This window comes from Anser cygnoides, chromosome 35, assembly GCF_040182565.1.
Source record: "Anser cygnoides isolate HZ-2024a breed goose chromosome 35, Taihu_goose_T2T_genome, whole genome shotgun sequence".
In the NCBI taxonomy this organism is placed as follows: domain Eukaryota; kingdom Metazoa; phylum Chordata; class Aves; order Anseriformes; family Anatidae; genus Anser; species Anser cygnoides.
In genome coordinates, this window is record NC_089907.1 from 2,195,080 (window position 1) to 2,263,394 (window position 68,315).

At 64.0% G+C, this 68,315-nt stretch overlaps 6 protein-coding genes across 6 annotated transcripts in view; 3 read left to right on the plus strand and 3 right to left on the minus strand.

Annotated features, from left to right (window-relative positions):
• Window positions 1–11,859: 11,859 nt before the first annotated feature.
• Window positions 11,860–13,616, plus strand: LOC136788362 (sporozoite surface protein 2-like). Its single transcript, XM_066986809.1, has 2 exons — window positions 11,860–11,996; window positions 12,106–13,616. The coding sequence occupies exon 2, from the start codon at window positions 12,394–12,396 to the stop codon at window positions 13,474–13,476; it is 1,083 nt and encodes a 360-aa protein (XP_066842910.1). The 5' UTR covers window positions 11,860–11,996; window positions 12,106–12,393; the 3' UTR covers window positions 13,477–13,616.
• On the plus strand, window positions 13,483–14,798 carry FKBPL (FKBP prolyl isomerase like). Its single transcript, XM_066986879.1, is given in 2 exon segments — window positions 13,483–14,108; window positions 14,110–14,798. Coding segments are annotated over 2 exon segments (564 nt in total). The 5' UTR covers window positions 13,483–13,622; the 3' UTR covers window positions 14,188–14,798.
• A 672-nt stretch (window positions 14,799–15,470) lies between these two features.
• On the minus strand, window positions 15,471–19,462 carry PRRT1 (proline rich transmembrane protein 1). Its single transcript, XM_066986616.1, is given in 5 exon segments — window positions 15,471–16,164; window positions 16,167–16,182; window positions 17,064–17,250; window positions 18,446–18,887; window positions 19,444–19,462. Coding segments are annotated over 5 exon segments (822 nt in total). The 3' UTR covers window positions 15,471–16,006.
• Window positions 19,463–19,873: 411 nt separating this feature from the next.
• On the minus strand, window positions 19,874–30,968 carry LOC136788345 (carnitine O-acetyltransferase-like). Its single transcript, XM_066986677.1, has 13 exons — window positions 30,648–30,968; window positions 29,442–29,545; window positions 28,587–28,640; window positions 27,413–27,548; window positions 26,562–26,730; window positions 25,695–25,870; window positions 25,341–25,441; window positions 25,140–25,259; window positions 24,528–24,638; window positions 23,773–23,908; window positions 23,083–23,145; window positions 22,760–22,897; window positions 19,874–20,570 (listed from the first exon to the last, which is right to left on the minus strand). Exons 1-13 carry the CDS (start codon window positions 30,951–30,953, stop codon window positions 19,890–19,892), a joined length of 2,295 nt encoding a protein of 764 aa, XP_066842778.1. The 5' UTR covers window positions 30,954–30,968; the 3' UTR covers window positions 19,874–19,889.
• Window positions 30,969–32,513: 1,545 nt separating this feature from the next.
• PPT2 (palmitoyl-protein thioesterase 2) lies at window positions 32,514–46,972 on the plus strand. Its single transcript, XM_066986825.1, is given in 11 exon segments — window positions 32,514–32,774; window positions 35,309–35,462; window positions 38,549–38,644; window positions 39,716–39,781; window positions 39,784–39,822; window positions 42,126–42,209; window positions 43,962–44,046; window positions 45,147–45,201; window positions 46,815–46,873; window positions 46,875–46,899; window positions 46,901–46,972. Coding segments are annotated over 11 exon segments (918 nt in total). The 5' UTR covers window positions 32,514–32,576; the 3' UTR covers window positions 46,958–46,972.
• A 4,239-nt stretch (window positions 46,973–51,211) lies between these two features.
• EHMT2 (euchromatic histone lysine methyltransferase 2) overlaps window positions 51,212–68,315 on the minus strand; it is a 39,159-nt gene continuing 22,055 nt past the window's right edge. Inside the window, 10 exon segments of the mRNA XM_066986617.1 lie at window positions 51,212–51,413; window positions 53,256–53,304; window positions 53,307–53,430; window positions 56,899–56,907; window positions 56,909–56,978; window positions 58,679–58,697; window positions 58,700–58,764; window positions 60,248–60,363; window positions 62,400–62,477; window positions 65,943–66,087. Coding sequence (XP_066842718.1) covers window positions 51,227–51,413; window positions 53,256–53,304; window positions 53,307–53,430; window positions 56,899–56,907; window positions 56,909–56,978; window positions 58,679–58,697; window positions 58,700–58,764; window positions 60,248–60,363; window positions 62,400–62,477; window positions 65,943–66,087 — 862 coding nt within the window. The 3' untranslated portion in view covers window positions 51,212–51,226.

The following is a 68,315-nucleotide window of genomic DNA, read 5'->3' on the forward strand; positions in this document are numbered from 1 at the left end:
CCGGCGGCTGCGGTTGGCGGCGATTGGCCGGCGGCGCGGCGGGGGCGTGGCCGGCGGGCCGGGGGGCGTGGCCGCGCCCCGCAAGTGGACGACGCGCGTGTCAATCACCTCGCAGTCCACCTGCATCATCGCCTGCAGCGCCCCGCCCCCCGCCTGGCTCTCTGCGGGGGGGGGGGGGGGGGGCGTCGGGGGGGCCCCCCTTTTGGGGGGACCCCCCCATTTTTGGGGACCCCCCCTTTTTTAGGGACCCCCCCCCATTTTTAGGGGACCCCCCTTTTATATGGGCCCCCCCTTTATATGGGGACCCCCCCCTTTAATGGCCCCCCCTTTTAATTGCCCCCCCCCTTTTAATAGGCCCCCCCCATTTTTTAGGGGGACCCCCCCCCTTTATAGCCCCCACTTTATGGGGACCCCCCCCCATTTATTTGCCCCCCACCCCAAATCCCCCCAACCCCCCCTTTTCCCCAATTTCCCCCATTCTCCCCATTTTTTGCCCCCCAACTCCCCCCCCCATTTTTTTGCCCCCCCCCATTTATTCCCCCCCCAATTTTTTGGACCCCCCCCATTTATTTGTGCCCCCCCCACCCCAAATCCCCCCAACCCCCCCTTTTCCCCAATTTTTGCCCAATTTTTCCCATTCTCCCCCATTTATTTGCCCCCCCAACTCCCCCCCCCCCCATTTTTTTGCCCCCCCCCCATTTATTCCCCCCCCAATTTTTTGGACCCCCCCCCATTTATTTGCCCCCCACCCCATATCCCCCCCATTTCCCCCCTTTTCCCCAATTTCCCCCATTCTCCCCCATTTTTTGCCATTCTCCCCCCATTTTTTTGCCCCCCCCCAATTTTTTGGACCCCCATTTATTTGCCCCCCCCATTTTATTTGCCCCCCCCATTTTTTTTGCCCCCATTTTTTTGCCCCCCCCCCATTTTTTTGCCCCCCCCCCCAATTTTTTGGACCCCCCCATTTATTTGCCCCCCCCCCGACCCCAAATCCCCCCATTTCCCCCCCTTTTCCCCAATTTCCCCCATTCTCCCCCCATTTTTTGCCCCCCCTCCCCCCCATTTTTTTGCCCCCCCATTTATTCCCCCCCCCAATTTTCTGGACCCCCATTTATTTGTGCCCCCCACCCCCAAATCCCCCCAACCCCCCTTTTCCCCAACTTCCCCCATTCTCCCCCCATTTATTTGCCCCCCAACTCCCCCCCCCCCATTTTTTTTGCCCCCCCCATTTATTCCCCCCCCAATTTCTTGGACCCCCCCATTTATTTGCCCCCCCACCCCAAATCCCCCCAACCCCCCTTTTCCCCAATTTTTCCCCAATTTTTCCCATTCTCCCCCATTTTTTTGCCCCCCCCCCATTTATCCCCCCCCCAACTTTTTGCCCCCCCCAATTTTTGGACCCCCCCCCATTTATTTGCCCCCCCCACCCCAAATCCCCCCATTTCCCCCCCTTTTCCCCAATTTCCCCCGTTCTCCCCCCATTTCCTCGCCCCCCCCTCCCCAATTCTCCCCCCCAACTCTTTGCCCCCCCCCCCGTTTATTTGCCCCCCCCCCCCCCAATATTTTTTATCGGGGGGGGTCTCCCAGTGCCCCCCCCCCCCCCACCGTTGGCGGCCGGCAGCAGCAGCGACATGCGGGGGGGCCGCGCCGTGCGGTTGGGGCTGGTGGCGGGCAGCAGGAGGTGGTCCTGGGGGGGGGTGAAAAAAAATGGGGGGGGGTCAGACCCCCCCCCCAAAAAAAATAACCCCCCCCCCCCCCAAAAAAAACGAGCCCCCACCCGGCGGAAGGAGACGACGTAGAAGGTGTCGGGCGGCGGCGGAGGGCGGCCAGCAGCGGGGGGCTCCGGGGGGGCGTAGGGCTGCAGGGGGCGGGGGGGGGCCTGGGAAATAAAAAGGGGGGGTTAAATTTGGGGGGGGGGGTCCTGGGGGGTAATTTTATTGGGGGGGGGGGGTTCCTGGGGGGTCTTGGGGGGTAAAGGGGGGTTTGGGGGGGGGAAGGGGGAGTTGGGGGGGCAATTTGGGGGGTTGGGGGGTTTGGGGGGGCCTGGGGGAGTCGGGGGTATTTTATTTGGGGGGGGGGCCTTGGGTGTTTTGGGGGGGGTCTGGGGGGTTTTTGGGGGGTTTGGGGGTTTGGGGGGTTTGGGGGTTTGGGGGGGGAAAGGGGGGGTTGGGGGGGTGATTTGGGGGGTTGGGGGGGTTGGGGGGGGGCTGGAATGAAAGGGGGGTCAATTTATTTGGGGGGGGTCTGGGTTTTTTTTGGGGGGTCCTGGGGGTTTGGGGGGGGTTTGGGGGGGTTTGGGGGGGGAAAGGGGGTTGTGGGGATGATTTGGGGGGTTGGGGGGTTTGGGGGCCTGGGGGGCCTGGGGGGTCGAGGGGGGTATTTTATTTGGGGGGGGGGGGGCTTGGGTTTTTTGGGGGGGTCTGGGGGTCCTGGGGGGGTCTGGGGGGTTTGGGGGGGAAAGGGGGAAAGGGGGGGAAAGGGGGGGGTTGGGGGGGCGATCTGGGGGGGTTGGGGGGTTTGGGGGGCCTGGGGGGGTCGGGGGGGGTATTTTATTTGGGGGGGGGCCTTGGGTTTTTTTGGGGGGGTCTGGGGGGGGTCCTGGGGGGTTTGGGGGGGGTCTGGGGGGGGTCTGGGGGGGGTTGGGGGGGGGATTTGGGGGGGGGGAAAGGGGGGTTGGGGGGCGATTTGGGGGGGGTTGGGGGGGTTTGGGGGGGGGCTGGGGGGGGGGCCTGGGGGGTCGAGGGGGGGTATTTTATTTGGGGGGGGGGGCTTGGGTTTTTTTGGGGGGGTCTGGGGGGGGGGGTCTGGGGGGTTTGGGGGGGATTTGGGGGGTTTGGGGGGGAAAGGGGGGGTTGGGGGGGCGATTTGGGGGGTTGGGGGGGTTGGGGGGGCTGGAATGAAAGGGGGGGGTCAATTTATTTGGGGGGGGGGTCTGGGATTTTTTGGGGGGGTCCTGGGGGGTCCGGGGGGGGGGGTTATTTTGGGGGGGGGGGGGGGGCGCTCACCACTCCGGCCGGGGCGCAGCCGGGACCGTCCTGGAGGCGGGGGCGCCTGGCGGGGGGGGGGCCTAAAAGGGGGGGGGGGGGGGGGGGGTCAGCACCCCAGGACCCCCGGGACCCCCCGAACCCCCCAAAACCCCCGAAACCCCCCATGGCCCCCCCAGCCCCTAAACCCCCCCAGGACCCCCCAACCCCCAGCCCCCAAACCCCCCAACCCCCCAGCCCCCAAACCCCCCAGGACCCCCCCCAGGACCCCCCCAACCCCCCCCAACCCCCCAGGACCCCCCAGCCCCCCCCCCCCCGAAACCTCCCCCCCCCCCCACCTTGCTGCGGGGGGCCTCCCGCGCCCCCCCTGGTGCCGCCGCACCCAGCCGCTCAGCTCGTCCGCCAGCCTGGGGGGGGGGCACGGGGGGGGGTCAGCACCCAGAGACCCCCCCGGGACCCCCGGGACCCCCCCGCACCCAAAATTCCCCCCCGTTCCCCCCCCTTATTTTTTAACCAATTTCCCCCTATTTCACCCCATTTCCCCCCCCTCTTTTTTTGGACCCCCCCCCCCCATTTTATTTGCCCCCCAATTTTTGCCCCCCCCATTTTTTTGCCCCCTCCAATTTTTTGGACCCCCCCCATTTATTTGCCCCCCCGACCCCGAATCCCCCATTTCCCCCCCCCTTTTTTTCCCCATTCTCCCCCCATTTTTTTGCCCCCCCCCCATTTTATTTGCCCCCCCATTTTTTTCACCCCCCATAATTTTCTGGACCCCCCCATTTATTTCCCCCCCCGTGCCCCCCCAGCCCCCAAATCCCCCCCAACCCCCCTTTTTTCCCCAATTCCCCCCATTCTCCCCCCATTTTTTTGCCCCCCCCCCGCAATTTTTTGCCCCCCCCCCACTTTTTGCCCCCCCCCCCAATTTCTTGGACCCCCCCCCATTTATTTGTGCCCCCCCCCGCCCCCAAATCCCCCCCCCCAAACCCCCCCCTTTTTCCCCAATTCCCCCCATTCTCCCCCCATTTTCCCCCCCACCCCCCCCCGCCCCCATTTTTTGCCCCCCCCAATTTTTGCCCCCCCCCAATTTTTTGCCCCCCCCCCCCCATTTATTTGCCCCCCCCCCCCCCGTACCGCAGGGACTCGGAGCGGTTCAGGCGCCGGCAGTCGCCGCCCCCCAGGAGCCCCCCGGCAGCGCCCCCAGGGGGAGGGGGCCCAGGGAGGCGTTCCTGGGGGGGGGGCAATTAATTAATGGGGGGCAATTAATTAATGGAGAGGAATTAATTAAGGGGGGTTAATTGCGTAATTAATTAATTGGGGGGGCCAAGGGGGTCCCATGGGCTTGGGGGGGCATGGTTTTTTTGGGGGGGGGGGGGGCCATGGGGTCGGGGGGGGTCCCAATGGTGGGGGGGGGCATTTTTTTAGGGGGGCAGTGGATTGGGGGGGGGGGCAAATGGGGCCGGGGGGGCAATTGGGTCTGGGGGGGGGGCAATAAATTGGGGGGCCCCATATGGGATGGGGGGGGGCAATAATTTGGGGGGGGTCCCATTGGGGTCGGGGGGGGCCCGGTTTTTTTTTTTGGGGGGGGTCCCATTGGATGGGGGGGGCATTTTTTTTTTGGGGGGGGGTCGCAGTGGCTTGGGGGGGGCGTGGGATTTGGGGGGGGGCCCCTTGGGTCTGGGGGGTCCCAGTGAATTGGGGGGGGCCCAATGGGGTCTGGGGGGGGTCCCAGTGGATTGGGGGGGGGCTGGGTTTTGGGGGGGGGATTTTTTTGGGGGGGATTTTTTTTGGGGGGGGGGGGGGGGGGGTCCCGTACCTGAAGGCGTCCGCTCCGTGCCCCACATCTCCCTTCGCGGGGGGGCCCCCGGGGGGGCTCTCCCCTCCGCCCCCCCCCCGCCCCCCCCCACCTCCGCGCCCCCCCCGGCTCCGCCACCCCCAGGAGGTGCCGGCGCCCGCGGGGGGGGGGGGGGCTCGGGGCGCCGCTCCCAGAGGCTGCGGGCAAAATTTTGGGGGGGGGGCATTTTAATGGGGGGGGCACATTAAGGACCCCCCCCCCCCAAAAAATTTTGGGGTGCCCCCCCCCTCACCTGCTGGGGCCCAGGTTGAAGGCGAGCAGCAGCAGCAGGGCGGCCAGGCAGGCCAGCTGGCGGGGGCCACGGCGCGCCTCCGGCTTCTGGGGGGGGGCAAAATTGGGCCGGGGGGGCTCAAATCCCCCCCCCGCACCCCAAAAACCCCCCGGACCCCCCAAACCCCCCCGTAATGGTACAACCCCATGAACCCCCCCCCAAAGGTCCAAATGGGACGGTCCGAGGACCCCCCCCCCCAAAGGGTGCACGATGGTACGGTCCGAGGGGGCGGGGCTTTGTTGTCGTGGTGACGGAGGCCACGCCCCCCGGGTGGGAGGGGCCATGGGGCGTACCATTATGGGGGGGGGGGAATAATGGTGGGTTATACCATTTTGGGGGGGGGAGGGGGGTTATTATGGGGTGGGTAAACCGTGGGGTGTACCATTAAGGGGTGGGGGGGTAATGGGGCGTACCATTATGGCGGGGGGGGATATGGGGGTATTATTATGGGGTGGAATAACGATGGGTTATACCATTATGGGGGGGGGGAGGGGGTTATTGTAGCCCGGGGGGGGTAAACCATGGGGCGTACCATTGGGGAGGGGGGGGTGTACCATGGGGGGGGGGGGCAATACGGGCTGTACCATTATGGGGGGGGTAAGGGGGGTTGTACCGTTACGGGGTGGGATAAAAGTGGGTTATACCATTGGGGGGGGACCCATGGGGTTGTAGCAATAAATAAGGGGCTGTACCATTATGGGGGGGGTAATAATGGGTTATACCATTAAGGTGGGGGGTAATAACGGGCTGTACCATTATGGGGGGGGGAACTAACGGGCTGTACCATTATGGAGTGTAATAACGGGCTGTACCATTATGGGGGGGACTAACGAGTTGTACCATTATAGGGGGGTAATAACAGGCTGTACCATTATGGGGGGGGACTAACGGGCTGTACCATTATGGGGGGGTAATAATGGGCTGTACCATTATGGGGGGGGAAATAATGGGTTATACCATTAAGGGGGGAGTACCTGTGGGTTATAGCAATAAATAACGGGCTGTACCATTATGGGGGGGGGGGGGAACTAATGGGCTGTACCATTATGGGGGGGGAACTAATGGGCTGTACCATTATGGGGGGGAACTAACGGCCTGTACCATTGCGTAAGGGGGTAAATAACAGGCTGTACCATTATGGGGGGGTAATAATGGGTTATACCATTAAGGGGGGAGTACCCGTGGGTTATAGCGATAAATAACGGGCTGTACCATTATGGGGGAGGGAACTAACGGGCTGTACCATTGCGTAAGGGGGTAAATAATGTCCTGTACCATTATGGGGGGGGTAATAATGGGCTATACCATTAAGGGGGAAGTACCTGTGGGTTATAGCAATAAATAACGGGCTGTACCATTATGGGGGGGGGGGTAAATAACGGCCTGTACCATTATGGGACGGAGAATTAGGGGTTATACCGCTGTGGGGTCAAGAAATTATGGGCTGTACTACTATGGGATGGAGAAATAATGGATTATACCATTAAGGGGGGAGTACCTGTGGGTTATAGCGATAAATAACGGGCTGTACCATTATGGGAGGGGGAACCCATGGGGTATACCAATAAATAACGGCCTGTACCATTATGGGATGGGGAACTAATGGGCTATACTATTGTGTAAAAGGGTAATAATGACCTGTACCATTATGGGATGGACAACTAATGAGCTGTACCATTGTGTAAGGGGGTAATAATGGCCTGTACCATTATGGGATGGGATAATAATGCCTTGTACCACTATGGGATGGAGCTAAGATAGGCCGTACCACTGTGGCACACCAGGGGTGCCCCCGCCCCTCGCCAAACCCCAAAACCGGCCCGTACCACCCCGCCACGGGGTGCCCACCCCTCCACCCCCCCCCCCATTACGGGACGGGCGGCCCGCACCACCTCGAGGCAGGGGGGGGGGGGGGCGTGGGATACGGGGCCGAAAGGAAGGGTGAAAATGGGGGGGGTCCCGGGGGGTCCCACCTGCCCCAGGAGGGCGTCGGCGGCGGCGCAGCTGGGCGTTCTCGCGGCGCAGGCGGTCGTTGTCGGCCAGGGCGAGGCGCAGGCGCTCCTCCAGGCCCTGCACGTACTCCTTGCGGCGCCGCCGCGACTGGCACGCCGCCTCCCGGTTCCTGATCATGCGCTGCTGCCGCTTCAGCGCCTGCGCCTTTTGTTTTTTTTGGGGGGGGGGGGGGGGGGGGTTACGGGGGTCAGGGGGGTCAGGGGGGGTCAGGGGGGGTCGGGGGGGTCAGGGGAGGTATAGGGATGTGGGAATAGCGGGGTCGTTGGGGGATGGGGGGATGTACGGGGGTGTAAGGGGTGGAGGGGGATGTAGGGGGTATAGGGGGTATAGGGGCATTGGGGAAATAAAGGGATGGGGGGGCTGGGGGGGGGGGTCCGGGGGGGTCGGGGGGGGTCAGGGGGGACACGGGGGTGTCAGGGGGGACACGGGGGGATACAGGGGCACTGGGGGGGCACTGGGGGGTATGGGGACATTTTGGGGGCCCCCCAGGGACACGGGGCACCCCAGAGGGACCCCGAAAGGAGGGGGAGGCACCCAAAAGGAGGGGGTTAATTGGGGAGGGGGGTTAATTGGGGGGGGTTAATTGGGGGGGGTTAATTGGGGGGGGGGGGTCGTCCCCATACTCACGTCGACCTCCGGGGGCCCGGGGGGCCGGGGCGGGCGCGGGGACGATGGCCTTGGCCTCGGGGCGGGGGGGCCGCGGGGGGCCGCGGGCGGGGGGGGCAGGCACAGGAGCCCCGGCAGCAGCACGGCGGGGGCCGGCACTGGGGGGGGGCAGGGGGGGGGAGTGAGCCCCAAAACGGCCCCGATTCGCCCCAAAATGGCCCCCGGGGGCACGGGGAGCCCCCAACCCCCCCAGATTCCCTCAGGGACCCCAAAAGCCCCCAAATCCCCCTAAACCCCCCCAAGGCCCCCCAACCCCCCAAGACCCCCCCCCCAAAATGCCCTCAGGGACCCCAAAACCCCCCAGCCCCCCAAACCAGCCCCAGGGACCCCAAAACCCCCCAAATCCCCCCAAATCCCCCTCAAGCCCCCCCAAATGCCCTCAGAGACCCCCAAACCCCCCAAAACTCCCCTCAAGCCCCCCCAGCTCCCCCCCGAAATCCCCCAAGCCCCCCAAACCCACTCCCTGACCCCAAATCCCCCCCTAAACCCCCCAAGGCCCCAAAACCCCCAAATCCCCCCCAAACCCCCAAGACCCCCCGAAATGACCTTAGGGACCCCAAAACCCCCAATCCTCCCCAAATCCCTCCCCAAATTCCCTCAGGGACCCCAAAACCCCCCAAATCCCCCCAAATCCCCCCAAGTTCTCTCAGGGACCCCAAAAGCCCCCAAATCCCCCAAATCCCCCTCAAGCCCCCCCAGTTCCCTCAGGGACCCCGAAACCCCCCAAATCCCCCCAAATCCCCCCCAAATTCTCTCAGGGACCCCAGAACCCCCCAACTCCCCCCAAACCCCCAAGACCCCCCCCAAAATGCTCTCAGGGACCCCAAAAGCCCCCAAATCCCCCCAAACCCCCCAAATCCCCTCCCCATTCCCTCAGGGACCCCAAACCCCCCAAATCCCCCCAAATCCCCCTCAAGCCCCCCCCCCCATTCCCTCAGGGACCCCAAAACCCCCCAAATCCCCCCAAATCCCCCCCAAATTCCCTCAGAGACCCCAAATCCCCCCAAATCCCCCCCAAATCTCCTAAGGCCCCCCCCCCAAAATGCTCTCAGGGACCCCAAAAGCCCCCAAATCCCCCCCAAACCCCCCCAAATCCCCCCAAGTTCCCTCAGGGACCCCAAAAGCCCCCAAATCCCCCCCAAATCCCCCAAACTCCCCCCAAGTTCCTTCAGGGACCCCAGAACCCCCCAAATCCCCCCAAACCCCCCAAGACCCCCCCCCCCCCCAAAATGCTCTCAGGGACCCCAAAAGCCCCCAAATCCCCCCCCCAAACCCCCAAATCCCCCCATTCCCTCAGGGACCCCAAAACCCCCCAAATCCCCCCCAAATCCCCCTCAAGCCCCCCCCAGTTCCCTCAGGGACCCCAAACCCCCCAAAGCCCCCCAAATCCCCCCCCCAAATTCCCTCAAGGACCCCAAAACCCCCCAAAGCCCCCCAAACCCCCCAGGTTCCTCCAGGGACCCCAGAACCCCCAAATCCCCCCCCCAAATCCCCCCCCCCCCCAAGTTCCCTCAGGGCCCCCCAAAAGCCCCCAAATCCCCCCCCAAACCCCCCAACCCCCCCCCCAAATCCCCCCCCCCCCGTTACCGGCGATGGCTCCGGGCAGGGGCTGCAGCAGGAGGGGCTGGGGGGGGCTGGGGGCGCGCCCCCCCGGGGGGCTTCGGCTGGATGGGGGGGTCCGGCGGCTGGGGGGGGGGCGGGGGGGGCCCTCGGCCTTCACCGCCCCCCCTGCAACGATGGGGGGGGTCAGGGGGGGTGCGGGGAAAACCCCCCGATTTTTGGGGTCCCCCCCTCCCCTAAAAATACACTTACCGGGGTTCGGGGCGCAGGGGAGGGGGGGGGGCTCCGTCTTCACCCCCGCTTCGGGGGGGTGGGGAGCCTGGGGGGGGGGGGAGACGTGAGGGGGAGAGGTGAGGGGGGGTGAGGAGGGGGGTTGGGGGGGGATTTGGGGGGTCTGGGGGAAATGGGGGGTTTGGGGGGGCTTGGGGGTTTTAGAGGGGTTTGGGGGGGTTTTGGGGGGCATTGGGGGTCTGGGGGGTTGGGGGAAAATGGGGGGGGTTGGGGGGGATTTGGGGGGATTGGGGGGATTTGGGGGGTTTGGGGGGGCATTTGGGGGATTTGGAGGGATCTGGGGGGGGGGGTTACGGGGGGGGATTTGGGGGTTTTGGGGGGGAATTGTGGGGTCTTGGGGGGTTGGGGGGGGATTTGGGGGGTCTGAGGGGGCACGTACCCAGGCGGGGGGTCGGAGGCGTCGGAGCAGCGGGAGGGGGTCGGGGAGCCCGGCTCCGACTTCACCTGCAGCTCTGGGGGGGGGGGGGGCTCGGGGGCACCCCAAGACCCCCCTCACCCCAACCCCCCCCGCACCCCAATAACCCCCCCAGAACCCCAGCACTCCCCTGACCCCACAAGCCCCCCCCACCCCTTTATGACCCCCCCCCCGGACCCCTTTCCCCCCAGGACCCCAAGACCCCCCAAAACCCCACTGCCCCCCCCCCCCCCAAATCCCCCCCCCAAATTTGCCCCCCCGCCCCAAAATCCCCCCAAGTCCCCCGACCCCCCCAACCCCAAAATCCCCCCCAAAAAATCCCAAATTTGCTCCCCTGCACCCCAAAATCCCCCCCCCAAAAACCCCAAACTTGCCCCCCGCACCCCAAAATCCCCCCCAGGTCCCCCCAACCCCAAAATCCCCCCCCCCCCAAAAAACCCCAAATTTGCCCCCCCGCACCCCAAACTCCCCCCAGGTCCCCCCAACCCCCCCAACCCCCAAAATCCCCCCCCAAAAACCCCAAATTTGCCCCCCCGCGCACCCCCAAAATCCCCCCCAGGTCCCCCCCACCCCAAAATCCCCCCCAAAAACCCCAAATTTGCCCCCCCCGCACCCCAAACTCCCCAGGTCCCCCCAACCCCCACAACCCCCCAAAATCCCCCCAAAAGCCCCAAATTTGCCCCCCCGCACCCCAAAATCCCCCCCAGGTCCCCCCAACCCCAAAATCCCCCCCCAAAACCCCAAATTCTCCCCCCCGCCCCCAAATCCCCCCCCCCCCCCACTCACCGGGGAAGAGCCGGGGGGTCGGGGTCCCAGGGGGGGTCGGGGGTTGGAGGGGCCGCCCCCCCCCCCGGAAGGCTGCGTCCAGCTTTGGGGGGGGGGAGCACGAGGGGGCGGGGCTCCCGCTGGCCCCGCCCACCGAGGGGCGGGGCTGGGGGCGGGGCTTACCACGGGGTCGGGGTCCAGGGGGGGAAGAGGGGCGGGCTCCAGGCGGTCGTCGAGGCAACCGAAGAGGGCGGCATCTGGGGGGCGGGGCCAGGCGGGGGCACGCCCCCTTTTCCCCGTAAGCCACGCCCCCCTCTCCCTCAGGCCACGCCCCCTGCCTCAAGCCCCGCCCCCTGCCTCAAGCCACGCCCCCTCTCCTTCAGGCCACGCCCCCTGCCTCAAGCCACGCCCCCTGCCTCTAGCCACGCCCCCTGCCTCAGGCCACGCCCCCTGCCCCAAGCCCCGCCCCACAAGCCCCGCCCCCACTCTCCAAGCCCCGCCCCCTACACACTTAGCCCCGCCCCCAACGAGTCTCAAGCCCCGCCCATTCAAGCCCCCGCCCCCAAGCCCCTCCCTCCCAAGCCCCGCCCCCATTCAAGCCCCGCCCCCTCCCCCAACCCGGAAGTGCCCCCAGCCTCCCGCTCCCCTTGGCCCCGCCCCCTCCCAGGCCCCGCCCCCTTTAAGACCCCTCCCCAGCTCCCGCCCAGGCCCCGCCCCCTTAAGCCCCGCCCCTTAAGCCCCGCCCCCCTTTCCCCCAAACCCGGAAGTGCCCCCGGCCTCCCGCTCCCCTCCGCCCCGCCCCCCTCCGCCAGGCCCCGCCCCCTCGCTTAGGCCCCGCCCCTCTCCGAGGCCCCGCCCCCGACCCCAGTCCTCGGCGCCCAGCAGGTTGTCGGCCCGGAAGCGCCCCGCGTCGCTCAGCACCAGCAGCTCCGGCCCCAGCGCCGCCATCTTGCCCCCCGCGGCCCCGCCCACTTCCGCCGCCGCCAGCCAATCGGCGCCGCCCCGCGCCGCCCGCCGGCCAATCGGCGCGCGGGGGCGGGGCCGCGCAGCCGCGCCGCGCTCGTCTCCCCCTCCCTCCCCGCGCCGTAACCGTGGCGACGGGGGAGGGGGAGCGGAAGTGACGCGAGGGGGCGGGGCTTCGGGAGGAAGCCGGAAGTGACGCTGCCGGTGCGGGCCCAGGTGCGGGGCCGGGAGCTGCGGGAGCGGGGGCCCCCCTCGGGGCTTGGCCACGCCCCCTCCAGGCCTGGCCACGCCCCCAAGGGACTGGCCACGCCCCTCTCTGCTGTAGGCCGCCGGCGGAGCGCTGTGATTGGCCCGCGGCCGAGATGGAAGGGGGAGAAGCAGCCAATGGGAGCGGAGCGGCCGCGGAGGAGGCGGCCAATGGGCAGCGAGCGCCCCCAGGTTGGTCCAATGGGGAGGGAGGGGGCGCGGAGCCGGCCAATGAGGGCGCGCCGGGTGGAGGAGGAGGCGGCCAATGGGATCGCAGCACCGCGGGGCGCGGCCAATGAGGGAGCAGGGAGCTGCTGGCCGGCCAATGAGCAGCTAGAAGGGCGGGAAGCGAACAAGGACTCAGCCAATGAGGACACAGGGAGCCGGGAGCCGACCAATGAAGGCGCAGGGCCACGGGGACCGACCAATGAGAACGCAGCGCGCCCGGAGGGCGTCCAATGGGGCAGCCGCGTCGCTTCCCGGGCCGTCCAATCAGGCGGCAGCCCTGGCGCTGTCAGCCAATGAGGCGTGGGACTGGCGCAGCGAGGAGGCGTGGCTCCGCGAGCCCTGCGGGGACGAGGACGGGGACCCCTGGGCCCTGTGGGACGCGCCGGGGGCGGCAGCCAATGAGCACGCGGCCGGCTGGGAGCCAGCCAATGGCAGCGGAGAGCCCGAGGAGGCGGCCAATGGCGAGGGAGACCCAAAGGGTGGCAACGAGGAGCGGGCCGGGGGCAACCGGGAGCCCGAAAGCCCGAGGGATGTCAACGAGAACCCAGCCGGGGGCCCCGGAAGGCCCAGCGGGGCCACCAGAGACCCCGAGGAGGCGACCGACGTCAACAGGAACCCCAATGACGTCATCGGGGACCCCGAAACCCCCCCTGAGGACCCCCAAAACCCAACCGATGTCAACGAGAACCCAACTGACGTCATCAAGGACCCCAGAAAGCCAACTGAGGACCCCCAAAACCCAACCGAGGATCTCAAAGACCCAACCGACGTCAACAGGAACCCCAGTGACGTCATCGAGGACCCCGAGAAGCCAACTGAGGGCCCCCGAAACCCAACTGATGTCAACGAGAACCCAAGTGACGTCATCAAGGACCCCGAAAACCCAACTGGGGACCCCAAAAACCCAACTGACGTCAACGAGAACCCAACCAAAGCTCCCAAAATCCCAACCAACGCCAACGAAGACCCCCAAAACCCAACGGAATCCCCCCAAAACCCAACGGAATCCCCCCAAAACCCAACGGGGGCCCCCCAAAACCCAACTGGGACCCCCCAAGACCCAACCGGGACCCCCAAAACCCAACTGGGAGCCCCCAAGACCCAACCGGGACCCCCCAAGACCCAACGGAGGCCCCCCAAGACCCAACGGAGGCCGCCCCGTGGTGGCGCAGCCCGACGCCTCCTTCTCCAAGCAGATCCTCCGGCCCGGCCGCGGTCTTGACCGCCCCGGTTGGGGGTCCCGGTGCCGGGTGCTTCTGGAACCGCCCCCGGAGGGCGGCCCGCTGCCGGGGGCGCCGCTGGCACACGCTGCGCCTGGGGACGGCCGAGGGGTGCTGGGCGGTGGCGCTGGACGCCTGCCTGGAGACCATGACCCTGGGCGAACGCGCCCGCCTGCTGCCGGCCGGCGCCGCCGCTGCCGTGGTGGTCACCCTGGGGGGCTTCACCGCCGCCCCGGCCTTTTGGGAGGCCGCCGGCGACCGCTGGGCCGCCGTCCTGGCCCGCAAAGCCCGCGCCACCGCCCTCTTCGGCGCCGGCGCGCTGCTCCCCGCCGCCCGCGCCTTCTCCGCCGCCCTGCGCGCCGCCGCCGCCGCCGGGGGGCCGCCGCCGCTGCCGCCGGCGCGCGCCCACCCCAAGGCCGACCTCCACGCCGGGCTCGCCCTGTGCCAGCTGAGGCTGGGGCTGCCGGCGGCGGCGGCGGCCAACGCGGGCAAGGCGCTGGCGTTGAGGCCGGGCCACGTCAAGGCCCGGTACCGGCGGGCGCTGGCGGCGGCGGCCATGCGGGACCTGGAGGCGGCGGCCGCCGACCTGGCGCTGGTGCTGAGGCAGGAGCCCGGCAACGCCGCCGCCAGGGAGGGAGCTGAGGAGGGTGCGGGGGGAGGCCCGGGAGAGGGACGCGAGGCTGGCCAGGGGGCTGGGGAGGCTGTTCGCGTGAGGGAGGCCGGCACGGGGAGGGGGTTTTGGGGTCATTTTAGGGGTTTTGGAGTCATTTTAGGGGTTTTGGGGGAGCTTTGGGGGAGGTTTGGCAGGAATTTTGGGGGTTTTGGGGAGGTTTCAGGGAGTTCGGGAGGACGCGAGGCTGGCCAGGGGGCTGGGGAGGCTGTTCGCGTAATAGAGGCCGGCACGGGAGGGGGTTTTGGGGTCATTTTAGGGGTTTTGGAGTCATTTTAGGGTTTGGGGGGAGTTTGGGGGGACTTGGGGGAGGTTTGGGGGGAATTTTGGGGGTTTTGGGGAGGTTTTGGAGCACGCGAGGCTGGCCAGAGGGATGGGGAGGCTGTTTGTGTGAGAGAGGCCGACACGTGGAGGGGGCTTTTGGGGTCATTTTAGGGGTTTGGGGGTCATTGTAGGGGTTTTGGGGGAGTTTGGGGGTTTTGGGGGAGGTTTGGGGGGAATTTGGGGGTTTTGGGGAGGTTTGGGAGGACGCGAGGCTGGCCAGGGGCCTGGGGAGGCTGTTTGCGTGAGGGAGGCCGACCCATGGAGGGGGATTTGGGGGCTTTTGGGGAGGGTTAGCGGGATTTGGGGAGGTTTGGAGCAGTTTTGGGGGGCTTTGGGGAGGTTTGGGGGGGTTGGGGGAGTTTTGGGGAGGCCTGGGGGGAGGTTTGGGGGGGCTTTGGGGAGGTTTGAAGGGTTTGGGGGGAGTTTTGGAGGCCTTGAGGGAGGTTGGGGGCGGTTATGGAGGTTTGGGGGGCTTAGGGGGAATTTTAGGAGGTTTGGGGGGTTCGGGGGGGGATTTTGTTCTTTTTTGTGGGGATTTTGGGGAGTTTTGTGGAGTTTCGGTGGGATTTGGGGGTGTAACGGGGGGCTTGGGGAGCTTTTGGGGGTGTTTAGGGGAGATCTGGGGGGGTCTTCGGGGAGCTTTGGGGGGCTTTGAGGGGATTTAGGCGGTTTGGGGGAGTTTAACGGCGGCTTCCTGGAGTTTTGGGGCGGGTTTTGGGGAGGATTGGGGCGATTTTGGGGTCCTGGGGGGGGGGGGGCATTACCATAGCAACGCCATTTTGGACCGGGGGGGGGGGCACAACCTCAGCCCCCCCCCCCGCCGTTAATAAACCAGTTCATTAATTTGGGGCTGCTCCGTTAATTAACCGAGGCGTTAATTAAGCGTTTGGGAACGCCTCAGGTTGGGGCGGGGGGGGGGGGGGGGGCGCCCCGCGGCCGCCATTTTGTGCGCCCGCGCCTGCCTTAATCTGCCCAGCAACAGCCGCCACGGAGGCCCCGCCCTCCCCCGTCTCAACACGGACGTTTATTGGTCCGCCAGCGCGACGCGTCACAGGGGCGGGGCGGGGCTCGGCATGCGGGCGTTGCCATGGCGATGCGGAAGAAAGGGGGGCGTGTCCAAGGAGCGAGGCGGAGGGGGCGGGGCGTCGCTGACGTCGACGCGGGCGTTGCTAGGCGACGGCGGGAGGCGGGGAGCCGTTGCTAGGCGACGGCGGGAGGCGGGGAGCCGTTGCTAGGCGACGGCGGGAGGCGGGAAGCCGTTGCTAGGAGGCGGGGGGCCGTCGCTAGGCGGCGGCGGGAGGCGGGAAACCGTTGCTAGGCGACGGCGGGAGGCGGGAAGCCGTTGCTAGGCGGCGGCGGGAGGCGGGAAACCGTTGCTAGGCGACGGGGGCCGTCGCTAGGCGGCGGCGGGAGGCGGGAAACCGTTGCTAGGCGACGGCGGGAGGCGGGAAACCGTTGCTAGGCGACGGCGGGAGGCGGGAAACCGTTGCTAGGCGACGGCGGGAGGGAAACCGTTGCTGGGGCGACGGCGGCCATTGCTAGGGCTCCCAGTCGTTGTCGTGGTGCTGCGCGGCGATGATGATGACGACGGTGAGGATGGTGCAGAGCACGATGGCGGCGATGCCGACCGCCAGGCTGATGAAGGAGAAGTTGCGCGCCTCCCGCGAGGCGATCTCGGCCGACACGATGTCGCCCGCGCCACCGCCGTGCGCACCTGCCCCGGCGGGGGGGGGACGGACACGCCTCGTTAGGGGGCCCCGCGGCCTTAATTAGTTCCCCTGGGGCCTTAATTAGTTCCCCCCTAGTTCGCCTTAATTCGTACCCCGGGACTACCACCACAGCTCTTAATTAGGGCACCACAGCTCTTAATTAGGCCACCGCAGCTCTTAATTAGGCCACCACAGCCCTTAATTAGGCCACCACAGCCCTTAATTAGGTCTCTCCAGCCCTTAATTAGCCCCTCCCAGCACTCTATTACCCCCAGCCCTTAATTAGGACCTCTTAGGCCGTAATTAGACCCCTCCAGACCTTAATTAGTGCCCCTTAGTCCTTGATTAGGACCCACCAGCCCTTAATTAGAACCACCAGCCCCCTTAATTAGGACCCCCCCCGGCCTGAATTAGGCACTACCAGGCCTTAATTAGCCCCCTCCAGCACTGAGTTAACCTCCTCCAGCACTTAATTAGCCCACTCAGCCCTTAATTAGCCCCCCCCAGCTCTTAATTATGACCCCCCAGGCCTGAAATGGACGCCCCAGCCACTAATTGGGACCCTCGGCCCTTAATTAAGGCACCTGGCTCTTAATTAAGCCCCATCAGCCCTCAGTTGGCCCCCCCAGCTCCTAAACAGGCCCCTCCAGCCCTTAATTACCCCCTCTAGTGCTTAATTACCCCCCAGCCCTTAATAATCCCCCCCAGCCCTTAATTACCCCCCCTCCAGCCCTTAATTACCCCCCCATAACCCTTAATTTCCCCCCATAGCCCTTAATTACCCCTCTCCAGCCCCCCAGTACCCCCCTCCAGCCCTTAATTACCCCCCTCCGGGCCCAAACCGGCCCCCCCCAGCCCCCAATTACCCCCCCAGCCCCTAATTAACCTGCACGGCCTTGACGATGGCGACGACGCCGGTGGGCCAGAAGCAGCAGAGGGTGGTGAGCACGGCGATGGGCAGGTAGTCGTGGGGCGCCCCCCGCGGGCCCTCCGCCGCCCCCGGGCCCCCCAGCGCCACCCCCACCGGGCCCGGCAGGGGGCCGGGGCTGGGGCCGGGGGGCGGCGCCGTAAGCCTGGGGGGAGGGGGAGGTCAGGACACGCCCCCTGGCGAGGACACGCCCCCTTTTGAGGCCACGCCCCCTCCCACAGGCCACGCCCCCTCCCACAAGCCACGCCCCCATAAGCCACGCCCCATAGGCGATGCTCCCCCCCTTATGTATGGGGGCTCAGCCAGGCTCCGCCCACAAGGACACGCCCATTTGGCGAGGCCACGCCCCCTCTTTTAAGCCACGCCCCCTCCCACAAGCCACGCCCCCTCCCACAAGCCACGCCCCATAGGCGATGCTCCCCCAGGTCTGGGGGCTTCACCCAGGCTCCGCCCACAAGGACACGCCCATTCGGCGAGGCCACGCCCCCTCCCACAAGCCACGCCCCCTCCCACAAGCCACGCCCCCTCCCACAAGCCACGCCCCATAGGCGATGCTCCCCCCTCATGTCTGGGGGCTCAGCCAGGCTCCGCCCCACAAGGACACGCCCATTCGGCGAGGCCACGCCCCTCCCGCAAGCCACGCCCCCTCCCACAAGCCACGCCCCCTCCCACAAGCCACGCCCCCATAAGCCACGCCCCATAGGCGATGCTCCCGCCCCTTAGGTATGGGGGCTCAGCCAGCTCCGCCCACAAGGACACGCCCCTCCCCTGAGACCACGCCCCCAAATCAGACCACGCCCCCAGATGCAGGCCACGCCCCCTCCTGCAGGCCACGCCCCCCTCCATAAGACTCACCCCCGGCAAACCCAGCCATCCTCTACAAGCCCCGCCCCCAGCCCTTAGGCCACGCCCCCCACAGCCACGCCCACCCGTGAAACCACGCCCCCTCCTGTTAACCACGCCCCCATCGTTAGCCCCGCCCATTGCCTTTAGCCCCGCCCCCCCCGCCGCTCATCTCCATCCCCATTGGGGCATCCCCGGCTCCCCCCTCCCCATAACCCCGCCCCCTCCCCGCTGACCCCGCCCCCTCCCCGAAGCCCAGCCCCCTCCCCCAAGCCCCGCCCCCTCCCCGCTGACCCCGCCCCTCCCAAGCCCCGCCCCCTCCCCCAAGCCCCGCCCCCTCCCGCTGACCCCGCCCCCTCCCCCCAAGCCACGCCCCCTCCCCAAGCCACGCCCCTCCCCCAAGCCCCGCCCCCTCCCCGCTGACCCCACCCCCTCCCCCAAGCCCCGCCCCCTCCCCCCAAGCCCCGCCCCCTCCCCCCGAAGCCCCGCCCCCTCACCGGCCCCACGGGGTACACGGGCACGTAGGCGGTGCAGGGCTGCAGCTGCAGGGCGAAGGGGGGGGGCGCGTAGGGCAGGGGGGGCTGCGGGGGGGGGGCCCCGTAGGGCTGCGGGGGGGGCCCGGCGGCGGCGGCGGCGTGGGGGGGGGGCCGGGGCAGGGTGGCGGCGTGGTGGGGGGGGAGGGGGCCGCCGTGGGGGGGGGCCGCGGCCCCCGGCAGCCCCCGCGGCAGCGTGGCCGCCCCCCCCCCCCCCCCCCCCCAGCCAGCAGCCCCGGCCCCCCCCTGGGCAGCGTGGCCGCCCCCGCCGGGCCCCCCCCGCCCCCCCCCCGCGGCAAAGTGGCCGCCCCCAAGCCCCCCCCCAGCCCCCCGACCCCCAGGGGGCCGGGGGGGGCCGGGGGGCCGTAGGGGGGGGGAGAGGCGTGGGGGGCCCCCTCCGGTACACCTGCAATGGGGGGGGGGGGGGTCAGAGGGGGCTCGGAGCCCCCCCCCAAAACCTGCCAGCCCCCCCCCAGGGCCAGAAGGGCCCCCCCAAAGGCTCTCAGCCCCCCCCCAAAAAGCCCTCGGCCCCCCCCGTCCTATAAGGGCCCCCCCCAAAGCATCTCAAAGCCCCCCCCAAACCTCTCGGCCCCCCCCCAAACCCTCTCGGCCCCCCCGAAGCCCCCCTAAATCCCCCCCAGACCCCCCCAGACCCCTCAGCACCCCCCAAAGACCCCCGAGCCCCCCCCCGAGCCCAAAAAAACCCCCTCAGGCCCCCCCAAACCCCCTCGGCCCCCTCCGAGACCCCTCAGCCCCCCCCAAAAGCCCCCCCCGGCCCCCCAAAACCCCTGAACTCCCCCCAAAAACCCCTCAGCCCCCCCCAAAATCCCCCAAATCCCCCCCAGCCCCCCCCAAAACCCCTCAGCCCCCCCCCAACCCCCCCCACCCCTTCTCCCCCTCCCCCCCCCCGGTTTCTGGGTCACCCCCCCCCCCAAAAAAAATCCCCCCCCCCCCCTCCGCACCGGGTTTCTCGGCCGCCATGGCCTGGGCCCGAACCGGAACCGGAACCGGAACCGGAGCCGGCACCGGGCCGGGACCCCCGCCCCCCCCCCTGCCCCCCCCCCCCCTCCTCCGGGCCCGGCCTGGATCGCGCGGAGCGGAACGGAGCCGGCTCCGGGCGCGCAAAACCCGGCGTGGATCGCCCGGAGCGGAGCGGGTCCGGCCCCTGCGCGCAGAGCCCGGCCCGGATCCAGCGGAACGGAACGGAGCCGGCGCGCAAAACCCGGCCTGGATCACGGGGAGCGGATCGGAGCCGGCCGCGCCGCGCAAAACCCGGCCTGGATCGCGCCTCCCGGCAGCGGGCCCGGAGCTCGCGGCGGAGCGGAGCCGGGCGGGCTCGGCGGAAAACCCGGCCTGGATTCCGTCCCGGTATGACCCGGGTGAGGCTGGGAGGCGCTTTTGTTGGGTTTTATTTAAGGCGGTGACCCAAAAAACGGAGGTTTGGGCCCAAAATAGGCGCCGTGCGGCCCCGGGGGGCTGGTCCCGTGCTGGGGGGGGTGCTCAAAGGGGGGGGGGGTGGGCAGGGATTGGGGGAGGGGGCGGGGGAGGGGATGGGGGGGCAGGAGTTTGGGGGGGCAAAAGGGGGGGGCAGAAATTTGGGGGGGGGGTCAAAAATTTCGGGGGGGGGTTCAGGAATTTGGGGGGGGTCCAGAAATTGAGGGGGGGGCAGTAAATGTGGGGGGGGGGCAGTAAATGGGGGGGGGGCAGAAATATTTTGGGGGAATCCAGGGATTTGGGGGGGGGGGCAGGAATTGGGGGGGGGGGGTATCCGAGATTTTTTTTTGGGGGGGCGTCCAGGAATTTTGGAGGTGTCCGGGATTTTTTTTTGGGGGGGGGTCACGGGGGGCCGGGGAGGGGTCCGTAGCGGCGCAGGAGCCCCCCCAGGGTGTCGAGGGCCCCCCGCAGGGCCTCCCCCAGCAGCGCGGCCCCCGTCTGGCCGCAGCAGGCGAAGGCGGTGACGGTGACGCGCAGGGGGCCGGGGGGGGTCCCCGGGGGGGCGCCGGGGGGGGGGCGAGTGCCCCACGCCCACCCCGTAGCCGTCGGGCACCAGCGGCCCCCGCAGCGGCCAGCAGGCCTCGCGGGAGTGCACCTGGGGGAGAAAGAAAAGCAGGCAGAAAAGTGAAAATCGCCCCAAAAAAAGCCCCCCCTGCCCGCAGCAACCCCCCCCCGGACCCCAAATATCCATAAACTGACCCTAAATAGCCCCGAAGTGACCCCAAACGCCCATAAACTGACCCCAAATTCCACCAAAGGGCCCCCAAATACCCACAAATTGTCCCTAAATGCCACTGAACTGACCCCAAACACCACCAGAGACCCCCCAATGCCCATAAACTGACCCCAAACACCCACGAATTGACCCCAAATATCCACAAACGGACCCCAAATACCCATAAACTGACCCTAAATAGCCCCGAAGTGACCCCAAACGCCCATAAACTGACCCCAAATGCCACCAAAGGGCCCCCAAATACCCACAAATTGACCCTAAATGCCACTGAACTGACCCCAAAGACCACCAGAGACCCCCCAATACCCATAAACTGACCCCAAACACCCACAAATTGACCCCAAATATCCACAAACGGACCCCAAATACCCATAAACTGACCCTAAATAGCCCCGAAGTGACCCAAACGCCCATAAACTGACCCCAAATGCCACCAAAGGGCCCCCAAATACCCACAAATTGACCCCAAATGCCACTGAACTGACCCCAGAGAAATACCCATAAACTGACCCCAAACACCCACTGACCCCGAATATCCACAAACGGCCCATAAACTGACCCTAAATAGCCCCGAAGTGACCCCAAACGCCCATAAACTGACCCCAAATGCCACCAAAGGGCCCCCAAATACCCACAAATTGACCCTAAATGCCACTGAACTGACCCCAAAGACCACCAGGACCCCCCCCATAAATACCCCAAATTGACCCCAAATATCCACAAACGGACCCCCAAATACCCATAAACTGACCCTAAATAGCCCCGAAGTGACCCCAAACGCCCCACCCCAAATGCCACCAAAGGGCCCCCAAATAACAAATTGACCCCAAATGCCTGACCCCAAACACCACCAGAGACCCCAAACACCCACAAATTGACCCCAAATATCCACAAACGGACCCCAAATACCCATAAAATGACCCCAAGTATCCACAGTTGTGCTATTGACCCCAAGGGGCTATTTAGGGGGCAAATTTCTGTCATTTTGGGTCACTTTGGGCCACATTTATGCTACTTAGGTCCAATTTTCTGTCAGTTTGGGGCACATTTCTGTCACGTGGTATCACTTTGGGCCAAATTTGTGCTATTTAGAACCAAATTTCTGTCATTCTGTGTCACTTTGGGCACATTTGGCTATTTAGGGCCGCATTTGTGCTATTTAGGGCCACATTTCTGTCATGTTTTGGCCACATTTGTGCTATTTAGGGCCACATTTCTGTCATTTTGGGTCATTTTAGGGCCACATTTGTGCTCCTTCATTTTATCACTTTGTGTCACTTTGGGCCACATTTGTGCTATTTAGAACCAAATTTCTGTCATTCTGTGTCACTTTGGGCCACATTTGTGCTATTTAGGGTCACATTTGTGCTACTTAGGGCCAAATTTCTGTCATTTTATGTCACTTTAGGCCACATTTGTGCTATTTAGGGCCACATTTCTGTCATTCTGTGTCATTTTGGGCCACATTTGTGCTATTTAGGGCCACGTTTGTGCTATTTAGGGCCAAATTTCTGTCATTTTATGTCACTTTGGGCACATTTGTGCTATTTAGGGCCACGTTTCTGTCATTCTGGGCCACACTTGTGTCATTCTGTGTCACTCTGGGCCACATTTGTCCTATTTAGGGTCACATTTGTGCTACTTAGGGCCAAATTTCTGTCATTTTGGGTCACTTTGGGCCACATTTGTGCTATTTAGGGCCACATTTCTGTCATTCTGTGTCATTTTGGGTCACATTTGTGCTACTTAGGGCCAAATTTCTGTCATTTTGGGTCACTTTGGGCCACATTTGTGCTATTTAGGGCCACATTTCTGTCATTCTGTGTCATTTTGGGTCACATTTGTGCTACTTAGGGCCAAATTTCTGTCATTTTGGGTCACTTTGGGCCACATTTGTGCTGTTTAGGGCCGAATTTCTGTCATTTTCGGCCACCTTTGTGTCATTTTGTGTCACTTTGCGCCCCCTTCGTGCTATTCGGGGCCACGTTCGCGTCACTTCGGGCCGCATCGGTGTGATTTTTGGGTTAAATCCGTGCGCTTTGGGGTACCTGCAGGGTGCAGAGCCGGAAGTGCGTTGCCCGCGCGTAGCCGGGGTCCCGGAACAGCTCCGGCAGCGGCTCCCCGAGGCCCACGGCCGCCAGGCCCAGCGCCCGCAGGTGCCGCTCGGCGCCTTGCCCCGCCGCCACCTGTCGCCATGGCAACGCCGTCACCACGGCGACCGCGTCACCACGGCGACCGCGCCGCCACGGCAACTACGTCACGTGGGGCGCCGCCCCGCCCCGCGGTTGCCACGGGAAACGGCGTCGCCACGGCGACCGCGTCGCGTCACCGGTTGCCATGGCGACGGCGTCGCCACGGCAACGGGCCTCACCTCGTCGGCCCGCTGCCGCTGCGCCGCCGCCGCCGCCCCCAGCAGGGAAAGGAGGGCCTGGGGCTGCCCGGGGACGTCACCGGAAGTCCCGCCCCCTCGGCAGGAAGCCCCCGCCCACCACGACAGGAAGTCCCGCCCACCCCGGCAGGAAGCCCCGCCCACCACGACAGGAAGCCCCGCCCACCACGACAGGAAGTCCCGCCCCCGAAGGGAGGGGAAGTCCTGCCCCCCTCCCCCACTTCCTGTCCCGCCCCCAGGAAGTCCCTCCCACTAGTCCCCATGCAGGAAGTCCCGCCCATAGACCGGAAGCCACGCCCCCCGGCCCCCTTCCCAGGCTCCGCCCCCCACAGGAAGCCCCGCCCCCGAGCAGGACAGACAGGAAGTCCCGCCCCCAACTCCCCAGAAGTCCCTCCCCCAAACACCCAGAAACCGGAAGTCCCACCCCAACCCCCCCATAACAGGAAGTCCCGCCCCCCCATCGGACAGGAAGTCCCTCCCCCAACCACCCCAAACCGGAAGTCCCCCCCAAGTCCCCTCCCCTCGACTCCCCACCCCCTCAACCCCCTCCCCCTTTAAGCCCCGCCCCCTGAGACCCCGCCCCCTGAGACCCCGCCCCCTGAGACCCCGCCCCTGAAGCCCCACCCCCTGAAGCCCCGCCCCCTGAAGCCCCGCCCCCGAGGCCCCGCCCACCTTGGTCCCGGGGCGCTGCAGGGCCCGTGCCAGGCGCAGGCAGAGCAGCCCCGGGGGCAGCACCAGGTGGGGGTGGGGCAGGGGGCGGGGCCGGAGGGGCGGGGCCTCGGCGCAGGCGCTCAGCGTCCCGTGCACCCTGCGGGGACACGGCCCCCGATGATTGGTTCCCCCCAAAAAAGGTTCCTCCCCCCCCCCCCCCCCCGCAGAGATCCGCCCCCAAAGCGCCTCCCCCCGCCCTCAGCGCCACCGCTTCCGGGTGGTCCCACCCCCATTCGGTCCCCCCGGCCCCCGCGGGTCCCCCCACACCCGGGTCCCCCCCGGAAGAGGGACCCCGCACATTGGTTCCCCCTTTTATTGGTTCCCCCCATAATTGGGTCCCCCCATAATTGGTTCCCCCCATGGGTCCCCCCTCTAATAGGTTCCCCCCACCTCACCCAGGTCCTACCGCATTTGGGTCCCCCCCCCCCACAACTGGGGCCGCACACATTGGTTCCCCCCATAATTGGTCCCCCCCCCTCCCCACGGGTCCCCCCTCTAACAGGTTCCCCCCACCACACCCAACTCCCCCCACATTTAGTCCCCCCCCCCCCACACCCACCTGAACCCCTGCACATTGGTTCCCCCCACGCCCAGCTCCCCCTCCAACAGGTTCCCCCCATATTGGTCCCCCCCCATCAGTGTCACCCCAATCCGGGTCCTCCCCCATCCGGGTCCCCCCCCATGGGTCCCCCCCTGAATTTTTGCCCCCCCCCCACCTGTAGAAGGCCACCTGCAGCGCCACCTGCAGCAGCGCCTCCGCCTGCGCCGGCCCGGCCTCGCCGAAGCCCTCGTGGGTGAAGCAGTGCACCTCCACGTCCGCCGCCAGGCTGGGGGGGGGGGGGGGGGTGGGCCACTACGATCAGGAGCCCCCCACGGCCCCCCAGGAGCCCCCCCAGACCCAAGCCACCCCATTGCCCTCCCCCTTCCTCTCCTAGGACCCCCCCAGTTCCTTCCCAGTTCCCCCCAGGAGCCCCCCTGGTCCCTCCAGGACTCCCCCGGCACCCCAGAACCCCCCCAGGAACCCCCAATTCCCCCCAGGACACCCCCAGGACCCCCTCTAGGACCCCTCCAGCCCCCCAAAGACCCCCCCGGCCTCCCCCAGGACCCCCCAACCTCCCCAGTTGCCCCTCATGACCCCCAACAGCCCCCTCAAGACCCCTCCAATTCCCCCCAGGACCCCCCCAGGACCCCACTGCCCCCTCCAGCCCCCCCTGGGCCCCCTCAATTCCCCCCGGAACCCCACCAGGACCTCCCGAGGTTCCCCCAGGCCCCCCCAGTTCCCCCCAGGACCCCCCCAGGACCCCCCCAGGCCCCCCCCGTGCCCCCACCTGTCCAGGTGCCGCTTCGCCCGCCGCACCTCGGGCTCGATCTCGGGGCTGAGGCTGAAGCGCAGCCGCTGGGGCGGGGGCAGGGCCGGCACCGGGGCGTCCTCGGGGGCGGGGCGTCGGCTGAGAGGGGGCGGGGTCAGCGCGGGGGAAGCCCCGCCCCCTTCCCCCATAGCCCCGCCCCAAACCGGTTGCCATGGTTACCAGAAGGCCAGGGCGTGGTCGGCCATCTCGGCGGCGACGGCGCCGTCGATCACTTCCGGGTCGTAGAGCAGCCCGCAGGCCCCGTCCGCCCCCACGATCAGCTGGGGGCGGGGCCAGGGGGTGAGGCCCCGCCCCCAGAGAGAGCCACGCCCACCCCCAGCAAGCCACGCCCCCTCCGGGCCAAAAACAAGAAGCCCCGCCCCTCTCCGGGACTAAACAAGGAAGCCCCGCCCCCTCCCAGGGCCTAAGCCCCGCCCCTTTGGAAGCTCCGCCCCCATCCCAGGGACTAAACCCCGAAGCCCCGCCCCCCGAGAAGCCCCGCCCCCTCCCCCTTCCGGCCGAGGCCCCGCCCACCTGCAGGGCCTTGTCGAACCAGCGGTTGCAGCTGTTGGCGCCGGCCCCGCCCCCGTGCAGCACCTGCCCGGCCCCACCCCCCGGGCTCCGCCCCCCGGCGGCCATGACGGGGGCGTCGAGCGCCAGGGCCAGGAGGCTGCGCTGGATCCGGCCAATCGAGGCCCGGTTCAGGCGGTCTGCGCAGGAAGTCCCGCCCTCAGCGGGGACCGGGCAGGAAGTCCTGCCCCCCCCCCCGGTGGGAAGTCCCGCCCCGGAAGGCCTGCATGCAGGAAGTCCCGCCCCCAAGAGGCCCGCAAACAGGAAGCCCAGCCCCCCAACAGGAAGGAAGCCAACCCCTACAGACAGGAAGTCCCACCCTTTAGACAGGAAGTCCCACCACCGGAAGGCCTACAGACAGGAAGTCCCGCCCCTCAACTAGGAAGCCCAGCCCTCCAGACAGGAAGTCACCCCCCCCCAAACAGGAAGTCCCACCCCCTAAACAGGAACCCCCCCCTCCCCTTTATTCCCCCCCACACCCCGGAAACCCCACCCATAACCCCGGAAGTCCCACCCCCAGCACCGGAAGTTCTACCCACACACCGGAAGTCCCTCCCATAACCCCGGAAGAACCTCCCCCAGCACAGGAAGTCCCACCCCAAACGCACCAAATCCCACCCATAACCCCGGAAGTCCCACCCATGACCCCGGAAATCCCACCCCCTTCACCGGAAGTCCCTCCCCCACACCCGGAAGTCCCCCCTTTCCCCCCTCCCACCCCCCCCAAAACCCCCTCCCCACCTCCCCCGTCCACTCCCCGCCCCCACAAGCCCCTCCCCCTTTAGGCCACGCCCCTTTAGACCACGCCCCCCTCGAGGCCCCGCCCCTCACCGCGCATGAGCAGCCCGTAGGTCCGGCCCCAGCCCCGCCGGTGCTCCCCCGTCAGCGCCCCCAGGCCCGGCCCCCCCCCGGGCACCCCCCGCAGGGCCCCGAGCTGAGCCCCCAGGGCGGCCGCGGGCAGGGGGGTGCCTGAGCCCCCGCACGCCTGCACCGAGAAGAACTGGGGGGGGGGAAGGGGGGGGGTTAGGGGGCTGTTGGGGGGGGGCAGGAACCCCAAAAGTGCCCCCCAGGACCCCCAAATTCCCCCCCCCAGCGCCCCCAAAATGCCCCCCCAGCACCCCGAGAAGAACTGGGGGGAGGGGGGGGAAAGGGGGGCGTTGGGGGGGGCAGGAACCCCCAAAGTGCCCCCCAGGACCCCCAAATTTCCCCCCAACACCCCCAAAGGCCCCCCCAAGACCCCCCCCGAGACCCCCATTTCCCCCCCAGGACCCCCAAAATTCCCCCATTTCCCTCCCCAGGGCCCCCAGTGCCCCCCCCCCCCCCCAGGCCCTAATTCCCCCCCCCCAGGACCCCCTCAAGCCCCCATTTCCCCCCTCCCAGACCTCCAATTCTCCCCCAGGACCCCCAAAGTCCTCCCCCAAGGCCCCCCTTCCCCCCCCCAGGACCCCCAATTGCCCCCCCAGCACCCCAAAAGGTCCCCCTGGGACCCTCAATTCCCCCCCAGACCCTCTGAAGCCCCCATTCCCCCCCCCAGGACCCCCAACATTCCCCCCAGCACCCCCATTTCCCCCCCCGACCCCCCCATTTCCCCCCAGGACCCCCCCATTTCCCCCCCCAGCCCCCCCAAATCTCCCCAGCGCCCCCCCAGGACCCCCACTTGCCCCCCCCCCCCCCCCCCGTACCTGCCCGTTGCGGATGACGGTGATGAAGCCGGGGGGGTCGGCGCCGGGGGGCACCCGCAGGGCCCCATCCTGGTGGGGGCCGGGCACCCGGCAGCCCCCGAAAACCGCCCGCACCCAGGGCTCGGGGGGGTCACGCCTGGGAGGGGGGGGGCAGGACCCGTGGAGACCCCGTAGGGACCCCCAGGGACCCCCAAAGACCCCATAGGGACCCCCAGGGACCCCCTAGAGACCCCCAGGGACTCATAGGGACCTATAGAGACCCCATAGGGACCTATAGAGACCCCATAGGGACCCCCAGGGACCCCCAAAGACCCCATAGGGACCTCCAGGGACCCATAGGGACCTATAGAGACCCCATAGGGACCCCCAGAGATCCATAGGGACCTATAGAGACCCCATAGGGACCCCATAGAGACCCCCAGCGACCCACAGAGACCCCATAGGGACCCCCAGGGACCCATAGGGAACCCCAGGGACCTATGGAGACCCCATAGGGACCCCGTAGGGACCCACAGGGACCCATAGAAGCCCCCCAGGGACCCATGGAGACCCCCAGGGACCCCATAGGGGCCCCCAGGGACTCCATAAGGACCCCCAGGGACCCCATATGACCCTATAGGGACCCCCAGTGACCCCATAGGGACCCCATAGGGACTCATAGGGACCTATAGAGACCCCATAGGGCCCCATAGAGACCCCCAGCAACCCATAGAGACCCCATAGGGACCCCGTAGGGACCCTGTAAGGACCCATAGGGACCTATAGAGACCCCATAGGGACCCCCAAGGACACCCAATGACCCATAGGGACCCCATAAGGACCCCAGCGACCCCACAGGGACCCATAGAAACCCCTAGAGACCCCATAGGGACCCCCAAAGACCCCATAAGGACCCCCAGAGACCCCATAAGGACCCCATAGGGACCCCCTGGGAACCCATAGGGACCCCCCGGGACCCCACAGGGACCCCATAGGGACCCCAAAGACCCCATAAGGACCCCATAGGGACCCCCTGGGACCCCATAGGGACCCCATAGGGACCCACAATAACCCATAGAGACCCCATAAGGACCCCCAGTGACCCCATAAGGACCCCCAGAGACCCCCAGTGACCCCATAAGGACCCCATAGGGACCCCCCGGGACCCCCCCGGGACCCCCAGCCCCGCACCCACCGCTCCACCATGGCCCGGTAATCCAGAATGCCGGCCACGAACTGGGCCGCGAACCTGCGGGGAGGCCAGTGCTCCCAGTTAGCTCCCAGTGCCCCCCGTTCCCTCCCAGTTCCCTCCCAGTGCTCCCAGTTCCCTCCCGCTGTTCCCAGTTCCCTCCCAGTGGCCCCAGTTCCCTCCCAGTGCCTCCCAGTTCCCCCCCACTCCCCCCTATAACCCTCCCAGTGCCCCCAGTGCCTCCCAGTCCCCTCCCACTCCCTCCCAGTGCCTCCCATTTCCCTCCGAGTCCCTCCTAGTGCCCCCCACTCCTTCCCAGTCCCTTCCAGTCCCTCCCAGTTCCCCCCCACTCCCTCTCAGTGCCCCCAGTTCCCTCCCAGTGCCTCCCAGTTCCCCCCCACTCCCCTCTTTAACCCTCCCAGTTACCTCCCAGTGCCCCTAGTTCCCCCCCACTCCCCCCTATAACCCTCCCAGTGCCCCCAGGGCCTCCCAGTCCCCTCCCACTCCCTCCCAGTGCCTCCCAGTTCCCTCCCAGTGCCCCCCAGTTCCCTCCCAGTGCCTCCCGGTTCCCTCCCAGTGCCTCCCGGTTCTCTCCCAGTGCCCCCTGGTTCCCTCCCAGTGCCCCCCGGTTCCCCCCTACTCCCCCCTATAACCCTCCCAGTGCCCCCAGGGCCTCCCAGTCCCCTCCCACTCCCTCCCAGTGCCTCCCAGTTCCCTCCCAGTGCCTCCCAGTGCCCCCCCAGTCCCTCCCAGTGCCCCCAGTTCCCCCCCACTCCCTCCCAGTGCCTCCCAGTTCCCTCCCAGTGCCTCCCGGTTCTCTCCCAGTGCCCCCCCGGTCCCTCCCAGTGCCCCCCCGCTCACCGCAGCTGCCCCCCGGGCTGCTCCCAGTGCTGGGGGGGCAGCACCAGCCCCACGCTGCCGTGCACGGGCAGGGGCAGGCGGCCCCCGGGGGCCCGCGGCCACGCCTGGGGGGGGGGGGGCACCATAAGGGGGGGGGGGGGACACGGGGACCGGCCCCAAACGCCCCCCCCCCAAATTTAACCCCCCTTAACCCCCCCCATTTCCCCCCTCCCACCCCCGCAGCCCCCCATTAACCCCCCAATTCCCCCAAATTTCCCCCCCCAGCCCCCCCACATCCCACCCACCCCCCCTTTGACCCCTTCCCACCCCCCCAAATCCCCCTCCCCACCCCCCACCCCCCCATACCCCCCCACCCCCCCCATTTCCCACCCCCACTCCCCCCGTCCCCCCCATTGCCCCCCCAATCCCTCCATTAACCCCCCCATTACCCCCCAACCCCTCCAAGTCCCCCTCCCCACCCCCCAATTCCCCCCCAACCCCCCCATTAATCCCCCCAACCCCCCCATATGCCCCCCAATTCCCCCCCATGCCCCCCATTACCCCCCCAATTGCCCCCCAATTCCCCCATTAACCCCCCAATTCCCGCCTCAACCCCCCCAACCCCCCCAATTCCCCCCCATCCCCCCCATTACCCCCCCAATTGCCCCCCAATTCCCCATTAACCCCCAATTCCCGCCTCAACCCCCCCCATTACCCCCCCACCCCCCCAAATCCCCCTCCCCACCCCCCAAATTGCCCCCCCAACCCCCCCATATCCCCCCCATTACCCCCCCCAACCCCCCAACTCCCCCCAACCCCCCCCAATTCCCCCCATTAACCCCCCCATTACCCCCCCAACCCCCCCATATCCCCCCTATGCCCCCCAATTCCCCCCCAAAGCCCCCCAAATCCCCCTCCCCACCCCCCAAATTGCCCCCCCAACCCCCCCATATCCCCCCCATTACCCCCCCCAACCCCCCAACTCCCCCCAACCCCCCCAATTCCCCAATTAACCCCCCCATTACCCCCCCAACCCCCCCATATCCCCCCTATGCCCCCCAATTCCCCCCCCAAGCCCCCCAAATCCCCCTCCCCACCCCCCAACCCCCCCATGCCCCCCCCATATCTCCCCCATATCCCCCCCATATCCCCCCCAATTCCCCCATTACCCCCCCCCAACCCCCCCCAAATCCCCCCATCCCCCCCCAACACCCCCCTCAAACTCACCCCGGCCGGGGGGGGTCCCCCCCGCAGCCTCTCCTGCAGCCGGGGCCCGGCCCCCCCGGGGGCCCCGAAGTCCTGCAGCAGGGCCCGGCTGCGCGCCCACCCCCGCGCCCCCAGCAGCGCCCGCAGCGCCCCCGCGTAGCGGCCCAGCGTCGCCCCCAGCGCCGGCCACGGGGGGGGCGGGGGGGCCTGGGGGGGGGGGCACGGGTCAGGGGGGGGCACCCCCGGGATGAGGGGAGCCCCTCCCCCGGGAAATGGGGACCCCCAGATGGGGGGGAATCCCCTGGAAATGGGACCCCCCCCCCCCATGTAAGGGGGACTCCCCTGTATATTGGGGACCCCCCCCATATGATTGCCCCCCCCCCATATGATTGGGACCCCCCCCCCATATGATTGCGACCCCCCCTCCACGCAAGGGGGACCCCCAGATGGGGGGGAAACCCCTGTATATGGGGACCCCCTCCCATATTATTGGGACCCCCCCCCATATGATTGGGACCCCCCCCATGTAATAGGGACCCCCCCCACGTAGTGGGGACCCCCCCCCAATACGATTGCCCCCCCCATACGATTGGGACCCCCCACATGTAATGGGGACCCCGCTGTATATGGGGACCCCCCCCAATATGATTGCCCCCCCTCCCATATGATTGGGACCCCCCCCTCCCCCCGTGTAATGGGGACCCCCCTGTATATGGGGACCCCCCCCGTATTATTGGGGAACCCCTGGGTAATTGGGACCCCCCCCTTGTGGTTGGGACCCCCCCCATCTAATGGGCCCCCCCCAGGTGATGAGGATCCCCCCCCCAAGAGCCACGGAGCCCCCCCCCATGGGACCCCCCCTCTCCTATCGACCCCCCCCCCCATTTGGGGACCCCCCCCCGGTATTGAGACACCCCCCCTTACCCAATGCCCCCCCACTGGGCCCCCCCCCCCATTACCGGGGCCCCCCCCCCATTACCGGGACCCCCCCCATTACCTGCCCCCCCCCCCCCATTTCAGGCCCCCCATTTCAGGCCCCCCCCTGCCCCCAAAACCACAGGACGACCCCCCCGGGACCCCCCTCATTTTAATTACCCCCCCCAATTAACGCCCCCCACCCCAATTAACGCCCCCCCACCCCAATTAAGCCCCCCCCCCTTAGCCCCCCCCCCCCATGCCCCAGCCCCGCCCCCCGCGGACGTGCGCGCGGGCACGCTCCCCCCCTCCCCCCCCCCGGTTTCCCCTCCCCCCCCTTCCCCCCCTTCCCCCCCCTCCCCCCCCCCCCCCCCCCAATTTCGGGGTCCCCCCAACTCACGGGGGGGGGGGCGGGGGGGGGCGCGGCGCCGCCCCCCACACCCACGGCACGCGCGGCATCGCCCCGGCAACCAGGCCACGCCCCCTCCGCCCAGGCCACCCCTCCGGCCTGGCCACGCCCCCCTCCGCCCCTAGCCACGCCCCCTAGCCACGCCCCTCCTCCCTAGCAACGCCCCTCCGCCCCTAGCAACGCCTCGTCCTCCCCAGCCACGCCCCTAGCAACGCCTCGTCCCCCCTAGCCACGCCCCTAGCAACGCCTCGTCCCCGTAGCCACGCCCCTAGCAACGCCTCGTTCCCCTAGCCACGCCCCTAGCAACGCCTCGTCCCCGTAGCCACGCCCCTAGCAACGCCTCGGTCCCCCTAGCCACGCCCCTAGCAACGCCTCGTGTCCCCCTAGCCACGCCCTAGCCCTCGTTCCAACGCCCCTAGCACGCCCTCATCCCTAGCAACGCCTCGGTTCCATAGCCACGCCCCTAGCAACGCCACCTCCTCCCCTAGCAACGCCTCGTCCCCTAGCAACGCCCCCTCGCCTAGCAACGCCCCCTTAGCAACGCCCCCGCACCTCCCCGGAAGTGACGTCACGCGGCGGTGCGCTGCCCCCAGGGGCCCGGCGGGGAAGCGGCGGCCGCGGGCGCGATGGGTCCGGGGGGGGCGGCCGGGGGCTGCCCTTCCTCCCCCCTCCTCCCTCCTCCTCCTCCTCCCTCCTCGTCGCCCTCGGGGGGGTCGCCGCGGCGCCCCCCCCCGCCCCCGCAGCCCCCCCGGCCCGTGATCGTGGTGCACGGCCTCTTCGACAGCCCCCGCGACTTCGACCGCCTGCGGGCCTTCATCAACGAGGTGGGGGGCGGGGGGGGGATGTGGGACACGGGGGGGGCGGGGGGGCCGTGGGACACGGGGAGGGACACGGGGGGGCGTGGGGGGACACGGGACACGGGGGGGTCGTGGGATATGGGGAGGGACACGGGGGGGGCGTGGGGGGGGGGACGTGGGACATGGGGGGGCGTGGGGGTCGTGGGGGGGGACATGGGACGTGGGGGGGGCCGTGGGGCACGGGGGGGACATGGGGGGGCGTGGGGGGATGTAGGGGGGTGACAGGGGACATGGGGGGGGCCATGGGACACGGGGGGGGACGTGGGACATGGGGGGAGGCGGGGGGGGATACGGGACATGGGGGTCGTGGGGGGACAAATGACACGGGGGGGGATGTGGGACACGGGGAGGGACACGGGGGGGCGTGGGATATGGGGAGGGACACGGGGGGGCGGGGGGGACGTGGGACATGGGGGCGTGGGGGTCGTGGGGGGGATATGGGACGTGGGGGCCGTGGGGCACGGGGGGGACATGGGGGGGGGTGTGGGGGGGGATGTGGGGGGGTGACAGGGGACATGGGGGGGGCCATGGGACACGGGGGGGACGTGGGACATGGGGGGAGGCGTGGGGGGATACGGGACATGGGGGTCGTGGGGGACAAATGACATGGGGGGGATGTGGGACATGGGGGGGCGTGGGGGTCGTGGAGGGGACACGGGACGTGGGGGGAGCCGTGGGACACGGGGGGGACGTGGGACATGGGGGGGTTGGGGGAGATATGGGACGTGGGGGGCGTGGGGGGGGCAAATGACACGGGGGGAGATGGGACACGGGGAGGGACAGGGGACACACGGGGGGGATGTGGGACATGGGGAGGGGACACGGGGGGCGTGGGATAGGAGTAGGGGACAAGGGACACGGGGGGGGGGGATGTGGGGCATGGGGGGGGACACGGGACACGAGGGGGGACACGGGACACGCGTATGGGACATGGGACATGTGGGGGACACGGGACACGATGGGGGGGCCGTGGGGAGCACAGGGACACCCGTGGGGACCCGGGACACGGGGGGGACATGGGACACACGTATGGGACGTGGGACGTGTGTGGGGACACGGGACGCGCGGTGACACGCGTGGGGGGACACAGGGCCTGAGCAGGGGGCCGGGGACACAGGGGGACCCGGGACACGGGGGGGGGGACACGGGACTCGTGTGTGGGGACACGTGTGGGACCCGGGACACGCCGGGGCCCGTCCCCGCCCGTCCCCACCCCGCGTCCCTTGCGTCAGCCCCGGCCCTGCTGGGCCGGTCCGGGAGGGCCCTGGGGGTGTGGGGGGGCGGGTTTGGGGTGTGGGGGATGGGGTTGGGGTGTTTGGGGTGGGGGGATGGGGTTGGGGCGGGTTTGGGGACACGGAGATGTGGGGCGGGGTGGGGGGGCCCAGCAATAGGGGGGGCAGGGAAATGGGGGGACACCGAAATGCGGGGTCGCAGTGAAAACGGGGCGTGAAAACAGAAATACGGGGACAGGGACGAAAATGCGGGGATAGGGACAAAAATACGGGGGACAAAAATACGGGGGGCGGGGACAAAAATATGGGGATGGGGACAAAATATGGGGATAGGGACGAAAATATGGGGACGGGGACAAAAATATGGGGACGAAAATATGGGGACAAGGACGAAAATATGGGGATAAAAATATGGGGACAGGGGTAAAAATATGGGGACAGGGATAAAATATGGGGACAGGGACGGAAATATGGGGACAGGGACGGAAATATGGGGACAACGACGAAAATACAGGGACGGGGACAAAAACACGGGGATAGGGACGAAAATATGGGGACACAAAAATTCGGGGGCGTGAAATGTGGGGACGCGGTGGCACAGGGACGGGGGGATTTGGGGACGGGGGGATGGGAGGATTTGGGGCCGTGGGGGCAGGGGAAATGGGGACACTGGGGACAAGGGGACAAGGATTTGGGGACAGGGGGGACGTAGGGACAGGGGGATTTGGGGCCATGGGGATTTGGGGCCACGGGGCCAGGGGGATTTGGGGCCAGGAGGATTTAGGGTCATGGGGCAGGGGTATTTGGGGCCATGGGGATGGGGTGATTTGGGGCCATGTCTGGGGGCATTTAGGGCCATGGGGCCAGGGGGATTTGGGGCCATGGGGATGGGGGGATTTAGGGCCATGGGAATGGCAGGACTTGGGGACAGGGGGACAGGAGGATTTAGGGCTGTGGGGACGGGAGGATTTGGGGCCATGGGGATTTGGGGCCAGGGGCATTTGGGGCCATGGGAATGGCCTTGGGGGGGGCATTTAGGGCCATGGGGCCAGGAGGGTTTGGGGCTATGGGGTTGGCAGGATTTGGGGCCGGGGGGCCGGGAAGATTTAGGGCCATGGGGCCAGGGGGATTTAGGGTCATGGGGATGGGGTGATTTGGGGCCGTGGGTACAGCAGGATTTAGGGCCATGAGGGTGGGGGGATTTGGGGCCATGGGGGCAGGGGTATTTGGGGCCGGGGGGTGGGTGTGTGACGCGGAGGCGCCCCGCAGAGCCACCCGGGCACCAACGTGACGGTGCTGGACCTCTTCGACCGGGGGCAGTCGCTGCGGCCGCTCTGGCTGCAGGTGGACGGCTTCCGCCGCGCCGTCGCCCCCATCATGGCCAACGCCGCCGCCGGCGTCCACCTGCTCTGCTACAGCCAGGGTGCGGGGCCGGGGGTCCCGGGGGGTTTGCGGGGGGATAGGGGGGTCCTGGGGGGATTTGGGGACATTTGGGGGAGATTTGGGGAGTCCTGGGGGGATTTGGGGAGTCCTGGGGGTTTGGGGGGGATTCGGGGACATTTGGGGGGATTTGGGGGAGTCCTGGGGGGTTTGGGGGGGATTTGGGGACATTTGGGGGGGATTTGGGGGGTCTTGGGGGGGTTGGGGGGTTCTGGGTGGGATTTGGGTGGGATTTGGGGACATTTGGGGGGATTTGGGGAGTCCTGGGGGGGTTGGGGGGATTCGGGGACATTTGGGGGGGATTTGGGGAGTCCTGGGGGGTTTGGGGGGATTCGGGGACATTTGGGGGGATTTGGGGGTCGTGGGGGGTTGGGGGGTCCTGGGGGATTTGGGGGGATTCGGGGACATTTGGGGGGGGATTTGGGGAGTCCTGGGGGGTTTGGGGGGATTCGGGGACATTTGGGGGGGGATTTGGGGAGTCCTGGGGGGTTTGGGGGGATTCGGGGACATTTGGGGGGATTTGGGGAGTCCTGGGGGGTTTGGGGGGGATTCGGGGACATTTGGGGGGATTTGGGGGTCCTGGGGGGTTGGGGGGGTCCTGGGGGGATTTGGGGGGATTCGGGGACATTTGGGGAGGATTTGGGGAGTCCTGGGGGGTTTGGGGGGATTCGGGGACATTTGGGGGGGATTTGGGGAGTCCTGGGGGGTTTGGGGGGGATTTGGGGACATTTGGGGGGGATTTGGGGGGTCTTGGGGGGGTTGGGGGGTTCTGGGTGGGATTTGGGTGGGATTTGGGGACATTTGGGGGGATTTGGGGAGTCCTGGGGGGTTGGGGGGATTCAGGGGACATTTGGGGGGGATTTGGGGAGTCCTGGGGGGTTTGGGGGGATTCGGGGACATTTGGGGGGGATTTGGGGAGTCCTGGGGGGTTTGGGGGGATTCGGGGGACATTTGGGGGGATTTGGGGGGTCCTGGGGGGTTGGGGGGTCCTGGGGGGATTTGGGGGGATTCGGGGACATTTGGGGAGGATTTGGGGAGTCCTGGGGGGTTTGGGGGGATTCGGGGACATTTGGGGGGGATTTGGGGAGTCCTGGGGGGTTTGGGGGATTTGGGGACATTTGGGGGGGATTTGGGGGTCTTGGGGGGGTTGGGGGGTTCTGGGTGGGATTTGGGTGGGATTTGGGGACATTTGGGGGGGATTTGGGGAGTCCTGGGGGGGTTGGGGGGGATTCGGGGACATTTGGGGGGGATTTGGGGAGTCCTGGGGGGGTTTGGGGGATTCGGGGACATTTGGGGGGATTTGGGGAGTCCTGGGGGGTTTGGGGGGATTCGGGGACATTTGGGGGGATTTGGGGGTCCTGAGGGGGTTTGGGGGGATTCGGGGGACATTTGGGGGGATTTGGGGAGTCCTGGGGGGTTTGGGGGGGATTCGGGGACATTTGGGGGATTTGGGGAGTCCTGGGGGGGTTTGGGGGGATTCGGGGACATTTGGGGGGATTTGGGGAGTCCTGAGGGGGTTAGGGGTCTTGGGGGGAATATGAGGGGGGTATGGGGGGTTTGGGGGGATTTGGGGGGGGTCCCGGGGGGGTTTGGGGGAGGTTGTGGGGAGTTTGGGGGGGATATGGGGGGTCCTGGGGGGATTGGGGGGTCTTGGGGGGTCCGGGGGGATATGAGAGGGGTTTGGGGGGCTTTGGGGGGTCCTGGGGGGGGTTGGAGGGGATTTGGGGGGTCCTGGGGGATTTGGGGGGGTCTTGGGGGGGTTAGGGGGGTGCCATGGCCAACGCCGCCGCTGGCGTCCACCTGCTCTGCTACAGCCAGGGTGCGGGGCCGGGGGTCCCGGGGGGTTTGGGGGGATAGGGGGGTCCTGGGGGGATTTGGGGGACATTTGGGGGGGATTTGGGGAGTCCTGGGGGGGATTTGGGGGGTCCTGGGGGGTTTGGGGGTCTTGGGGGGGTCCGGGGGATTCGGGGGGGATTTGGGGGGGATTTGGGGAGTCCTGGGGGGGTTTGGGGGGGATTTGGGGACATTTGGGGGGGATTTGGGGAGTCCTGGGGGGTTTGGGGGATTCGGGGACATTTGGGGAGGATTTGGGGAGTCCTGGGGGGTTTGGGGGGATTCGGGGACATTTGGGGAGGATTTGGGGAGTCCTGGGGGGTTTGGGGGGGATTTGGGGACATTTGGGGGGGGATTTGGGGAGTCCTGGGGGGTTTGGGGGGATTTGGGGACATTTGGGGGGATTTGGGGAGTCCTGGGGGGTTTGGGGGGATTTGGGGACATTTGGGGGGATTTGGGGAGTCCTGGGGGGTTTGGGGGGATTCGGGGACATTTGGGGGGGATTTGGGGAGTCCTGGGGGGTTTGGGGGGATTCGGGGACATTTGGGGGGATTTGGGGAGTCCTGGGGGGTTTGGGGGGGATTCGGGGACATTTGGGGGGATTTGGGGGGTCCTGAGGGGGTTAGGGGGGTATGGGGGGGGGTTGGGGGGGGGGGTTGGGGGGATTTGGGGGCGGTCCCGGGGGGTTTGGGGGAGGTTGGGGGAGTTTGGGGGGGGATATGGGGGGGTCCTGGGGGGATTGGGGGGTCTTGGGGGGTCCAGGGGGGATATGAGAGGGGTTTGGGGGGCTTTGGGGGTCCTGGGGGGGTTGGAGGGGGATTTGGGGGTCCTGGGGGATCTGGGGGTCTTGGGGGTTAGGGGGTACCATGGCCAACGCCGCCGCCGGCGTCCACCTGCTCCGCTACAGCCAGGGTGCGGGGCCGGGGGGTCCCGGGGGGTTTGGGGACATTTGGGGGGATTTGGGGAGTCCTGGGGGGTTTGGGGGGGATTCAGGGACATTTGGGGGGCACAAAGGGGTATTTGGGGGGTCCTGGGGGGCTTTGGGGGGTCCTGGGGGGGTTAGGGGGGATTTGGGGAGGGGTTCAGGGGCTTTGGGGGGGGTCTGAGGGTGTTTTTTGGGGTCTGGGGGTGTCTTTTGGGGTCCTCGGGTGTCTTTTGGGGTCCGGGGGCGTGCCTGGGTGGATTTTGGGGGGGGTCCCGCCCGGATTTGGGGCTCACCCCCCCCCCCCCCCGCAGGGGGCCTGATCTGCCGGGCGCTGCTGTGCACCATGCCCCAGCACAACGTGCGCACCTTCATCTCCCTGGCCGCCCCCCAGATGGGGCAGTACGGCGGTGAGCTGGGGGGGGGGCCGGGGGGTCCTGGGGGGCCTGGGGGTTTGGGGGGGGTCCTGGGGGGTTTGAGGGGGATTTGGGGGGACTGGAGGGGGGGTTTGGGGGGGCCTGGGGGGGTTTGGGGGGTCCTGGGGGTCCTTGGGGGGTTTGGGGGGGGGGGGGGGGGGGGAGGTTAGGGGGCCTGGGGGGGGGGGGGCTGGGGGGGGGGGCTGGGGGGTTTGGGGGGGGTCCTGGGGGAGTCCTGGGGGGGTTTGGGGGGAGGTTTGGGGGGGCCTGGGGGGTCACTGGGGGGGGGTTTGGGGTGGTCTCAGGGGGGTCCCGGGGGGGATTGGGGGGAGTTTGGGGGGGCCTGGGGAGGGCCTGGGGGGTTTGGGGGGGGCCTGGGGGGTCCTGGGGGTCCTAGGGGGTCCCTGGGGGTCTGGGGGTTTGGGGGTCCTGGGGGGTCCCTGGGGGTTTTGGGGGGGCCTGGGGCGTCCCTGGGGGGGCCTTGGGGGGGGGGTCCGGGGGGGGGGTCCCGGGGATTTGGGGGGGTTTGGGGGGGTTTGGGGGGGGATTTGGGGGGGGCCTGGGAGGGACCTGGGGGGGGGTTTGGGGGGGGGGGGCCTGGGGGGAGATTGGGGGAATTTGGGGGGGTTGGGGGGCCTGGGTGGTCCCTGGGGGGTCCATGGGAGGGTCCGGGGGGGTTTGGGGGGGGGTTGGGGGGGGGAGTTTGGGGGGGTTGGGGGGGGGGTTTGGGGGGGTCCCTGGGAGGGGTCCGGGGGTCGGGGGGGTTTGGGGGAGTTTGGCAGGAGTTTGGGGGGGGGATTTGGAAGGGTCTGGGGGGGGTTTGGGGGGGGTCCCTGGGGGGGGTCCCTGGGGGGATTTGGGGGGGATTTGGGAGCTCCTGGGGGGATTTGGGGGTGGTTGCGGGGATTTAGGGTGTCCGGGGGGGATTGGGGGGTCTCTGGGTGGCTTCGGGGGGATCTGGGGGTCCCCGTGTAGCGCTGGGGGTCCCTGCGCAGCCCTGGGGGTCCCCGCACGGCGCGGTGCCCTTGGAGCTGTTTTGGGGCGAATGTGGGGGTTTTGGGTCAGACACGGCGTACCTGCGCTGGCTGTTCCCGCGGCACGTGCGGGCCAACCTGTACCGGCTGTGCTACACCCCCTGGGCCAGGGCGTCTCCGTCTGCAACTACTGGAACGGTGCGCCCCGAAACGCCCCAAAATGCCCCGAAACGCCCCAAAATGCCCCAAAACGGCCCGAAACGCCCCGAAACGCCCTGAAACGCCCCAAAACGCCCCAAAATGCCCCAAAATGCCCCAAAACGGCCTGAAACGCCCCGAAACGCCCTGAAACGCCCCAAAACGCCCCCGAAACGGCCTGAAATGCCCCAAAACGCCCTGAAACGCCCCAAAACGCCCCGAAATGCCCTGAAACGCCCCCAAAACGCCCTGAAACGCCCCCAAACGGCCCGAAACGGCCCCAAAACCACCCAAAAATGCCCCCGAAATGCCCCGAAATGGCCCCAAAACACCCCGAAACGGCCTGAAACGCCCCCAAAACAGCCCGAAACACCCCGAAACGGCCCCGAAACGCCCTGAAATGGCCCAAAACGGCCCAAAATGCCCCGAAATGCCCCAAAACGGCTGCAAAACATCCCGAAATGACCCTGAAACGCCCCAAAACGCCCCCAGAACAGCCCGGGACACCCTGAAATGCTCCAAAACGCCCCAAAACGCCCCCTAAACTGCCTGAAACGCCCCGAAACACCCCGAAACGCCCCGAAACGGCCTGAAATGCCCCAAAACGCCCCCGAAACACCCCAAAATGCCCCCAAAACGGCCTGAAACGCCCCAAAACGCCCCGAAATGCCCCAAAACGCCCCGAAATGGCCTGAAATGCCCCAAAACGCCCCCGAAACGCCCCAAAACGCCCCCAAAACGCCCCCAAAACGGCCTGAAACGCCCCAAAGTGCCCCCGAAATGGCCTGAAATGCCCCAAAACGCCCCAAAATGGCCTGCAATGCCCCAAAACGGCCTGAAACGCCCCCAAACGCCCCAAAATACCCCCCGACCCCAAAACGCCCCCCCGACCCCAAAACAGCCCCTCTCCAACCCCAAACACACCCCCCAGAACCCCAAAATACCCCCAGAACCACCCCGGACCCCAAAACCCACCCCAGGGCACCCCAAAAGCCTGACCCCAAAACACCCCCAGACCCCAAACACCCCCCGAGACCCCAAAACGCCCCCCAGACCCCAAAAATGCCCCCCCAGAACCACCCTGGGGCCCCAAAACCCACCCCCAGACCCCAAAAGCCCCCAAAGGACCCCAAAATACCTCCCCAGGGCCCCCAGCAATCTCACTTAGGGACCCCAAATGCCACCAAAGGACCCCAAAATACCTCCTAGGGACCCCAAAATCTGCACGGGGGTCCCTGAAAGCCCACTGAGGGACCCCCAAAGCCCCCTTGGGGGCCCCAAAATCCCCCCTGGGGACCCCCAACCCCCTCCCTGGTGACCCCAAAACCCCCCCAGTTCCCCCCAAAACCCCCCTGGGGACCCCCAAAATCCCCCCTGGGGACCCCAAAACCCCCTCCCGGTGACCCCAAAACCCTCCCAATTCTCCCCAAACCTCCCCTGGGGACCCCAAAATGCCATCGAAGGTCTCCAAACCCCTCCCGGGGACCCCAACCCCCCCCCCAATTCCCCCAAAGCCCCCCTGGGGACCCCAATCCCCCACCTGGGGACCCCAAAACCCCCCCACCCCCCCCAAAGACCCCCTGGGGACCCCAAAATCCCACCCGGGGACCCCAAATCCCCCCAATTCCTCCAAGGCCCCCTGGGGACCCCAATCCCCCACCTGGGGACCCCAAAACCCCCCAATTCCCCCCCCAAAGACCCCCCTGGGGACCCCAAAATCCCACCCGGGAACCCCAAAATCCCCCTGGGGACCCAACCCCCTCCCCCAATTCCCCCAAAACCCCCTGGGGACCCCAATCCCCCACCCGGGGACCCCAAAACCCCCCCAATTCCCCCAAAGACCCCCTGGGGACCCCAAAATCCCACCCGGGGACCCCAAAATCCATCGAAGGTCCCCTGGGGGACCCAACCCCCTCCCCCAATTCCCCCAAAACCCCCTGGGGACCCCAATCCCCCACCCGGGGACCCCAAAACCCCCCCAATTCCCCCCAAAGCCCCCCTCGGGACCCCCAAAATCCCACCCGGGGACCCCAAAATCCCACCCGGGGACCCCAAAATGCCATCGAAGGTCCCCTGGGGACCCCACAAACCCCCCCCCCCCAATTCCCCCCAAAACCCCCCTGGGGACTCCCCAAACCCCCTCCCAGGGACCCCAAAACCCCCCCAATTCCCCCCAAAACCCCCCAACCCCCCCTGGGGACCCCCAACCCCCTCCCCGGGGACCCCAAAACCCCCAATTCCCCCAAAACCCCTTTTGGGGGTTTTCTGTGGGGTCTGATTTGGGGTCCCCCCCCCCCCCCCAGACCCCCACCACCGCGACCTCTACCTGAACAGCAGCGACTTCCTCGCCCTGCTCAACGACGAGCGGCTGCACCCCAACGCCTCCGGTGAGCCCCTATAGGCGCCCCTATAGGCGCCCCTATAGGCGCCCCCATAGGCACCCCTATAGGCGCCTCTATGGGGGGCTATAGGGCGCCGGGGGGGCGCTATGGGGGCCTGGGGGGCACTATAAGGGGCTGTAGGAGGGGTTGTAGGGCACTATAGGGGACTGGGGGGTGCTATAGGGGGCTGGGAGGGCACTATAGGGGGGGCTATAGGGGTTTGGGGGTGCTATGGGAGGCTATAGAGGCAATGTAGGGGGTTGAAGGGGGCTATAGGGGGCTGTGGGGGGCACTATGGGGGGTACTATAAGAGGCTGTGGGGCACAATGGGGGGCTATAGGGGCTCTATAGGGGGTTGTAGGGGGGCTATAGGGGTTGGGGGGTGCTGTGGGAGGCTATAGGGGCACTGTAGGGGGTTGAAGGGGGCTATAGGGGGCTGTGGGGGCACTATGGGGGGTACTATAAGAGGCTGTGGGGCACAATGGGGGGTTATTGGGGGCTATAGGGGCTCTATAGGGGGTTGTAGGGGGGGGCTATAGGGGTTGGGGGGTGCTATGGGAGGCTATAGGGGCACTGTAGGGGGTTGAAGGGGAGCTGTAGGGGGCTGTGGGGAGCACTATAGGGGGGTCTATAGGAGGCTGTGGGGCACAATGGGGGGTTATAGGGGGCTATAGGGGTTCTATAGGGGGTTGTAGGGGGACTATGGGAGGGCTGTGAAGCACTATAGTGGGTTATAGGGGAGCTATGGGGGCACTATAGGGGGCTGGGGGGTGCTATAGGGGACTGGGGGTGCTATAGGGGGCTAGGGGAGCACTATAAGGGGCTGTAGGGGGACTATAGGGGGCTGTGGGGCACTATAGTGGGTTATAGGGGGACTATAGAGGTTGAGGGTGCTATAGGGGGCTATAGGTGCACTGTAGGGGGCTGGGGGGGCTATACGGGGCACTCCAGGGGCCTGTGGGCAGCTATAGGGGGCTGGGAGGCTCTGTAGCAGGCACTATAGGGGGCTGTGGGGCACCGTAGGGGGTTGTAGGGGACGCTATAGGTGGTTATGGGGGTCGCTATAGGGGCTGGGGGCTCTATACGGGTGCTATAGGGGGGCTATAGGGGCTCTATAGGGAGCTATAGGGGGTTCTATAGAGGATATAGGGGCTCTATAGGGGATATAGGGAGCGATAGGGGGTTATAGGGTGGCTATAAGGGCTCTATAGGGGATATAGGCGGCTATAGGGAACTCTATAGGGGATATAGGGGTTATAGGGGGGCTATAGGGGAGCTATAGGGGGCTCTATAGAGGATACAGGGGCTCTTTAGGGGATATAGGGAGCGATAGGGGGTTATAGGGTGGGTATAAGGGCTCTATAGAGGATATAGGCGGCTATAGGCGGCTCTATAGGGGATATAGGGGCTATAGGGTGTTATAGGGTGGCTGTAGGGGGCCTATAGGGGAGCTATAGGGGGCTCTATAGAGGATATAGGGGCTCTATAGGGGATATAGGGAGTGATAGGGGGTTATAGCGTGGCTATAAGGGCTCTATAGGGGATATAGGCGGCTATAGGGGGCTCTATAGGGGATATAGGGGTTATAGGAGTGTTATAGGGTGGCTGTAGGGGGCTATAGGGGGCTATAGGGGCTCTATCGGGGACATGGGGGCTGTAGGGGCTCTATTGGGGACACAGGGGGGCTGTAGGGGCTCTATAGGGCTCTGCAGGGGCCCTGTAGGGGCTCTATAGGCGCTATAGGTGCCGTGCCCGCAGCCTGGAAGCAGAACCTGCTGCGCGTGCAGCGCCTCGTCCTCATCGGGGGGCCCGACGACGGCGTCATCACCCCCTGGCAGTCCAGGTGGGGGCGCGGGGGGAGCGCGGGGTCACCCCCCTGACCCTATAGGGTGTCCCCTTGGGTGCCCCTATGGGGGTGTCCCTATAGGGTGTCCCAGTGGGGTGTCCCCATCACGGCCCCGTTACGGCCCCCTATGGGGTCCCCGTCGTGTCCCTATAGGGGGTCCCAGTTGGGTGTCCCCATCCCAGTTGGGTGTCCCCATGGGGTGACCCTATAGGGTGCCCATCCTGTCCCCATTTGCCCCCATTTGCCCCCATTTCCCCCATTATACCCCCATTATGCCCCCATTATGCCCCCATTATGCCCCCATTATGCCCCCATTATGCCCCCATTATGCCCCCATTTCCCCCATTATGCCCCCATTATGCCCCCATTATGCCCCCATTTCCCCCATTATACCCCCATTATGCCCCCATTATGCCCCCATTATGCCCCCATTATGCCCCCATTATGCCCCCATTTCCCCCATTATGCCCCCATTATGCCCCCATTATGCCCCCATTTCCCCCATTATACCCCCATTATGCCCCCATTATGCCCCCATTTCCCCCATTATACCCCCATTATACCCCCATTATACCCCCATTATGCCCCCATTATCCCCCATTATACCCCCATTATACCCCCATTATACCCCCATTATGCCCCCATTTCCCCCATTATACCCCCATTATGCCCCCATTTCCCCCATTATACCCCCATTATACCCCCATTATACTCCCCCATTATGCCCCCATTATGCCCCCATTTCCCCCATTATGCCCCCATTATGCCCCCATTTCCCCCATTATACCCCCATTATGCCCCCATTATGCCCCCATTTCCCCCATTATGCCCCCATTTCCCCCATTATACCCCCATTATACCCCCATTATACCCCCCATTATGCCCCCATTATCCCCCATTATACCCCCATTATACCCCCATTATACCCCCATTATGCCCCCATTTCCCCCCATTATGCCCCCATTATGCCCCCATTTCCCCCATTATGCCCCCATTATGCCCCCATTTCCCCCCATTTCGCCCCCCATTTCCCCCCCCGTCCCCGTTGTGCCCCCCCCCGTGTCCCCCCCCCTGACCCCCCCCCTTTTCCCCCGCAGCCTTTTTGGGTTTTACGACGCCAACGAGACCGTGCGGGACATGCGCTCGCAGGCGGTGAGTGCCCCTATAGCGGGGTGTCCCTATAGAGGGGGTCTCTATAGGGGGTGTCCCTATAGGGGGTGTCCTTATGGGGTGTTCCTATAGGGGGTCCCTATAGGGGGTGTCCCTATGGGGGTGTCCCTATAGGGGGGTGTCCCTGTAGAGGGGGGTCCCTATGGGGGTGTCCCCATAGGGGGTGTCCATATAGGGGTGTCCCTATAGGGGTGTCCCTATGGGGTGTCCCTATAGGGGGGTGTCACTATGGGGTGTCCCTATAGGGGGTGTCCTTATAGAGGGTGTCCCTATAGGGGGTGTCCCCATAGGGAGTGTCTATATATGGGGGGTCCCTATGGAGGGGGTCCCTATAGGAGCGTTCCTATAGGGGGTGTCCCTATAGGGATATCCTTATGGGGTGTCCCTATAGGGGGTGTCCCTATAGGGGGTCCCTGTAGGGGGGGTCCCTATGGGGTGTCCCTGTAGGTGGTGTCCGTATGGGGGAGGTCCCTATGGGGTGTCCTTATAGGGGGTGTCCCTATAGGGGTATCCTTATGGGGTGTCCCTATAGAGGGGGTCCCTAGGGGGGTGTTCCTATAGGGGTGTCCTTATGGGGTGTTCTTATGGGGGGGGGCGTTCTTATGGGGTGTCCCTATAGAGCTGGTCCCTATGGGGTGTCCCTATGGGGGGGTCCTTATAGGGGGGGGTCCTTATGGGGTGTCCTTATAGGGGGTGTTCTTATGGGGTGTCCTATAGAAGGGTCCTTATGGGGTGTCCCTATAGAGGGGTTGTCCCTATAGGGGGGTCCCTATGGGGTGTCCCTATAGGGGGTGTCCCTATAGAGGGGGTCTCTATGGGGTGTCCCCATAGGGGGTGTCCATATAGGGGGGTCCCTATGGGGTGTCCATATGGGGGGGGGGTCCCTGTGGGGGTCCCTATAGGGGGGTGTCCCTATAGAGGGGGTCCCTATGGGGGTATCCTTATGGCATGTTCCTATAGGGGAGTGTCCTTATGGGGGGGGGCGTATGGGGTGTCCCTATAGGGGGGTGTCCCTTTAGGGGGGTGTCCCTATAGGGGTGTCCCTTTAAGGGGTGTCCCTATAGGGGTGTCCCTATAGGGGTGTCCCTATGGGGGTGTTCCTATGGGGGGTGTCCCTATAGGGGGTGTCCCTATAGGGGTGTTCCTATAGGGGGTGTCCCTATAGGGGTGTCCCTATAGGGGGGTGTCCCTATAGGGTGTTCCTATAGGGGGTGTCCCTGTAGAGCGGGTCCCTATGGGGTGTCCCTATGGGGGGTGTCCCTATAGGGGGCGGTGTCCTTATGGGGTGTCCCTATAGGGGGGGGTGTCCCTATAGGGGTGTTCTCATGGGATCGGGTCTACAACGGGGTGTCCCATGGGGTTATCCCTATAGAGAGGTGTCCCTATAGGGAGGGGGTGGTCCCTATGGGGGGGTGTCCCTATAGGGGCGTCCTTACGGGGTCAGCTCCATATGGGGGCATCCCATGGGGGTCACCCCCCCGGGAGGGGGGCCGTCCCTGCGGGGTGATCCCTCCGGGGGCCACCTATCGGGGCTCCCTATATAGGGGCCCGCTATAGGGTCTCCTATATGCCCCCCCCCCTATATGCCCCCCCAGGTGTACCTGCAGGACACGTTCGGGCTGAAGACGCTGGACGGGCGGGGGCGCTGGGGGGTGCGCGGTGCCGGGCGTGGGGCACACGGGGGTGGCACTCGCACCGCGGCGTCTACGAGCGCTGCATCCGGCCCTGGCTCACGTAGCGGGCGCGCTAGGGGGCCGGGGGGGCGGTATGGGGCCGGGGGGGGGGGGGGTGTGTGGGGCCGGGCTGGGGGCTATATGGGGCTGCGGGGGGGGTTATGGGGTCGGGGGAGGGTTATGGGGTCGGGGAAAGGGGGTTGTGGGGCTGTGGAAGGGCCTGGAGTTGGGCTGGGGGGACGTATAGGGCAGCTATGGGGGGCCCTGTGGGGTTGGGGGGGTGTATGGGGCCAGGGGAGGGGGCTGTATGGGGCCAGGGGAGGGGTTATGGGGCTGGGGGGGCTGTGGAAGGGCCCAGAAAGGGGGTTGGGGGGCCTATAGGGGTTCTATAGGGGGCTAGGGGGATTATAGAGGGCTATAGGGTCATGTAAAGGGCGTGGGGGGGGGGTCTATAGGGGGCTGAGGGTATTATAGTGGGCTATAGGGTCGCATAGAGGAGCTATAGGGCTTCTGTAGGGGTCTGGGGGGTTATAGAGGGCTATAGGGTCACATAGAGGAGCTGTAGGGGTTCTATAGGGGCCTGGGAGGGGGGTATGGAGGGTTAGGCGGGGCTATAGGTTTTTATGGGGGTTGTGTAGGGGTCCGGGGGGGTTATACAGGGCCGTAGGAGCATATAGGGGGCCGTGGGGCCCTATAGGGGGCAGGAGTGGGGGTTTGGGGGTCTTGGATGGGGGTTACGGGGACATATAGGGGCCTGTGGGGCAGTATAGGGGCAAGGACAGGGCTGTGGGGACGTATAGGGGGTGCATAGAGGGTACGTAGGGGGCGTGGGATGGGGCCATGGGGCCCTATGGGGGGCACGCATTCTATAGGGGGCCTCGGGGCTCTATAGGAGCAGGGCTGCGGGGGCTCTATAGGGGCCTGCGGGGCTGCGCAGGTGCCCCATGGGGGGGGGCTGAGAAGCCATAGGGGGGCTCTGGGACCCTATAGGGGGGTTCTGGGGCTCTATAGGGGGCTGTAGGGCCCCATAGAGGCAGTATTTATGGGGCCCTATAGGGGCTGTGGGGGCCCTATAGGGGCAGTATTTATGGGGCAGTATTTATGGGGCCCTATAGGGGCTGTGGGGCTTTATAGGGGACTCTGGGTCTCTATAGGTGGCTGTAGGGCCCGATATGGGCAGTATTTATGGGGCCCTATAGGGGCAGTATTTAAGCAGCTCTATAGGGGGCTGTAGGGCCATATAGGCGCAGTATTTATGGGGCCCTATAGGGGGCTGCAGGGCCCTATAGGGGACTCTGGAGGGGGGCTGCGGGGGCCCTATAGGGGCACTATTTATGGGGCTCTATAGGGGCTGTAGGGCTCCATAGGGGGCTGCGGGGCCCTATAGGGGCACTATTTATGGGGCAGTATTTATGGGGCCCTATAGGGGACTCTGTAGGGGCTGCGGGGCCCTATAGGGGCACTATTTATGGGGCAGTATTTATGGGGCCCTATAGGGGCTGCAGGGGCCCTATAGGGGACTCTGGAGGGGGCTGCGGGGCCCTATAGGGGCAGTATTTATGGGGCCCTATAGGGGCTGTAGGGCTCCATAGGGGGCTGTGGGGCCCTATAGGGGCAGTATTTATGGGGCAGTATTTATGGGGCCCTATAGGGGGCTGCAGGGCCCTATAGGGGACTCTAGAGGGGCTGCGGGGCCCTATAGGGGCACTATTTATGGGGCTCTATAGGGGCTGTAGGGCTCCATAGGGGGCTGTGGGGCTCTATAGGGGCAGTATTTATGGGGCAGTATTTATGGGGCCCTATAGGGGACTCTAGAGCCACATAGGGGCTGCGGGGCCCTATAGGGGCAGTATTTATGGGGCCCTATAGGGGCTGTAGGGCTCTATAGGGGGCTGTGGAGCCATATAGGGGCTGCGGGGCCCTATAGGGGCGGTATTTATGGGGCCCTATAGGGGCCGTAGGGCCATACAGGGGCGGTATTGGGGGGGGGCTCTATAGGGGGGGCTCTATAGGGGGGGCTCTATAGGGGCCGCCCCTCCCCCGACTCAGGGACTGGGGGCGGTGGTGGTGGGGGAGGGGCAGCGCGCGGTGGGGGGGGTCGTTCCCCTCCCCTCCCCCCCCCCCCCAAATTGGCCGGGGGGGGGGGGGGTCAATAAAACGCTTCCCCTCCCCCACCGCGGCCTCCCGTTAACGTGCGCCCAGTACGGACCAGTATAGACCAGTCCGAACCAGTACAGACCAGTAAGGACCAGTACAAACCAGTAGGGACCAGTTCAGACCAGTGTGTACCGGTACAGACCAGTAAGGATCAGGTCAGACCCATATGGAAGGACCAGTACAGACCAGTATGACCCAGTACAGCCCAGTAAGGACCAGTACCAAGCAGTATGGAGCAGCACGGCCCAGTTCAGACCAGTACGGCTGGACCAGTAAGAACCATTACCGAACACTATGTACCAGTACGGACCAGTACCAAACAGCTCGGACAAGCATGTGCCAGCTCAGACCAGTAAGAATCGGACCAGTATGACCCAGTACAGACCAGTACCGAGCAGTAGGGACCAGTACAACCCAGTAAGAACCAGTACAGCCCTGTAAGGCCTAGTACAGACCAGTAAGGCCCAATACAAACCAGTAAGAACCAATACAAGCCAGTAAAGACCAGTTCAGCCAAGTATGTACCAGTACAACCCAGTAAGGACCAGTACAGCCCTGTAAGGCTTAGTACAGACCAGTAAGGCCCAATATAACCCGGTAAGGACCAGTTCAGCCCAGTATGTACCAGTACAACCCAGTAAGGACCAGTACAGCCCTGTAAGGCCTAGTACAGACCAGTAAGGCCCAATACAACCCGGTAAGGACCAGTTCAGCCCAGTATGTACCAGTACAACCCAGTAAGGACCAGTACAGCCCTGTAAGGCCTAGTACAGACCAGTAAGGCCCAATACAAACCAGTAAGAACCAATACAAGCCAGTAAAGACCAGTTCAGCCAAGTATGTACCAGTACAACCCAGTAAGGACCAGTACAGCCCTGTAAGGCCTAGTACAGACCAGTAAGGCCCAATACAACCCGGTAAGGACCAGTTCAGCCCAGTATGTACCAGTACAACCCAGTAAGGACCAGTACAGCCCTGTAAGGACCAGTACTGACCAGTAAGGCGCAATACAAACCAGTAAGGACCAGTTCAGCCCAGTATGTACCAGTACAACCCAGTAAGGACCAGTACAGCCTTGTGAGGCCTAGTACAGACCACTAAGGCCCAATAAAAACCAGTAAGGAACAGTTCAGCCCAGTATGTACCAGTACAACCCAGTAAGGACCAGTACAGCCCAGTAAGGACCAGTACAGCCCTGTAAGGACCAGTACTGACCAGTAAGGCGCAATACAAACCAGTAAGGACCAGTTCAGCCGAGTATGTACCAGTACAACCCAGTAAGGACCAGTACAGCCCTGTAAGGCCTAGTACAGACCAGTAAGGCCCAATACAAACCAGTAAGAACCAATACAAGCCAGTAAAGACCAGTTCAGCCGAGTATGCACCTGTACAGCCCAGTAAGGACCAGTACAAACCAGTACAGCCCCTCCCAACCCTCCCAGTTCCCCCAGTACCGCCGTGCAAGCACCACGGCTGCCTCCCAGTGCCTCCCAGTGCCTCCCAGTACCCACCCCCACCTGGCCACGCCCCTCCCATCAAGCCAAGCCACGCCCCCTCCCAGTTCTGGCTCTTTATTGGTTCCACTCAACAGGACGGCAAAATGGGGGGGGGGGGGGGGGGGGCCACTAATGAGGGGGGGCAATTAGGGGAGGGTAATTAAGGGGGTATAAATGGGGGGTAATTAAGGGGGTATAAATGGGGTAATTAAGGGGGTATAAATGGGGGTAATTAAGGGGGTATAAATGGGGGGGTAATTAAGGGGGGTATAAATGGGGGGGTAATTAAGGGGGTTAATTAAGGGGGGGATAAAGGGGGGTACTAATGGGGGGGGATTAAGGGGGTAATTAAGAGGGGGTATTAAGGGGGGTTAATGGGGGGATAATTAAGGGAGGGTAATTAAGGGAGGGTAATTAAGGGAGGGTAATTAAGGGAGGGTATAAAGGGAGGGTATAAAGGGGGGTATAAAGGGGGGTATAAAGGGGGGTATAAAGAGGGGTATAAAGGGGGGTATAAGGGGGGGTATAAAGGGGGGGTGTTAATGAGGAGGGATAATTAAGGGGGGGGGGTAATTAGGGGGGAGGGTAATTGGGAGGGGGGGCACAAGGCCAGGTCCTGGAGGGAGGGGGGGGAACCCCAACTCCCCCCCCCTTTTTATTAGGAGGGGCCGGGGGGGGGTCTCAGGGCGGGGGCAGGGCCAGGAGGGGGGGCAGCAGCTCGGGGGGTCCCCGCGGCCCCCCCCCGCGCCCCCCCCCGGCCTCGAGCCCCCCCGCGTCGGCGGCGGCGGCGTGCTTGCACTTCTCGGAGCCGCACTGGCAGGGGAAGTACTTGGACTTGATGTCCCAGAAGCGGTCCCCGTAGTCGAACCTGGGGGGGGGACCCCAAAACCGGGTCACACGGGGGGGGGGGCAAACCCCACGGACCCCGTAAGCGCCCCCCAACCGCCCGATAAATACCCCATAACCCCCCCCCCCCCCCAAAACCCCGTAACAGCCCCCGACCCCGTAAACGCCCCACAACCCCCTCCCGGCACCCCACAGCCCCCCTTAACCCCCCCCATAACCCCCCCCTTAAACACACCATAACCCCCCCGACCCCATAACCCCCCCATAACCCCCCGACCCCCCCCCCCCACAACCCCATAACCCCCCCAAAACCCCTCCCACGGACCCCATAAACACCCCACAATCCCCTTAAACCCCCCACGACCTCCCCCCGACCCCGTAACTCCCCCCCGACCCCATAACCCCCCCTTAAACCCCTCCCCAACACCCCGTAACTCCCCCATAACCCCATCCCTGACCCCACAACCCCCCGATGACCCCGCAGCCCCCTCCCGACCCCCCATAAACCCCCCCGACCCCATAACCCCCCCCCCCCAACCCCATAAACACCCCATAACCCCCCCAACTCCCCCTTAAACCCCCCATAATCCCCATTAAATCCTCCATAACCCCCCATAACCCCCTCCCACGACCCCACAACCCCCCCCAACGCCCCCATAACCCCCCCACGACCCCACAACCCCCCGACCCCCAACGCCCCCCATAATCTGCCTTAAACCCCCATAATCCCCCTTAAACCCCCCATAACCCCCTCCCAACACCCCATAACCCCCCCCCCCAACCCCCCCCGACCCCACAACCCCGCCCCCGACCCCACAACGCCCCCAACTCCCCCTTAAACCCCCCATACACCCCCCGACTCCCCCAACACCCCCCATAACCCCCCCATTAAACCCCCCCATAACCCCTCCCATGACCCCATAACCCCATCCCCGACCCCACAACCCCCCCAACGCCCCCACAACCCCCCCGACCCCATAACCCCATCCCTGACCCCCCAACACCCCCCGACTCCCCCTTAAACCCCCCATAATCCCCATTAAACCCCCCATAACCCCCTCCCACAACCCCATAACCCCCCCCATAACCCCCTCCCACGACCCCACAACCCCCTCCCATGACCCCATAACCCCATCCCCGACCCCCCAACACCCCCCGACTCCCCCTTAAACCCTCCATAATCCCCCTTAAACCCCCCATAATCCCCCTTAAACTCCCCCCATAACCTCCCCTCAACACCCCCGACTAACCCCCCACAACCCCCCGACCCCACAACGCCCTCAACTCCCCCTTAAACCCCCCCATAACCCTCCCCCAACACCCCATAACCTCCATAACCCCCTTTTCCCATGACCCCACAACCCCCCTCCCCATGACCCCCATAACTCCATCCCTGACCCCTACACAACCCGCCCCTGACCCCCAATGCCCCCTTGACTCCCCCTTAAACCCTCCATAATCCCCCTTAAACCCCCCATAATCCCCCTCCCACGACCCCATAACCCCATCCCCGACCCCCCATTAAACCCCCCATAATCCCCCTTAAACTCCCCATAATCCCCCTTAAACCCCCCATAATCCCCCTTAAACCCCCCATAATCCCCCTTAAACTCTCCATAATCCCCCCTTAAACCCCCCATAATCCCCCTTAAACCCCCCATAATCCCCCTTAAACTCTCCATAATCCCCCTTAAACCCCCCATAATCCCCCTTAAACCCCCCATAATCCCCCTTAAACTCTCCATAATCCCCCTTAAACTCTCCATAATCCCCTTTAAACCCTCCACAACCCCCTCCCCACGCCCCCACAACCCCCCCAACGCCCCCACAACCCCCCCCGACCCCACAACCCCCCCCGGCCCACCCCAGCTCCTCGCCGGGCCGGATGGCGCGGCTGCTGAAGAAGGCGATGCGGGGAAGCGCAGGTCCTGGTGCAGCATGAAGACGCGCACGGGGATGATGTTGGGGTCGCACAGGTGGTTGATGAAGCGGCTCACGTTCCCGTAGTACCGCGCGTCGATGCAGTACACCTCCCCGTCCTGCCGGGGGGGCACACACCCCTAAATACCCCCCGGGACCCCAAAATCCACGGACCCCAAAATCCACCCCCAGGACCCCAAATCCCACCCAGAACCCACAAATCCCCCGCAGAACCCCAAAATCCCCACCAGAACCCCAATATTCCCCCATAAGACCCCAAAACCCCACACACAGACCCCAAAAATCTCTCCCTAGGATGCCAAAATCCCCCCCGACACCCCAAAAATCCCCCCAGGACCCCAAAATCCATCCCCAGGACCCCAAATCCCCCCCAGAACCCACAAATCCCCCACAGAACCCCAATATTCCCCCATAAAACCCCAAAATCCCACACCAGGACCCAAAAAATCTTTCCCTAGGATGCCAAAATCCCCTCCCGACACCCCAAAAATCCCCCCCAGGACCCCAAATCCCACCCAGAACCCACAAATCCCCCACAGAACCCCAATATTTCCCCATAAGATCCCAAAATCCCACACCAAGACCCAAAAAATCTCTCCCTAGGATGCCAAAATCCCCCCCGACACCCCAAATATCCACCCCCAGGACCCCAAATCCCACCCAGAACCCATAAATCCCACCCAGAACCCCAATATTCCCCCGTAAGACCCCAAAATCCCACACCAAGACCCAAAAAATCTCTCCCTAGGATGACAAAATCCCTCCCTGACACCCCAAAAATTCACCCCAGGACCCCAAAATCCACCCCCAGGACCCCAAATCCCACCCAGAACCCACAAATCCCACCCAGAACCCCAAAATCCCACCCAGAACCCCAATATTCCCCCATAAGACCCCCAAATCCCACACCAAGACCCAAAAAATCTCTCCCTAGGATGCCAAAATCCCCACCTGACACCCCAAAAATCCACCCCAGGACCCCAAAATCCACCCCCAGGACCCCAAATCCCACCCAGAACCCACAAGTCGCCCAGAGAACCCCAAAATCCCCCGCAGAACCCCAATATTCCCCCATAAAACCCCCAAATCCCACACCAAGACCCAAAAAATCTCTCCCTAGGATGCCAAAATCCCCCCCCCAACACCCCAAAAATGCCCCCCAGGACCCCAAAATCCCACTAGGAGCCCCAAATGACGTGGATCACGTTCCCGTAGTACCGCGCGTCGATGCAGTACACCTCCCCGTCCTGCCGGGGGGGCACACACCTAAATACCCCCCGGGACCCCAAAATCCACCCCCAGGAACCCAAATCCCACCCAGAACCCACAAATGCCCCGCAGAACCCCAATATTTCCCCATAAGACCCCCAAATCCCACACCAAGACCCAAAAAATCTCTCCCTAGGATGATAAAATCCCCCCGACACCCCAAAAATCCCCCCCAGGACCCCAAAATCCACCCCCAGGACCCCAAATCCCGCCCAGAACCCATAAATCCCACCCAGAACCCCAAAATCCCCCACAGAACCCCAATATTCCCCCATAAGACCCCAAAATCCCACACCAAGACCCAAAAAATCTCTCCCTAGGATGCCAAAATCCCCCCGACACCCCAAAAATTCACCCCAGGACCCCAAAATCCACCCCCAGGACCCCAAATCCCACCCAGAACCCATAAATCCCACCCAGAACCCCAATATTCCCCCATAAAACCCCCAAAATCCCACACCAAGACCCAAAAAATCTCTCCCTAGGATGACAAAATCCCCACCTGACACCCCAAAATCCACCCCAGGACTCCAAAATCCACCCCCAGGACCCCAAATCCCACCCAGAACCCACAAATCCCCCGCAGAATCCCAAAATCCCCCCACAACTCCAATATTCCCCCATAAGACCCCAAAATCCCACACCAAAACCCAAAAAATCTCTCCCTAGGATGCCAAAATCCCCCCCCCCGACACCCCAAAAATCCCCCCCAGGACCCCAAAATCCATCCCCAGAACCCCAAATCCCACCCAGAACCCACAAATCCCACCCAGAACCCCAATATTTCCCCATAAGACCCCAAAATCCCACACCAAGACCCAAAAAATCTCTCCCTAGGATGCCAAAATCCCCCTCCGGCACCCCAAAAATTCACCCCAGGACCCCAAAATCCACCCCCAGGACCCCAAATCCCCCGCTAGAACCCACAAATCCCACCCAGCAACCCCAATATTCCCCTATAAGACCCCAAAATCCCACACCAAGACCCCAAAAATCTCTCCCTAGGATGCCAAAATCCCCCCCCGACACCCCAAAAATCCACCCCAGGACCCCAAACTCCACCCCCAGGACCCCAAATCCCACCCAGAACCCCAAATCCCCCCAGAACCCACAAATCCCACACAGAACCCCAATATTCCCCCATAAGACCCCAAAATCCCACACCAAGACCCCAAAAATCTCTCCCTAGGATGCCAAAATCCCCACTTGACACCCCAAAAATCCACCCCAGGACCCCAAAATCCACCCCCAGGACCCCAAATCCCACCCAGAACCCCAAATCCCCCGCAGAACCCCAATATTCCCCCGTAAGACCCCAAAATCCCCACACCAAGACCCCAAAAATCTCTCCCTAGGATGCCAAAATCCCCTCCCGACACCCCAAAAATCCCCCCAGGACCCAAAAGTCCCCCCAAGAACCCTAAAATACCCCTCTAGGATCCTAAAATCTCCCTCCAGCATCCCCAAATTCCCCCCTAGACCCCAAAATCTCCCCCTATGACCCCAAAATCCCTCCCCAGGACTCCAAAATCCCCCTCCACAACCCTAAAATACCCCTCCGGCACCCTAAAATCCCCCAAGGACCCTAAAATACCCCTCCAGCACCCCAAAATCACCCTCCAGCACCCCAAAATCTCTCCCCAGGACCACAAACTCCCCCCCAGGACCCTAAAATCACCCCCAGGACCCCAAAATCCCCCCCCGAAGACCCTAAAATACCCCTCCAGGATCCCAAAATCCCTCCCCAGGACCCCAAAATACCCCTCCAGCACCCCAAAATCCCACCCCAGGACCCCAAAATACCCCTCGAAGACCCTAAAATCCCCTCCAGGACCCCAAACTCCACCCTCAGGACCCCAAACTCCCCGCCCAGGACCCCAAACTCCCCGCCCAGGACCCCAAAATCCCCCTCAGGACCCCAAAATCTCCCCCCCCCCCCCAAAATACCCCTCTAAGACCCTAAAATCCCCCTCCAGGACCCCAAAATCCCCCCCACGGACCCCAAACACCCCTCCAGGACCCCAAACTCCACCCCCAGGATCCCAAAATCCCCCCTCAGGACCCCAAAATCCCCCCCCCCCCCAGGACCCCAAAATACCCCTCGAAGACCCTAAAATCCCCTCCAGGACCCCAAAATCCCCCCACGGACCCCAAAACACCCCTCCAGGACCCCAAACTCCACCCCTAGGACCCCAAAATCCCCCCAGGACCCCAAACTCCCCCCCCCCAGGACCCCAAAATCCCCCCTCAGGACCCCAAATTCTTCCTGGGACCCCCAAAATCCCCCCGGCCCCCACCTTGTTGTCCCAGGTCGAAGAGGTAGGAGTCGTCCTCCCGCACGTCCGCCTCCGCGTCCGAAATCAGCTCCCCCACGTACCTGGGGGGCACCAAGGTGAGGACCCCCCCCAAAAAAAAAACCCCACAGACACCCCCCGGGGTCCCGGGGCACCAAACGCAGGGAGCAGGGACCCCAAAAACAGGGGGTTGGGACCCCAAAAATGGGGCTGGGACCCCAAAAATAGGGCTGGGAGAGCAAAAACCGGGGCTGAGACCCCAAAAACAAGGGCTGAGACCCCAAAAACAAGGGCTGAGACCCCAAAACTGGGGCTGAGACCCCAAAAATGAGCCTGGGAACGCCCAAAACAGGGCTGGGAGCCCCAAAAATCGGGGCTGAGACCCCAAAAACAAGGGCTGAGACCCCAAAAACAAGGGCTGAAACCCCAAAAATGAGACTGGGAATGCCCAAAACAGGGCTGGGAACCCCAAAAATCGGGGCTGGGAGCCCCAAAACCAGGGTCAGGACCCCAAAAATGAGGCTGGGAGCCCCCAAAAAGGGATGGGAGCCCCAAAACCAGGGCCGAGACCCCAAAACAGGGCTGAGATCCCCCCCCCAAAATAAAGCTAGGAACCCAAAACTCAGGGCTGAGACCCCAAAACCAGGGCTTTGACCCCAAAACCGGGTCCGAGACCCCAAGAACAGGGCGGCGAGCCCCTAAAAGCGGGGCTGGCACCCCCAAAAACCGGGGCTGAGACCCCCCAAAAACCCCAAAGGCCACAAAAACCCTGCCTGAACCCCCCCCCAAAAAAAAACACCCAGGGATCCCCAAAACCCCAGGTGAGACCCCCAAAACCCCCAGATTCCCCAAAACCCCACGTGAGACCCCCCAAAACCCCCCAGATTCCCCAAAACCCCAGGTGAGACCCCCCAAAACCCCCCAGATTCCCCAAAACCCCACGTGAGACCCCCCAAAACCCCCCAGATTCCCCAAAACCCCAGGTGAGACCCCCCAAAACCCCCCAGATTCCCCAAAACCCCAGGTGAGACCCCCCAAAACCCCCCAGATTCCCCAAAACCCCACGTGAGACCCCCAAAAACCCCCCAGATTCCCCAAAACCCCACGTGAGACCCCCAAAACCCCCCAGATTCCCCAAAACCCCACGTGAGACCCCCAAAACCCCCCAAATTCCCCAAAACCCCACGTGAGACCCCCAAAACCCCCCAAATTCCCCAAAACCACGGCCGAGACCCCCCAAAACCCCCCAGATTCCCCAAAACCCCACGTGAGACCCCCCAAAACCCCCCAGATTCCCCAAAACCCCAGGTGAGACCCCCAAAAACCCCCCAGATTCCCCAAAACCCCACGTGAGACCCCCCAAAACCCCCAGATTCCCCAAAACCCCAGGTGAGACCTCCCCTCCCCCCAAAACCCCCCAGATTCCCCAAAACCCCAGGTGAGACCCCCAAAACCCCCCAGATTCCCCAAAACCCCACGTGAGACCCCCCAAAACCCCCAGATTCCCCCAAAACCCCAGGTGAGACCCCCAAAACCCCCAGATTCCCCAAAACCACGGCCGAGACCCCCCCAAAACCCCCCCCATGCACCCCCAAAACCACACCTGAGCCCCCAAACCAGGTCTGAGCCCCCCAAACCCCCCCCAGGGCTCGCCCCAAACCCAAAGAATCCCCCAAATCCGCCCCCCAAAACCCTTCAGAATGCCCCAAATCGGTGCCGAGACCCCCCGGGACCCCCCGGGACCCCCCAAAATGAGGGGACCCCCCCGGGACCCCCGACTCACTCGCAGATGAAGGTGCCGGGGGGATCGCCTGCAGCGCCCGCACCCCCCAGCCCATCTTGGCCGTGCGGTACAGCTGCAGCCGGACCCTGTTTTGGGGCGAAATCGGGCGGTTTTGGGGGTCGGGGGGGTTCGGGGGGAGGCCGGGGGGGTTCTGGGGGTCCCGGGGGAAGATTGAGGGGGTTTTGGGGTTCTTAAGGGGTTTTCTGGGGGAGACTGGGGGATTTCGGTTGTGGATTCCGGAAGGGTTTTTTGGGGGAAAAAAGGAAGTTTTTGAAGGGTGGGGGGCCCAAAGGTTCAGGGGGAAGGGGAGGGGAGTTTTGGGGGCGCAAAAGGGGAATTTTGGGGCGCAAAAGGGGAATTTTGGGGCTCAGATGGGGGTTTGGGGCACAGATGGGGATTTTGGGGCACAAACAGGGAATTTTGGGGCTCAGATGGGGGTTTTGGGGGCTCAGATGGGGAATTTCGGGGTCAGGTGGGGGTTTTGGGGCACAAACGGGGAATTTTGGGGCTCTGATGGGGGGTTTTGGGGATGCAATCAGGGAATTTTGGGGCTCTGATGAGGGTTTTGGGGCACAGACAAGAATTTGGGGGGCACGGATGGGGAATTTTGGGGCAAAAATGGGGAATTTTGGGGCTCAGATGGGGAATTTTGGGGCAGAGATGGGGGTTTTGGGGCTCCGATGGGGAATTTTGGGGCAGAAATGGGGAATTTTGGGGCACAAACGGGGAAATTTGGGGCACAAACGGGGAATCTGGGGCTCAGACGGGGGTTTGGGGACACAAACGGGGAATTTTGGGGACACAAACGGGGAATTTTGGGGCACAAACGAGGGAATTTTGGGGGCACAAATGGGGAATTTTGGGGCTCAGACGGGGAATTTTGGGGGGCAGAGGTGGGGGTTTGGGGGCACAAACGGGGAATTTTGGGGCACAAACGGGGAACTTTGGGGACACAAACGGGGCATTTTGGGGCTCAGATGGGGAATTTTGGGGCACAAATGGGGAATTTTGGGGCTCAGACGGGGGTTTTGGGGCTCAGACGGGGGTTTTGGGGACACAAACGGGGACTTTTGGGGCACAAACAGGGTATTTTGGGGCACAAACGGGGAATTTTGGGGCACAAACGGGGAATTTTGGGGCTCAGACGGGGGTTTGGGGACTCAGACAGGGAATTTCGGGGCACAAACAGGGAATTTTGGGGCGCAAACGGGGAATTTTGGGGCAGAGATGGGGGTTTGGGGGCTCAGACGGGGAATTTCGGGGTACAAACGGGGAATTTTGGGGGCACAAAGGGGGAATTTCGGGGCACAAACGGGGACTTTTGGGGCACAAAGGGGGAATTTTGGGACACAAACGGGGAATTTTGGGGGACAAATGGGGAATTTTGGGGCTAAGACGGGGGTTTGGGGGCACAAACGGGGAATTTTGGGGCACAAACGGGGAATTTTGGGGCACAAACGGGGAATTTTGGGGGCACAAACGGGGAATTTTGGGGTCAGACGGGGGTTCGGGGGGTTTGGGGGCTCAGACGGGGCTTTTGGGGGCGCAACGGGGGCTTTTGGGGCGCACTTGATGCCGCTCTGCACCACGCGGTTCTTGCAGCTCCGCCAGCAGGTGCAGGCCTGGTTGCACTCGAAGATGAGGGGGGGCTCGATCTTGTTGAACTCCTGCAGCAGGCGCCCGTCCTGGGGAGGGGGGGCACGGGGGGTCACCGGGGGCTCCGGGATGAGGGGGGCGCGGAGCCTCCCGGGGTCCCCGCGCGGGGGGGATGGGGGGCTCCAGCGAGGGTTTTAGGGAGCTTCGTGAAAAAAAATGGGGGTTTTAAGGAGCCCCACGAAATAAAATTTGGATTTTAAGGAGTTTCACGAAATAAAATGAGGGTTTCAAGGAGCCCCACAAAATAAAACGTCGGTTTTAAGGAGCTCCACAAAATAAAATGAGGGTTTCAAGGAGCTTCATGTAATGAAAATGAGGGTTTCAAGGAGCCCCACGAAATAAAATGTCGGTTTCGAGGAGCCCCAAAAATAAAACGAGGGTTTCAAGGAGATCCAGAAAATAAAATTATGGTTTTAAGGAGTTTCACGAAATAAAATGAGGGTTTTAAGGAGCTCCATGAAATAAAATGAGGATTTTAAGGAACTCTACTAAATAAAATGTCAGTTTCAAGGAGCCCCACAAAATAAAATGTCAGTTTTAAGGAGCCCCAAAAATAAAATGAGGGTTTTAAGGAGCCCCATGAAATAAAACGAGGGTTTCAAAGAGCTCCAAAAAATAAAAATTATGGTTTTAAGGAGTTTCACGAAATAAAATGTCAGTTTCAAGGAGTCCCACAAAATAAAATGAGGGTTTTAAGGAGCTCCAAAAAAATAAAATGAGGGTTTTAAGGAGCTTTATGCAATAAAAATGAGGGTTTTAAGGAGCCCCATGAAATAAAATGTCAGTTTCAAGGAGCTCCAGAAAATAAGATTATGGTTTTAAGGAGTTTCACGAAATAAAATGAGGGTTTCAAGGAGCTCTGTGAAATAAAATGAGGGTTTCAAGGAGCTCCAAAAAAAAAAAATTATGGTTTTAAGGAGTTTCACAAAATAAAATGAGGTTTTCGAGGAGCTTCATGTAATGAAAATGAGGGTTTCAAGGAGCCCACGAAATAAAATGTCGGTTTTCGAGGAGCCCCAAAAAATAAAACGAGGGTTTCAAGGAGCTCCGTGAGATAAAATGAGGGTTTTAAGGAGCCCCACAAAATAAAATGAGGGTTTTAAGGAGCTTTATGCAATAAAAATGAGGGTTTTAAGGAGCCCCACGAAATAAAATGAGGATTTTAAGGAACTCTACTAAATAAAATGTCAGTTTCAAGGAGCCCCACAAAATAAAATGTCAGTTTTAAGGAGCTCCAAAAAATAAAATTATGGTTTTAAGGAGTTTCACGAAATAAAATGTCAGTTTCAAGGAGCCCCACAAAATAAAATGAGGGTTTTAAGGAGCTCCAAAAATAAAATGTCGGTTTTAAGGAGCCCCATGAAATAAAATGAGGGTTTTAAGGAACTCTACTAAATAAAATGTCAGTTTTAAGGACCTCCATGAAATAAAATGTCAGTTTCAAGGAGCCCCACAAAATAAAATGTCAGTTTTAAGGAGCTCCACATAATAAAAATGAGGGTTTTAAGGAGCCCCACTAAATAAAACGTCGGTTTTAAGGACCTCCATGAAATAAAATGTGGGTTTCAAGGAGCTCCAGAAAATAAAATTACGGTTTTAAGGAGCCCCACTAAATAAAATGAGGGTTTTAAGGAGCCCCATGAAATAAAATGAGGATTTTAAGGAACTCCACTAAACAAAACGTCGGTTTTAAGGAGCTCCAAAAAATAAAATGAGGGTTTTAAGGAGTTTCATGCAATAAAATGAGGGTTTCAAGGAGCTCCAGAAAAATAAAATTATGGTTTTAAGGAGTTTCACGAAATGAAATGAGGGTTTCAAGGAGCTCCATGAAATAAAATGTCAGTTTTAAGGAGTCCCACAAAAAAAAAAAAAAAAGAGGGTTTCGAGGAGCTCCCCGCAATAAATCGACGTTTTCAAGGAGCTCCCCTCAAAAAAAAAATGACATTTTTAAGGAACTCCGCGCAATAAAATGACGGTTTCGAGGAGCCCCCCGACCTGAGGGCGGTTTCCCGGGGGTCTCGGCATTGCGGGGGCCCCGACCTATTTTTTTCCGGCCCCCCCTCACCTTGTCGTACCAGCAGCGGATGCTGAGCTGCCCGCAGAGGCAGTTGGAGGAGGAGCAGTCGTCCTGGCACGTGCAGTGCTGGGGGCGAAACGGGGGGGCTTCAGGACCCCCCACCCCGATTCCCCCTCCCCAAATCCCCCGAAACCTCCCCAAAACCACCATCACCCCCAAAAAAAAAAAACAAAAAAAACCATCATTTCCCCCAAACCGCCCGAATCTCCCCCGAACCCCAAAAGGGGCGAAAGGGGGGCGGCTTCAGGCCCCCCACCCCAAATCCCCCGAAACCTCCCCAAAACCACCATCACCCCCAAAAACATCATTTCCCCCCAAAAAACCAAAAACCATCATTTCCCCCAAACCACCATCACCCTCCCAAAAACCACCATTTCCCCCCAAAAACCACAATTTCCCCCCCAAAAAACAAAAAACCCATCATTTCCCCCAAAAAAACATAATTTCCCCCAAAGCGCCCGAATTTCCCCCGAACCCCAAAAGGGGCAAAAGGGGGGGCGACTTCAGGACCCCCACCCCATTTACCCCTCCCCAAATCCCCCGAAACCTCCCCGAAACCACCATCACCCCCAAAAACCATCATTTCCCCCCCCCAAAAAACCAAAAACCATCATTTCGCCCCCAAAACCCACCATTTCCCCCAAACCGCCCGGATTTCCCCGAACCCCAAAAGGGGCGAAAGGGGGGGCGGCTTCAGGACCCCCACCCCAAATCCCCCGAAACCTCCCCAAAACCACCATCACCCCCAAAGAAACCCCCAAAACCCCATAATTTTCCCCAAACCACCCGAATTTCCCCGAACCCGCTGTCGCCCCGAACCCCAAAAGGGGCGAGGGGGGGGCGGCTTCAGGCCCCCCCCACCCCAAATCCCCCGAAACCTCCCGAAACCACCGTCACCCCCAAAAAACCCAAAAACCATCATTTCCCCAAAACCACCATCACCCCCCCAAAAAACATCATTTCCCCCAAAAAAAACCAAAAATCCCATAATTTCCCCCAAACCGCCCGGATTTCCCCTGAACCCCAAAAGGGGCGAAACGGGGGGGGCAGCTTCAGGACCCCTCCCCCCATTTTCCCCCTCCCCAAATTCCCCGAAACCTCCCCAAAACCACCATCACCCCCTCCAAAAAACACCATTTCCCCCAAACCGCCCGAATTTCCCCCGAACCCGCCGTCGCCCCCGAACCCCAAAAGGGGCGAGGGGGGGGTGACTTCAGGACCCCCCTCCCCATTTTCCCCTCCCCAAATCCCCCGAAACCTCCCCGAAACCACCATCACCCCCCCAAAAACCATCATTTCCCCCCCAAAAAAACCCAAAAACCCCATAATTTCCCCCAAACCACCCGAATTTCCCCCGAACCCCAAAAGCGGTGAAAGAGGGGGGTCAGCTTCAGGCCCCCCCCCCCCCCCAAATCCCCCGAAACCTCCCCAAAACCACCATCACCCCCCAAAAAAACACCAAAAACCCCATAATTTTCCCCAAACCACCCGAATTTCCCCCAAACCCGCTGTCGCCCTGAACCCCAAAAGGGGCGAAAGGGCGGCTTCAGGCCCCCCCACCCCAAATCCCCCGAAACCTCCCCAAAACCACCATCACCCCCCCAAAAACCACCATTTCCCCCCCAAAAAAAACCAAAAACCCCATAATTTCCCCCAAACCGCCCACATTTCCCCGAACCCCAAAAGGGGCGAAAGGGGGGGCGGCTTCAGGCCCCCCCCACCCCAAATCCCCCCGAAACCTCCCCAAAACCACCATCCCCCCCCCCCCCAAAAAAAACAACCAAAAAACCCATCATTCCCCCCCCCCCCCCCCCAAAAAAAACCCATCATTTCCCTCCAAAAAACCCCCAAAAACCCCCATTTCCCCCCAAAAAAACCCAAAAACCGCATAATTTCCCCCAAACCACCCGAATTTCCCCCGAACCCCAAAAGCGGTGAAAGAGGGGGTCAGCTTCAGGCCCCCCCCCCCCCAAATCCCCCGAAACCTCCCCAAAACCACCATCACCCCCCAAAAAAACACCAAAAACCCCATAATTTCCCCCAAACCGCCCGAATTTCCCCCGAACCCGCTGTCGCCCCGAACCCCAAAAGGGGCGAAAGGGGGCGGCTTCAGGCCCCCCCCACCCCAAATCCCCTGAAACCTCCCCAAAACCACCATCACCCCCCAAAAACCATCATTTCCCCCCCAAAAAACCAAAAACCATCATTTCCCCCAAACCGCCTGAATTTCCCCGAACCCCAAAAGGGGCGAAAGGGGGGCAGCTTCAGGACCCCTCCCCCCATTTTCCCCCTCCCCAAATTCCCCGAAACCTCCCCAAAACCACCATCACCCCCTCCAAAAAACACCATTTCCCCAAACCGCCCGAATTTCCCCGAACCCGCCGTCGCCCGAACCCCAAAAGGGGCGAAAGGGGGGGGTGACTTCAGGACCCCCCTCCCCATTTTCCCCCTCCCCAAATCCCCCGAAACCTCCCCGAAACCACCATCACCCCCCCAAAAACCATCATTTCCCCCCCCAAAAAAACCCCAAAACCCCATAATTTCCCCCAAACCACCCGAATTTCCCCCGAACCCCAAAAGCGGTGAAAGAGGGGGTCAGCTTCAGGCCCCCCCCCCCCAAATCCCCCGAAACCTCCCCAAAACCACCATCCCCCCCCAAAAACCATCATTTCCCCCCCCAAAAAAACCCAAAAACCCCATAATTTCCCCCAAACCGCCCACATTTCCCCCGAACCCCAAAAGGGCCGAAAGGGGGGGCGGCTTCAGGACCCCCCTCCCCAAATCCCCCGAAACCTCCCCAAAACCACCATCACCCCACAAAAACCATCATTTCCCCCCCAAAAAAACAAAAAACCCATCATTTCCCCCCAAAAAAACCATAATTTCCCCCAAACCGCCCGAATTTCCCCCGAACCCCAAAAGGGGCGAAAGGGGGGGTGGTGGCTTCAGGACCCCCCAGTCCCCCACCTCGTTTCCCCCCACCCCAAATCCCCCGAAACCTCCCCAAAACCACCATCACCCCCCAAAAAAACACCAAAAACCCCATAATTTTCCCCAAACCACCCGAATTTCCCCCGAACCCGCCGTCGCCCCGAACCCCAAAAGGGGCGAAAGGGGGGCGGCTTCAGGACCCCCCCCACCCCAAATCCCCTGAAACCTCCCCCAAACCACCATCACCCCCCAAAAACCATCATTTCCCCCCCCCCAAAACCCACCATTTCCCCAAACTGCCCTAATTTCCCCCGAACCCCAAAAGGGGCGAAAGGGGGGGCGGCTTCAGGCCCCCCCCCCCACCCCAAATCCCCCGAAACCTCCCCAAAACCACCACCACCCCCCCCCCCAAAAAAAAACAACCAAAAAACCCATCATTTCCCCCCCCCCCCCCAAAAAAAACCATCATTTCCCTCCCAAAAAACCCCCAAAACCCCCATTTCCCCCCCCAAAAACCCCCAAAACCCCCCCAATTTCCCCCGACCCGCCCCGGGTCTCCCCGCCCGGCCCCAAAAGCGGCGCTTTTCGCCCCAAAAGGACCTGCAGGTGGGTGATGTTGTGGTCGATGTTCATGGTGGAGGTCTCGCAGTTCTCGGCGATGTACCGGTAGTCGCCCGGGCACGGCTCCGCGTCCACCGCGTTCACGCAGGGGATGGGCACGTTCTCGTAGCCCCGCGCCACGTCCCTGGGGGGGGGGGTTTTTTTTTGGGGGGGGGGGGGTCATTTTGGGGTGGGGGGTCCCCAAAATCTTGGTGGAAGCCCCCACGTCCACGTCCCTTTTAATTTGGGGGTCCCCAAAATCCTGGTGACCCCCCCCCACGTCCACATCCCTTTTAATTTGGGGGGGTTATTTTGGGGGGGGTATTTTGGGGAGGGGGGGTCATTTTGGGGAGGGGGGTCCCAAAATCTTGGTGGAAGCCCCCCACGTCCACGTCCCTTTTAATTTGGGGGGGTCCCCAAAATCCTGGTGGAAACCCCCACACATCCACATCCCTTGTTTTTTTTGGGGGGGGGGCAGTTATTTGGGGGGGGGTCATTTTGGGAAGGGGGGTCCCCAATACTGGTGGAAGCCCCCCACGTCCACGTCCCTTGTTTTTTTTTGGGGGGGGGGGTATTTTTTGGGGGGGGTATTTTGGGGGGGTCATTTTAGGGAAGGGGGGGCCCCGAAATCCTGGGGGACTTCCCCCCCCCCCCCGTCCCTTGGTTTTTTTTTTGGGGGGGGTCCCCAAAATCTGGTGGAACCCCCCCATGTCCATGCTCCTTTTAATTTGGGGGGGGTATTTTAGGGGGGGGTCATTTTGGGGAGGGGGTCCCCAAATCCTGGTGGAAGCCCCCCACATCCACATCCCTTGTTTTTTTTTTTTGGGGGGGGGGCAGTTATTTGGGGGGGGGTCATTTTGGGGCGGGGGGGGTCCCCCAAATCCTGGTGGAAGCCCCCCCACATCCACGTCCCTTTTAATTTGGGGGGGTCCCCGAAATCCTGGTGGAACCCCCCATGTCCATGTTCCTTTTAATTTGGGGGGGGTTATTTTGGGGGGGGGTCATTTTGGGGCGGGGGGTCCCCGAAATCCTGGGGGAAAACCCCAACCCCCCATGTCCACGTCCCTTTTAATTTGGGGGGGGTATTTGGGGGGGGTCATTTTGGGGCGGGGGGGTCATTTTGGGAAGGGGGGTCCCCAAATCCTGGTGGAAGCCCCCACGTCCACGTCCCTTTTAATTTGGGGGGGGTATTTTTGGGGGGTCATTTTGGGGAGGGGGTCCCCAAAATCCTGGGGGAAAACCCCAACCCCCCACGTCCACGTCACTTTTAATTTGGGGGGGTATTTTGGGGGGGGGTATTTGGGGAGGGGGTCATTTTGGGGTGGGGGGTCCCCAAAATCCTGGTGGAACCCCAACCCCCCCCCCCCACATCCACATCCCTTTTAATTTGGGGGGGTATTTTGGGGTGGGGGGGGTCCCCGAAATCCTGGTGAACCACCCCCACGTCCACGTCCCTTTTAATTGGGGGGGGGGTCCCCCAAGACCCCCCCCAGGACCCCCCAGAGACCCCCCCAGCCCCCCCAGTGCCCCCCGTGTCCCCCTTCCTCCAAGCCCCCCCCAACCCCCCTTCCCCCCCCCTTCCCCCCCCCACCCCCCTTCCCCTCCCCAAAACCCCTCTTCCTCCCCCAAGACCCCCCAAGACCCCCCAGGACCCCCAGAGCCCCCCCCCCAGCCCCCCCGGTGCCCCCCCGTGCCCCCCCCCTTCCTCCAAGCCCCCCCCCAACCCCCTCCTTCCCCCCAGGACCTCCCCCACCCCCTTCCCCTCCCCCAAACCCCCTCCTCCTCCCCCAAGACCCCCCAAGACCCCCCCAAAACCCCCAGGACCCCCCCAGCCCCCCTCACCCCCCCGTGCCCCCCCTTCCTCCAAGCCCCCCCAACCCCCTCCTTCCCCCCCCTTTCCCCCCACCCCCCTTCCCCTCCCCCAAACCCCCTCCTCCTCCCCCAAGACCCCCCCAAGACCCCCCCAAGACCCCCCCAGCCCCCCCCGGTGCCCCCCGGCCCCCCCCTTCCTCCAAGCCCCCCCACCCCCCTCCTTCCCCCCCCAGGACCTCCCCCACCACCCTTCCCCTCCCCCAAACCCCCTCTTCCTCCCCAAGACCCCCCAAGACCCCCCAGGACCCCCATACTCCCCCCAGAGACCCCCCCCAGCCCCCCCCAGTGCCCCCCCCGTGTCCCCCCTTCCTCCAAGCCCCCCCCAACCCCCCCTTCCCCCCCCAGGACCCCCCCACCCCCCTTCCCCTCCCCAAAACCCCCCTTCCCCTCCCCCAAGACCCCTCTTCCTCCCCCAAGACCCCCAAGACCCCCCAGGACCCCCATACTCCCCCCCAGCCCCCCCCGGTGCCCCCCCCCGTGCCCCCCCTTCCTCCAAGCCCC

Excerpts from the sequence above, each read along its gene's own strand:
- LOC136788362 (XM_066986809.1), top strand. The coding sequence starts at position 12,394 with ATGAGGACACAGGGAGCCGGGAGCCGACCAATGAAGGCGCAGGGCCAC.
- LOC136788345 (XM_066986677.1), bottom strand. The coding sequence starts at position 30,953 with ATGGGGGGGGGGGGTCCCATTTCCAGGGGATTCCCCCCCATCTGGGGG. Across the intron at positions 28,641-29,441 it reads CAGCCCGGGGGGCAGCTGCG|GTTCGCGGCCCAGTTCGTGG; the intron begins GTGAGCGGGGGG and ends GCCTCCCCGCAG. Across the intron at positions 25,260-25,340 it reads GACCACGCCCTGGCCTTCTG|CCGACGCCCCGCCCCCGAGG; the intron begins GTAACCATGGCA and ends GCCCCCTCTCAG.